This window comes from Cibotium barometz, chromosome 61 (assembly GCF_041138505.1).
Source record: "Cibotium barometz isolate CiBa-2024 chromosome 61, ASM4113850v1, whole genome shotgun sequence".
Classification (NCBI taxonomy): domain Eukaryota; kingdom Viridiplantae; phylum Streptophyta; class Polypodiopsida; order Cyatheales; family Cibotiaceae; genus Cibotium; species Cibotium barometz.
Genome location: NC_141106.1, coordinates 10,588,653 through 10,660,741, shown reverse-complemented (window position 1 = coordinate 10,660,741; position 72,089 = coordinate 10,588,653). Strand labels below are relative to the sequence as shown.

Sequence of the window (72,089 nt, the reverse complement as noted above, 5' to 3'; positions counted from 1 at the left end):
ATTGAGAACGGGTCATGAGTATGACCATTTCTTGAGTGAGGGAGAGAATTTACATAAAAATCATTAGAATTTAAACATAAATGAAAATTAACTTCAATAGCATTATGTAACTCTTCACTACTATTCAAACTTCAATAGCATTTAAAAAAAACCATACCAATTATAACTTCTCAAGCTTGAGAGGGGTTGAGAAGAGAGAAACATTGAGAAATTATAGAAAGATCAATATTCACTAATTACCTTACAACTTGCTTGATTCTTTGTTCACGGTAGAGGCCCCCAACCAATCAATTGGTTAAGTATGTTGATGGAGCCACTAATGGGGATTGAAGAAAGAGGGAAGCTCCAAAAACTAGTGAATTATTAAATGAATTCACAGTTCTTGGCTTGGGTGGAGTAGAGTAACGATGCATAAACACTAACTATTTTTCAACAAGGGGGAGGCTTCTATTTATAGGAAAAATTGAGCTCCTAACCAAACAAATTGATTCTAGAATTTTCTAAATCAGTTTGGTCAATATTTGACCATTTTTAGGTCAGTTAAGCTAACTTTTTGGAACTAGACTTGAATGAGGAGAGAGGAGAGATGAAATATCTCAATTTTTATGAGTTTAAAACTCATTCAAGCATGTGAAATATGCACCTCCTTTAAAGAACTCCCCTTCCTTACATATGTGTCATAATGGAATCATTTTAATATTGCTCATAGTTTTTTTTACTAATAAACCTTGTACATTTTCAACTCTTCATCTTATGTGAAATATGCACCTCCTTTAAAGAATTCCCCTTCCTTACATATGTCATATTTTTAATATTGCTCATAGTTTTTTACTAATAATCCTTGTACATTTTCAACTCTTCATCTTATGTGAAATATGCACCTCCTTTAAAGAATTCCCCTTCCTTACATTTGTCATATTTTTAATATTGTTCATAGTTTTTTACTAATAAACCTTGTACATTTTCAACTCTTCACCTCATGTGAGCATTTACTCATTTTTGGGTATTTTCTTTTTACAAGTTGGATTTATCTCCTCCCTACACATGGATTGATGCTATTGGTCCATAGGAACCTTAATTGGACCATAGTCTAAAGATTTCTGAAAATCTAGACCCTTAGGCTAAGGTTCTTTATAGCTATTTTCAATTAATTCCAATTGCACATTGGAAAATTCTTTTTGAATTTCTGTTTCAGGAGAACTCATCTGAATTAGAAGAGATATTTTTCTATCCAAAAATATTCAAAATCTGAATATTCTCTCTCTAGAATATTTTTCTCTCTCTAGGCTAAAACAGATAGAAACAAGGTCTTTATATTTCTGAAGAGGGATTGATTACAGGGAAAGATACTAGACATCAAAAAGGGGGGTGGGGGAGGAATCTTACATTCTACCCCACTTAAAAAATGCGAGATGTCCTCATCTCGCAAACTGGGATAATTTCACAAGATGCACGAATATGAGACTTAGAGAAAAATTTTAATCAAGATTAACCACCAAGATAAGTCTTAAAGAGAGCAAGATTCAAAATACGAACAAGATTTAAACTTTATTCATTCTCGGAACTTATACAGTAAAGATAAAGGAACTCTTTACACTTCCATAAGCCCGTCCATCATATGGTCACAAAAGCAGTCCTCACAAGCTGCACAAGTATAAGGTAACTCATCTATGGGAATGATTCTGTGGGTTATTGCTGCGCCTATCTCAGTGGTATGAGGTGTTCTAAGAAAAGGACCTCTGAGAGGCAAGCCAAAAACGGGGTAAAGGCATATCTTCTCATGAGGAAGAAAACACGCCAGTAAGAAGACCCGCTCAGAAAACCCAGGATGCCTTGATCTCATGACGCAGTAGTATCGGGGACCCAAACCCAAAGCTTCAATAACCATGGCCAAGCGGACATTGTTACGAAAGTGCTGCTGACCCCAGGGTGTTACCCTAGTTATGTCTTGATAGGTCCGCCATTTTGTCTGCGCTACAGAAGTTCCCAAGTGAGGGAAAAGTGAGCGCTCATACTGTTCTATAAAATCCTTCTTCACAGACTCACTTGCGTCTTGAAGGTGAGGAATCATTATGGATAAAACTAATTCCTGTTGCCAAGCCATGAAGGAAATTAAGAAAGAAGGAAGATCGATGGAAGTAAGATTACTGTGAGCGACAAGTAAAAGTTACGACTTATATAAAGGAAGGAGCTAGCGTAACTTAGAAGCCAACGGTAACTTGCCACTGAAGTTTTACCGTCTTTCCATGATTTGGGTTTGACACATTTTTCTATAGAAGGCATTAAGAATTTTGAGATGAAGAGATAAAAGAAGCTTGTAGGCTAAGTCACCTACTTTCATTGAATTCAGATATAAGGCTCACAATATCTGGGGGATAACTTCATATACTCCCCAAGAGATAAAGAACTTCTTTTGGGCCGTACTCGAATGAAGACCAAAACCTTGATATCCAAAACATCGATTCTCACTTCTGAACTCATTGTTCTGAATCCTTAAAACAGGTGGGACTCTTGAGAAGTATTCTAGGAAAAGGGTCTTCCTTTGTTAAACAGAACTTTCTTTTATTTTAGAGAGGGAATAATTATAAGATCAGAAAGGGAGATTCTTACTCCTGTATACCTCGAAGGCTGGGGAGGAATCTTACATTCTACCCCACTTAAAAAGTGCGAGATGTCCTCATCTCGCAAGGTAGAGGACAACTCTTTTTCTTAACATCCAATTTTATTTTGGGGTTCCTTATATTCTGGTCAACCCAGCAGAACACTGGGATAAATATCCCTTATATAGAACTCATCATTAATATTAAGATCATATCATTCATATCTTTAACATGATAATGGTCCATTAGACCGAAAAATTTCCTTCTGAACATTCCTCCACGGAAATTTCAGTCAAGCAAGTTCTCAATTTGTCATCCCTTAACTTGATCTACTGATCAAGTGTTAACAGTAACAATTTGACAGCACAACCCACTAATCTCATAGTGATTTGCTGAATTCATTATCATCATTCCAGTTATGAATATCATCACTGGGACTCGTCCCATTCATCCTCATTGTGGTTTTGTTCAGATTTTTATATTTCAACTAATTTCAGAAATCGTCATTTTTCAATCAGAATTTTCAATCAGAATCCAATTCAATTCATTAATTCTCAAACAGAATTAAAAATCATATCAACCACATTCGAATTCATCATCTGGATAGCATTAACGCTTATAATTTCAAGTCTTAGATTTACTCGTATATACTGTCAGTAAAGAGCTGCAGTATACTCTCGGTATATACGGGTAGTCGTGGCTCTTGGAATTATAAGGTAAATACCATCATGTCTAGGCCTCAAGTAAGTCAGGGATTCTATATAATTGCGGTACTTCCATCTGAAGACCCAATTACCAAATTACGAATTTCAGTTTGAATATCAAATTGTATGAATTATATCACACAATTACAACCTTTTTGTGCTTCTTGATAAATTTTTGACATATTTGTCTTCTCAGTTGATCTTTATTAACCAAATGCTCTGATACCAACTGTGAGATCCCTGTTCCCACCGTGCAACGGATTCGGGGTACTAGCAGCGGAAGTAGCACTTCTTGCGCGAGGCAGGGTCCCACACTCGGGGCCTCGTCCACGGATATCCGGACAAAAGACTAATCCGTCGGTTTTTCCAAAACCAGACCCGAAAAAACTTCCCTTATCCGGAAAGCACGGGCGATTCCACCAGGATAATTTTTACTCTAACGTAGTCAAAACTCTTACTGATCAAACAGAACCGACTGCATCTATAAAGATACTTGGTCAGATCAAGGAAGAAACTTGCACTTGGATCATTGGGATCAACGCTTTTTTCCCCACCAAGGAGGCACAGCCGTTGATTCCTATCCATAGAACAATTACTATCCGGATTTACTTTATCTATCGTAATAACAGAAATTGAGTCTCGATTTACGGATCCATCAGTCCAGCCTAACCCCATCCGATCCCATGGGTTAGCCAACCGCCCAACCACTGTAGTGATGGGATCCAATTTGGAATTTGGTTAGGTTTTGTCCCGGGTACCAAGGAAAAGAGTTCCAAGGCCCCCTAGCCGGAAGTTCATGCAAACATAAAACTAGCCACACCACTTACACACCCAATATGAAATTGCCTTTTTCTTAGCATCAGCTAACTTTAAAACAATCCTTTAATGAAACCATAGTACCACTGATCACAATCTTCCAATTTATCCGGCTGATTCATAATTTCCCATCATTCCTTCATCAGAGTATCTATGGCATCATTGGCAACTAGAACGCTCACCACCTGTCCACACAGGGGCCGTTTCAATAGTTCCTAGCCCATAATACTCAACAATATAATCACTTATCAAGATGGACTCTCGTTGAAGATCAGCAAGATCAACCAACAGATCCATATAAAAGAGCCATGGACTCATCCGTTGAGGACCAGCAAGGTCAGTCAACCAGATCCATGCCCGGTTCCAGAAAACAACTCTTACTCCTTGTTCCAATATCTTCCTCGACGCACGCGTGGGTATCCTGGGCGACCCAGAGCCCGAGCACCGTATGGTCAGCACCCTCTAGGATCCTTCGCAGGTGACCTAGCGCTTCACTCATAGGCCGCTTCCTTGGTCCCTCATCCATCGTACCGGAAGCTCACCATTTTAATCGAACCGAGGCTGGTCAAGACCTCGGCTGACCTTGCTACGCGAGACGTCCTCCATTGACTCTCCGTCAGCAGTTGCAACTTTATCAGTTAGGTCTCCACGACCTTAATCACAAGACGGTCAAAATGCTTTCCCAGCATTCTTGACATAAAGCAGCCATTTACAAACAGCATTTACAAACAGTTTACAAATACAATTTCTATATTAACTCTCATTTTTCCACATTATCCCTCATGCAATCCACATTACTTATTCCACATTTCATTTATATGTGTACTCATCCAATCATATCATTTTCCATCTCTTCACTTCAGATTCCTTCACATCACATATCATATATTCACATCCATATCCACATCCATACATCCACATCCACATCCACATTCACATCCATACATCCACATCTACATGCTTATCTCCATTTTCACATCCTCATTTATACATCCACATTCATACATACACATCCATATCCACATCCATATCCGCATTCATACATACACATCCATATCCACATCCACATGCATACATTCATTATCACGTCCTCATTCATACATCCACATCCACATACATACATACATACATCCACATCCACATCCACATTCTCATTCACATCTATACATCCATATCTACATGCACATTCACATCCATACATCCACATCTATATCCTCATTCACATCCATACATCCACATTCATGCATCCACATCTACATGCCTACATCCTTACATACAAATCCACATTTACATCCATGCATCCACATCCACATCCTCATTCACATCCATACATCCACATTCATACATCCACATCCACACCCACATTCACATCCATACATCCACATCTACATGCTTATCTCCATTTTCACATCCTCATTTATACATCCACATCCCATATCCACATTCATACATACACATCCATATCCACATCCACATGCATACATACATCCACATCCACATTCCCATTCACATATATACATCCATATCTACATGCACATTCACATCCATACATCCACATCTATATCCTCATTCACATCCATACATCCACATTCATGCATCCACATCTACATCCACATCCACATTCACATCCATACATCCACATTCATACATCCACATCCACATCCACATGCATCTTATCATATCTTATCACTTCCCATATCTTTTATGCATACCTCTATGCATGAAATTCAATTATGCTAAAAGTAACACTTTTATAATAAAATATTCAACTTTTATGCATACCTCTATGCATGAAATCCAATATGATAAAAGTAACACTTTTGATATAAAAAAATTATCCTTTATGCATACTTCTATGTATGAAAATTAAAAATGATAAAAGTAACACTTTTGATATAAAAAATTTTCCTTTATGCATCCTTCTATGCATGAAAATTAAAAATGATAAAAATAACACTTTTAATATAAAAAAATTATCCTTTATGCATACTTCTATGCATGAAAATTAAAAATGATAAAAGTATCACTTTTGATATAAAATTTTTTCTTTATGCATACTTCTATGCATGAAAAATTAAAAAAAATGATAAAAGTAACACTTTTGATATAAAATTTTTTCCTTTATGCATACTTCTATGCATGAAAATTAAAAATGATAAAAATAACACTTTTGATATAAAAATTTATCCATTATGCATACTTCTATGCATGAAATAAAAATGGTAAAAATAACACTTTTGATATAAAAACTTATCCTTTATGCATGATATTAAAATTCAATTTCTCCATGATTGTAATGAAATTCTTTCAATTAATCTAGGATGATAATTCCTAGAATATGGTAGGAAGTCCTCTTTTTATGCTTTGAATGAGATTATTTTATGCATAATTTTTATAAAAATTTTGCCATAGCTCCGCTGCTATGACTGATAAATCTCAATTTTTCTAAGGGATAATGCTTATCATTAAGGAAATAATTAAAATAATCTCTAATTGGATTATTAATCCATAATGGATTGAATCATTAATATACATAAACTAAAAGAATAGAAAAAAGCCATTAATTTGGCCTCAAGCATAGCTTAATCTTGGGTTAAGAAAAAGCTTTATGAAAAGCTTGATTTGGATTGAGAACGGGTCATGAGTATGACCATTTCTTGAGTGAGGGAGAGAATTTACATAAAAATCATTAGAATTTAAACATAAATGAAAATTAACTTCAATAGCATTATGTAACTCTTCACTACTATTCAAACTTCAATAGCATTTAAAAAAAACCATACCAATTATAACTTCTCAAGCTTGAGAGGGGTTGAGAAGAGAGAAACATTGAGAAATTATAGAAAGATCAATATTCACTAATTACCTTACAACTTGCTTGATTCTTTGTTCACGGTAGAGGCCCCCAACCAATCAATTGGTTAAGTATGTTGATGGAGCCACTAATGGGGATTGAAGAAAGAGGGAAGCTCCAAAAACTAGTGAATTATTAAATGAATTCACAGTTCTTGGCTTAGGTGGAGTAGAGTAACGATGCATAAACACTAACTATTTTTCAACAAGGGGGAGGCTTCTATTTATAGGAAAAATTGAGCTCCTAACCAAACAAATTGATTCTAGAATTTTCTAAATCAGTTTGGTCAATATTTGACCATTTTTAGGTCAGTTAAGCTAACTTTTTGGAACTAGACTTGAATGAGGAGAGAGGAGAGATGAAATATCTCAATTTTTATGAGTTTAAAACTCATTCAAGCATGTGAAATATGCACCTCCTTTAAAGAACTCCCCTTCCTTACATATGTGTCATAATGGAATCATTTTAATATTGCTCATAGTTTTTTTTACTAATAAACCTTGTACATTTTCAACTCTTCATCTTATGTGAAATATGCACCTCCTTTAAAGAATTCCCCTTCCTTACATATGTCATATTTTTAATATTGCTCATAGTTTTTTACTAATAATCCTTGTACATTTTCAACTCTTCATCTTATGTGAAATATGCACCTCCTTTAAAGAATTCCCCTTCCTTACATATGTCATATTTTTAATATTGTTCATAGTTTTTTACTAATAAATCTTGTACATTTTCAACTCTTCACCTTATGTGAGCATTTACTCATTTTTGGGTATTTTCTTTTTACAAGTTGGATTTATCTCCTCCCTACACATGGATTGATGCTATTGGTCCATAGGAACCTTAATTGGACCATAGTCTAAAGATTTCTGAAAATCTAGACCCTTAGGCTAAGGTTCTTTATAGCTATTTTCAATTAATTCCAATTGCACATTGGAAAATTCTTTTTGAATTTCTGTTTCAGGGGAACTCATCTGAATTAGAAGAGATATTTTTCTATCCAAAAATATTCAAAATCTGAATATTCTCTCTCTAGAATATTTTTCTCTCTCTAGGCTAAAATAGATAGAAACAAGGTCTTTATATTTCTGAAGAGGGATTGATTACAGGGAAAGATACTAGACATCAAAAAGGGGGGTGGGGGAGGAATCTTACAAAGTTGCATGAATATCTAGATTCTTGGGTAAGTTGGGTAACGGAGAAGGCAGTGTCTATGGTTTTGAACAGATCTATCAATCCAATTGATCCTGATTTCCCCTTTCCACCTAATAAAGGAGCCAAGGATACAACTTCAAAGAAAAGGAAAAGGGAGAAGAAGGAAAGCAATGTCAAGGATGGCTCATCCAAAAAGAAAAAGACCTCTGCCAAAGAGAAGAAGAAAAGAAAGAAGAGCCCTACTAAGAGCAGATCTTCCAAGGGGAAAAAGAGCCATTCTAAAGAGCAGACCCATTCTAAAGGAAAGATCCCTCAGGCTACAGAGAAGAGCCCTACCCCTCCTGCTAAAGAGAAGAGCCCTACCCCTCCTATAGAGAAGAGCCCTACCCCTCCTAAAGAGAAGAGCCCTACCCCTCCTACAGAGAAGAGCCCTATCCCTCCTGCTAAAGAGAAGAGCCCTAGCCCTCTTGCTAAAGAGAAGACCCCTAGCCCTCCTGCCAAAGAGATGAGCTCTTCACCAGCTCAAGAGAAGACTCCTATCAAAGAGAAGACCCCTAGCCCTCCTGCCAAAGAGAAGAGCTCTTCACCAGCTCAAGAGAAGACACCTATCAACGAGAAGACCCCTGTCAAAGAGAAGACCCCTGTCAAAGAGAAAACCCCAAGCAAAGAGAAGACCCCTGTCAAAGAGAAGAGTGCTACTAAAGATCTTCCGTTTCACTCACCAGTGAAATTTAAAATTCAGAAGCGTCGTTTATCCAACAAAGAAAGTAAGAGGGCAAATGTTGCCTCTCCATTCAATTTCTTTTTCTTGTTCCCCAAGAAGACTGCCAAGTCTCCAAGGCCAACCTCCAAAGAACCTTCTCCAAAACCAGACCCCATTGCCAAATCTCCCTCGCCAACACCTAAAGATCTCAGAGAAGAGCCCAACTTACCACCAGTTGAGGAATTCACTCTAAAGTCTTCCTCTCCAACACCTCAAGAGCTCAAAACTCCAGAACTTGAACCTCAATCAGCCAAATTTGATCGAAGCAAACAGAAGAGAGAAAGATTCTCTAAAGAAACAGGGTCATCTCATGCCAAAAGAAAAGTTGATTTTGTTGAGTGATTCCACAAATTGGCTTTTGTTTTGTTCATTTTGTCCATATGAACACACCCTTTTTGGGACAATATTCTGTACTTAAATTCAGTATCAATAATTTGATATTCAACTGTTAAACCTTGTTCTGTGTTGCGAACAATATGTTGACCATTTTTGTGAAGAAGTCAAGACGAAATTTAGCAGAATATATTGATTACATTATTGGAGAAATCCTTTTCAGCTTTACAAACTTGCCCTTGCAAGTGGCTCAAATACAACTTTTTTTGGGGGGAGACATGTGATGCATGAGGTTACACTCTCCATCCTTGTACTGACAACAATATCATCTACTTTGAATCTATATTCAGGTGATGTTTCGTCCAGAAACTCAAGCGACTCTCTTACATGTTGTAGTCTCCAGTTTGATGTTACTATGAGGTTCCTGGGATCTATGAATGGATGGACTATGATGTTAAATTCAAACTCTGGACAATTCTCTTCAGAATCCAAAGGGACCCAACTACCAAGCTTGCTTTTCCATCTCCTATAGTCATAGCCCAAAACTAGGGATTGGCGACATAGTTGGTATGAGATAGACATAGAATTTGGGCTTACTCTACAACTGATATTGTCCCCAATATGAAAAGTTTCCTTGGTACTCCATTCTTCTCCAAGTACAGTGTCGAGATCAGTCGTAGATAGTCTTCTATTAAGCCACATCGTTCTTGTCCTCTCCAATTCCATTGTATTGAAACATGCCACAAAGACATGTATAGGCAAGAACCATTGAATTTTTATCCTTCTTGAAATCCTTCCAGGAGACATAGCTTTAAGAATATCATCTTTGATTTTGGATTTGAAGCTTGTTATGGTATTTGGATCAGGAACTTCCCATTCCAGTGACATTAATGTGGGAATAGGTATGTCATATAATTCTCCATGAACACCTTCTCTTGATGGAACCCTGTATTTTGCAAAATACACAAATATATCCACTGATTTGTAAAATGAAGGTGGTTTGTCTGCATACATTACATCTGCAATCCCCTTGTGAATTGCTTTGAATGTGCCACTTAAGCTCTCAACAGGCTGCCACTCCACAGCTGTTGATGGAAAGATAACTGAAATTAAACAAACAACAAATATATCAGAAGGAGAAATATTGTGTTGTATCAAGATAAAGTTTTGTTGAATTACAGTAAGAATGGAGAATTGGATGTTCATCCAAGTTCAACACCATGTCTTTGGCCATGTAGACATGTTGAACTTTTGCAAGCCAGCCATTGTCGGTCACTTTGAAGGCAAGAACACAACCTTTCCAATGGGATTTCACTTCATTTCGCTTGGTTCTTTTCACCCTGTGGGCACCTTTGCAAGAGGGAAGCATTGTTACCCAATCATTCACACGAAAAGACATGGGTTTCCAAACACCATCCTCTCTGGTGTTATGAAAATCACAAGAAGTTATATTATGAGAAGGACGACGTGAGGACGCCATAGAAGCTCACAGATGAGAGAAAAATAGTGAGTCTTTTGAAAGTGCAAAGAAAGGAGAATAAACCATATGCCAAAATGGAGGGAAGGTGGAAAAGGGAATGAGCCATACCAAAATGGAGGGAAGGTGGAAAGTAGACGTTTGAAAAAATTTGGTGATTTGTCATTAATAGCGTTGTTTTCAGAGCCTGAAAAGAGAAGATTTCGTATCTTCCTGCTTGATTTTTTGAAATATAAAATGGAACAAGATGTCACTATTTTGGACCCAAACTTTAATGTTAGCCATTGTAAACGTCTAAATTAAGCCGTTTTAGCCATTCGCCACTAAAATAGAACCGTTAAGAAGACATTTAGAGGAGACAAGAATGCCATACTTTTGTATACGTGTCAATTCACAATTGGACAATTTCTTAATCCTTAGATTAACAAACAGCCCTTTTCTAGCCGTTTTTGGCCCTAATGAGATTCTTCTCACCTTTTCATAGGTTCTCTCACATTTACACATTCTCTTTTACAGCCTCTTACCAAGGGCTTGTTCTCGCACACACACACCCTATTCACTTGTATATTTCAACACCTCCCCTCAAGTGAATACTCCTAGCACACCTGGACCCTATACCAAGTTTCTCTCTTACTTGATAGTCCACGACCAGTGTCTAGCACACCTCCCCTCAAGTGAACTTAGCACACCTGGACCCTGTACCAAGTTTCTCTCTTACTTGATAGTCCGCGACCAGTGCCTCAAGTCCCGAAACTCATAGTCCTTGACACTCTCTCTCTATGTGTCCAAGGCTTACTATAAGAGCCCGCGACCTTGACTAAAGTGCTCACACATACATCTACCACGTGACCTACATCATCGGTGGCTCAGAGATGGTTTTACTTTGTTGGGGCAGGTTACATTGGGTTGTGGGGTCTCTCTCTCTCTCTCTCTCTCTCTCTCTCTCTCTCTCTCAGAGATTTTCACATGGCTCCTCACTCTTTGGAGCCTCACATCTTCTCTTGCCTTCAGTCTTCTTGTCGTGGGCAGCTTCTCTTCACGCATCCATGTCTTCCTCTTCTTTCTGTCTTCTTGTGAAAGCTTCTCTTCTTGTGTCCATGTCTTCCTTCAATGCTTCCTTTAGATCTTCTTGTGTCTATGTATTCCTTTAATGCTTCCTTTAGATCTTCTTCTCGGTGTGGATCTTCCTCTTGGAAAGAGATGTTCTTCTTCTTTCATGGCTGGGGCCATGAGCTTGTCCGTTAGTTCTTGCTCCATCTTGTCTGTCAGTTCTTGGTCCATCTGAGCAACATGTTTAAATGTTTTGTTCACAGTTCTTTTGGTCTTTTGATGTTTATCTTGTATCTTTATGCAATGCAAACCCAAATCTATGCGGGAGGTCTTACCTCTTGCCTTATTTTGGATAAGGGCAGTGTCTGTTCCCATTTTTACACTGATGTAATGTGCCCAATACATAATGCATATAGCATTCATTCTTATGCACATTCCCAAATGCAACTCTGGCTGTGAATAATCTTGAATTTGAGTGTGATTTGTAGGCATTAACCAAGGCATTAACCAAGGGTTACCACAAATTTATCAGCATAATTTTACCAGAAATTACATTAAATCAAGGGTAACCAATTTGTACGGAATGGTTGGAGTATCAAACCAACTCTGAATTGCAATATGAAGTTATAGGGATCTGTATCAGATGGTTAATTTGAACCCTCAATTGCACCAAAATATAGTGATTAGCATTGATTAATCACTGATTAGCAGATTAATCCTTTGTTTTGTGTGCAAAAAATAAAGTATGCCGGGAGCTCAGATCTGAGGCCTTAGAGTTCAAATGAGCTCAAATCCTTTCAAGGCCATCAATAGCAATTAGTCTAGAAGAGGATTAAGCCAAGAAACATAAGATTTGACCAAACATTAAATGCTTAATCTCTGTTTTACCAAAGTCACTTGGATCTCACTATAGACTTGATCAAATCAATTTCTGACGTGCTTGAAAACCCCCGAGGCTAAGAGGAATTAGACCCATTTGATCTGGAGTAGCAGTAATGTCAAATTCACCTCAAAAAAATGGCGCCTCTTCATTCGCGATTTTCTTCACCTTGCGTTGGCAGTTTGTGCTTCTGATTGGACTGGCTGGAGCACAAATGAGTTGGCTATGTTGGGCTAGACGGGTTTGGGCAATGGTTGAGTCTACAAGGAGAGGGAGCTCCTCCATTGGCTGGGGGTACAGAAAGCTTCTTGAAAAATAACTAAAAATTTGATTATTTCCTAATTATCTATTAATCTTAATTAACTAGATAATGGGCTCATAAACTTGATGGATTCTAGGCTAGGCTCTGATACCATGTTAAAATTACAGCAATGTGATGAGCTATGGTGGATCAAATGCTAGAATCAACATCATTAACAAAGTGATTTAGCAAATAATTAAGATGTGATTAGTGAGTAATTAACAAATAGCTTAATGTAGGCATGGATAATCAAAAACCAGCAAATTCTCATTAGGCCAATGCCTCAATTTATAGAGTTTACATCCAAGCATCTAATCCCACTGATTTCTCCTTGATTCACGGGCCACCTCTTTTGCTTGATTCTCTCCACCTCTCCCAGAATATCTCCACACTTCCTAAATCTTCTCATGCTACCCTTTATTCTCTCCCAGTAGATTCTTCTCACCTTTTCACAGGTTCTCTCACATTTACACATTCTCTTTTACAGCCTCTTGCCAAGGGCTTGTTCCCACACACACCCTATTCACTTGTATATTTCAACAATATGTTGCTCTATTAGCTTGTGAATCACTTCATTGAGGAAGTGACTCCGTTGGTCGTCGTTGATCTCTATTGGCTCCCTTCGTTGACTATCTCTATTGGGCACCTGAATCTTGTCATGATAGTTTTGTAAAGAAACTTTGCTATTGATGATGCCCTACAGTCTTTCAAAGTCCTGGCCTCTACCCATTTTGTGCAGTAATCTATAGCTACCAGAATGTATCTATTTCCTCTTCTCTAAGCTACTGGCTTGAATGGCCTGACAAAGTACAGACCCCATTTCTGGAATGGATCTATTGGTAATATTGGGGTGTGAGGCATTCTATCATCAGCATCATTAGGTTAGCCCAGACTCTGGCACATGTTGCACTCATTCGCAAACTTGTGTGCATCTTTTAATTCCCTCAGTCACCATAATACTACTTGGAACACTTTCTCCGCCCCGTGACTTCTCTAGAAAAGTGCTCTTCACTTATCCCTTGATGTGTTTTGGCCAGCACAGCCTGTTGTTCATGCTCGGGGGACATTCTCATTATTTGATCAATGCCCATCTTATAGAGCTGGCTTGCCACCACCATAAACGACTTGCTCAGGAGAGTCATCTTTTTCTCTAATCTTTGGACATATACTCGGAAAGGACACGTCCAAGAGGAACTACAACATCTAATCATACCAGTTCGGTTTTTCTCCTTCTATGAGATGAAGAGATGAGAATCCTAAAAGTCATCTTCCACCCCTTCTAGATCTTCTTCTGACTCCAATCTGGATAGGAAATCTACTCTACTGCATGCTTATTTCTTAGGGTGTGCTTGATAGTGAAATCAAACTCTTGTAACAGTAGCATCCATCTGGCTAATTTTCCTGCCAGGTCTGGTTTGTTCACCAGGTACAATAGTGCTTTGTGGTCCACATGAAATTCAAAGACATTTCCTAACAAATAGTGCTTAAATTTCTTGATCGAGTAGATCATTCCCAATCAATGACTCCTTTTCTGTGGCGGAGTAGTTCCTTTTTGGCTTGGACAACCTTCTGCTTGCATAGTAAGCTAGTCAGAACTAGCCCTTTTGGGATTCTTGCATCAAAGAACTACCAGTGAAATCAAAGAACTACCAGTGAAATCAAAAGCATCAATAGATACATGGAACACCATATCAAAGTTCGGTTGTTGACGAATGGGTGCCAATGACAGTATCCGCTTTAGATTCTGGAATGCCTCCTTAAAGGACTTGAAAAGAAATATTATGCATCTTTCATAGTCAGGATGTATAGGGGTATTTCCACATTTGCCAAGAACCTCATGAATTTGCTATGCCTCCTGAAAAGGACTTGAAAAGAAATATTATGCATCTTTCATAGTCAGGATGTATAGGGGTATTTCCACATTTGCCAAGAACCTCATGAATTTGCTATGCCATTTGATCAGTCCTAGGAATCTAGCAAGTTCTTTGGCATTCTTAGGAAGTTGCATCTTTACAGTGATCTCGACCTTGGCGGATCTACTGCAAGTTCTTCTGTAGATACTATGTGCCCTAACAGGAATCCACCCATGACAGTAAAGGTGCACTTGGATGGATTGAGGCTCAGTCTAGCTTTTCTACACTTCTCCAAGCACATCATGAGGTATGTTATGTGGTCTTCTTTCTTTCTGAACACACTGAAATCATCCATGAAGTCCCTCATGAAGGTGGTTAAATATTCGTAGAATATTTCTTGAACCATCCTTTGGAATGTGGCTGGAGCATTCTTCAACCCAAAGGTCATTACATTAGAGGCAAAAGCCCCCATTCTATCACGAAGGCTGTTTTTCCTTATCCTCCGGAGCCATCCGCACCTGGTTGTACCCACTGAACCCATCTAGGAAGGAGTATACCTCATGCCCAGCTACCACATCTAGTAGAGAATCTATGAATGGTAGCAGAAGTGGATCCGATATGGTGGAGGCATTCAATTTGCGGTAGTCTATACAAACTCTGAGTTTCCCATTATTCTTCACGACAATAACTATTAGTAAAAGCCATTCTGCTCTGTCTAATGGATAGATGAATCCTACTTAATCTCCTCCACTTGTTTGGCATAGTTGGGGTTCATTCTATACCTACTCTACTTGATAGGAATTGCATCCTCTTTTAGGTTGATCTTGTGTTGGTAGAAGCTAGGATCAATTCCCTTCATGTTGGAGTAGTTCCATGATGCAAACACGTCTTTGTAGGATTTTAACAGTTCCAGGAGTCTACCTGTGAATTATTGATTCAGTTTTGCACTGACTCTATTTGTTCTGGGCTCTTGCTCGTCTCCTAGGTTTACTTCTTCACATTAGGAATTTTTTGGACTCAAAAAGGGCCTCCTAAGGATTCCTAATTTTAAGGGATTAGAGCTTAAAAAGCTGAGCTTAAGGGAGACAAAGGCTATGATGACCCCTATTTTTTGCCTTGCCACATCAGCCATACTCCCCTAGTTTCACTTTTTAAAGGGAATATTCTCATACTCTCTCTCTTACTTTTTAACTTTTCTCATACTTTCTCTCTTACTTTTTGAATTTTTTTATCTTCACTCTCTACAAATTGAATCTTTCTTGTCAGTTTGAAATCTCCTCTCTCATTAACTCCCACCATATCTCCCTTCCACACACATCAGCAAAACATTCTCGTATTTAGGTGGGCCCCAAAAAGTGAAAAATTTTTATTTTTTATTTTTTTACATTTTGAGGTGGAAAAAACACCACCCAACCAATATGTATGAAGAAAATAAATTTTTCCCTCCAAAAAGCTTGTAATTCAAGGGTCACGTGAGAAGCCTATCAGGAGCCAGTACATCCATAACTAACTGTCAGGTCTCCACAACCCCATAAACATAACTAACTCTCAGGTCCCCACAACCCCATAAACATAACTAACTGTCAGGAACCACTACATCCATGAGATCCCGAAATTGTGGGGATCCCAAAAATTATTATTTTTTATTTTTTCTCATAAATGTAATTTATTGATGAAAAACTCCATGTTAGTATATTTGTATATCAAAAATATCATTTTCTACTTAGAAAAACGAATTTGTGTTAAACTTGCAACATCAAAGTTTTAACAGTCTCTCTCTCTCTCTCTCTCTCTCTCTCTCTCTCTCTCTCTCTCTCTCTCTCTCTCTCTCTCCTTATGAGAATCTCTCTACTTTAGCTTCTTCCTCTGCTTAGCTATGGAGCCTTTGCAAGCTGTGTGTGTAGCCCCTTGTGAAGCTAGAAAACGGAAGGTTGATTTACACATTCGTATTCCTGAAGAGTATGGCAGCTCTAAAAAAACCCATCCTACTGATGCACAATTTGTCCAAGATCATAGGATAGCTAAGGAGAAAAATGTAGATCTTTGGGTTGATGGGCATCTCTATCCAGTTGACCCTCCATTAAGAGCAAACCCTCCTTTTCGCAATTTATCATCTTTTATGCAAATTTTTTAGTGAAGGAGAGCTTGGCTTGTTAGGATACTGTAGAAGATTGACTACAAGTGGAGCTTGGCAAACCCATCTTCTCCAATCTCAATTGCAAGCATCACAATTCAGCCTTTTATAATGTCAAGAAGGACTTAAAACATCATCGGATAAAATGAAAGAGATCCTCACAGAGAATGTGGAGAAGGATGCAAAGATTCAAAGGCTAGAGGAACTTATCAAACGACTCAAAGCAATGCCAAATGGTGCTCGTGAACGCAAAAAGACATTGGCTGGTATAGAATCTCTTGCGTTTAAAGGTGGAGCACGGAAGAAAAGGATTCGTACAACAAAGTAAGTAACATAAACTTTCATTATGCACTCAGTGATTTAAAAAAAATAGTCATGATTTATGTTTTGCCAGGAATTTTCTACAAGAGGTGTGTGGTTCTAATGAAGAGGGATGGAAGGATTTGGTCAAAGCCATTCTGAATATACCAAGGATATTCTCTCAATTATTACTGACCCTCATCATCCTAAAATATGCCAAGCTGTTGGTCAGCAATGTAGTGAGCAAGATTACCACCTCCATCGATTCTTCATTAATTCAACATGCTTGTGATGCGGCTGGAATCAGCATGAAAGGGTACCAAGCAATCCGTCAGGTTGTAAAAGATGCATTTCTAAGACAAGCAATCACTGGCACTTTATTTTCCACACTCAAGGTGATTCACAATGTTAAGCGTATCAATAATGATGATGTGCGGCGCGCTATAGGACAGTTTTATCACGTTGAGGGGACACTAACATTAGACACAGGGTCGAGCAGAAAACAAATCAAGACAACAAGTACAGAATTTCACTATGATGTTTACAATAACATCTTTGTTCATATTGAGAGACTACAACAAGCTATGGTGAAGTTCTATAATCTTTCACTAGAAGGTGAGAACTTGCAATTACTACTTTTCATGTTTTTCACTAGAAAATGAAGACGATTATTTTATTTTGAATATTGTAAATTACCGTTTATTTGTAGTTTTGGGGTTTGTGCTCAAGCTAGATGAGTGCCAAATTGTGAAAGGTCAGAAGCTAGAATGTATGAGCATTACGCTCATGAATGAGGCCATGATATGTGCATGGGAAAAGACTACCAAACCAAGTTTTAGTGTGCAATCTGAGAAAGAGGTTTGGTTGCTTGGTGCATTCGAGGTACCGAAGGAGACACATGAGGTATTGACATGGATGTTTGAAAGGACTCCCTGGATAACAGATGTAATCAAAAAGCAAATTGATGGTCAACTTTTAGATGTAGAAAACATAAGAAAGCTCAAGGTGGATTAGCATCTTGAGGGAGATTTAAAGACAATTAAATGCATGATGGATTGTGCTTAAGGCGCGACATCAAGATGGCCTTGTCCATACTGCAATGCTCAGATTAATATTCCTAGGCAGAAAAAGACAAATGAAAAAGGTATACAGAAGAATGGTTCTATTGGGAAGGATGTCTCGAAAGGTCCCAAGAAAGGAAAGAAGCAAACAAGAAGATGCAGTAGATCCAACCGAGTCAACTGACGATGAAGATGAGGAACAACCAAATGCAAGATGGGTGGAAGGTGTCATGTCTTGTGATATGCTAGGAGAACCAAACAAGAATTCAAATTGGAGCCCCATCATTAATTTTCCACTAAAGAATATTCACTTTTGCACACTTCATGCATTCATGAGAATCTTTGATCGATTGCTTAAGTGCCATATCAATTATGCATTCACAATGCCTACACAAGAGAGGAAAGTTGCAGCCCTTGGTAAATTAGAGCATCTTTTGAATTCTCTGGGGCTGCCATGGCGGAAACGTGAAAATTGAAGTGAATAAGCAGGCCTCTGGTATGTCATACGAGGTTGCTCAAAAGGTCTCCACATGACTGGATCAAAGGCAAGGAGATTTTTGGAGAAGCCAGCAAACATAGAGAATTCAAAGAAGACTTGGGGACTCTGGAGAGACCTGTGTGTGCAATCACCACAAATGTAGATTATCCAATGTCCGCTCTTGTAAATATGCGCAAACATCTTTGGATAAATTTCAATAACATGGTTCGCATTATGAATCAAAGTAGCACAACTGCCCAAGAACGAGCATCATTCCAACAACATATCATAGAATTCACCAAAAGTGTGCTAGGTGCTTGGGGAGAGTAAAGTAACACACTATATGGTAAGTTGTACAGTAAAAAAAAAAACTGGTGTTTTAACCTTGACTTTTTCTAATTAAATTCTATTGTCATGTGTATAGCACATAGTTTATGCGCATGGTGCGTATTTCATGTGAACAAGTATGGATCGCTCGACACGTGGAGTACCCAAGGGATGGAGAAATCACATTATAAAGCAAGAGGGGTTTATTTCAAAAATACAAGACATGGAGGTGGAGCTTCTGCAGGAGGAACACATACAAACTATCTACAAGAAACTATCTACTACAAGAGATGTTCAATTGGTTTTATCGCATAACCTTTGGAAGGGTATTGGTTAGGGAGCGGGCTCAACAATCTAAGCTTGTGCAAGAGGCACGTAAGGCTGCAAAAAGTCATGCTCGACTTGAATGGTTGCAGACCAATGCTCCCCATAGGCATGGTGCTTGGCGTGCATGAATGAGGAGACAAGGGAGGCATTGGGTTGTGCATGCACCAGCATAAATCTAATGTAATAAGGCTAAGAAAATAAGTTTAGTTGGGAGGCATTGGGTTGTGCATGCACCAGCATAAATCTAATGTAATAAGGCTAAGAAAATAAGTTTAGTTAGGTTTTTTTTTCCCTTAAAAAAACTATTAATAGTTCCTTCTCTCACTTCATTTTCATTTCACTTTTTTAGAGAGCTTGAGCTCAAGATCTACGTAGAAACCCACGTAAGGAGACCAGCACATCACCACGTTAGCATAGTCGTACATGGATATGGCACGCACCCAAGAACACCACACGTGTTACCATGCCTTCACAAAACACAGTGCAAGACACCCAAACAACCATATACTGGCGACACCACGGAAGAGAGTGACCCCTTGGATTCTAGGACGACACGCCCAATGGGATCACCAGAGTCCAACCCTCCTCTCCCACAGCAACACCAACACACACACATGCAGGCCCTTCTAGTGGGAGCAAGCGTGTGAAGAAGACCCCACAATGCAGCCACCCCAGAGATCAAGACAGAGAGGCCGATGATGAGCAGTTCACTGGGTTGGTGAAAACATTCCTACATTGCGCAGCACCATAGATGGCAAGACCCCACTACCACGACAGGGTCCCCTACCGACCCGGGAGGAACTTGATACACAGGTACCACAACAACAGGAGGAGGAGGATTCAGACTATGAGAGAGACCAAGAGGAGGTTCCTGCAAGTGCGCGCAAGCGTAGAAAGGTCAAGCTCTTCAAGCCAAGGAAGTCCGAACCTTGCCAATGCACTAACACAACACAGAGAGCTCCAAGGAGAAGGATGCGCCAAGGGCATAGGGCTCTACAAGAAATCAAGTTTTATCAGAGGAATACTGAGTTGCTGAAAAGAAGAGCCCCTTTCCCTCGCATAGTGAAGGAGATTCTCCAACGATATAAAATAGAGTTCCGTGTGCAGGGGATTGCCCTTGAAGCATTGCAAGAAGCCTTCGAGACTTACCTTGTTGGTCTTTTTGAAGACACCAACCTCCTTGCAATACATGCGAAGAGGATTACCATATGTGCCAAGGACATGCAACTAGCTCGGCGCATTCAAGGCGAGCGAGACACGATCTAGATATCTTAGATGTTAACCTTTTTTTTGAAGCAACTCTTTTGTTTAAACCCCCCTTTGTAACAAGCCTATCTGGCTTTCATTTGTAACCTTTTGATAATTAAAATTTTAAGTTTCTTTTACAATGTCTCGGTGTCATCATGTTTGTTTAGCATGGAGTGTCTATCATGTGCGAGTTTGTCACCCAAGGCATCAGAAATGCTCCTAGAGGACTGAGGAAGCTGTGCACCAGAATAGTGCGAATTTGGCCTCTGCAAAACGGCGATATAGGCTCAAAATTTGCACTGTTCTAACACTTCTCCCCTAGCCACTCAGGATCATTTCTGATGCATTTATAATGAAGTTAAGCACACTAATTGTGAGAAACAATAGTTTATAAGATAAAAACACCTTTAATCATGTGTAAAAATATAGTGTTTATCATCCACTACATCAGAATTGCTCTTGGAGGACTGGGGAAGCTATGCCAGAACAGTGCGAATTTAGGCTCTACAACGGCGGTGCAGGCTCAAAATTCGCACTGTTCTGGCATTGCTCCCCCCAGCCACTCAAGATCATTTCTGATGCATTTATAATGAAGTTGAGTACTCTAATTGTGAGAAACAATAGTTTATAAGATAAAAATAGCTTTAATCATGTGTAAAATTAAATTGTTTGTCATCCAATGCATCAGAATTTCTCCTGGAGGACTGGGGAAGCTATGCCAGAACAGTGCGAATTTAGGCTCTACAGCGGCGGTGCAGGCTCAAAATTCACACTGTTCTGGCACTGCTCCCCCAGCCACTCAGGATCAACAATAGTTTATAAGATAAAAACAGCTTTAATCATGTGTATAATTACATTGTTTGTCATCCAATGCATCAGAATTGCTCCTGGAGGACTGGGAAAGCTATGCGAGAGCAGTGAGAATTTAGGCTCTGCAACGGCGGTGCAGGCTCAAAATTTGCACTGTTGTGGCACTTCTTCCCTAGCCACTCAGGATCATTTCTGATGCATTTATAATGAAGTTGAGTACACTAATTGTGAGAAACAGTAGTTTATAAGATAAAAACACCTTTAATCATGTGTAAAAATATAGTGTTTATCATCCAATGCATTAGAATTGCTTCTGGAGGACTGGGAAAGCTATGCCAGAAGAGTGCGAATTTAGGCTCTGCAGTGGCGGTGCAGGCTCAAAATATGCACAATTCTGGCACTGCTCCCCCTGCCGCTCACAATCATTTCTGATGCATTTATAATGAAGTTGAGTACACTAATTGTGAGAAACAATAGTTTATAAGATAAAAACAGCTTTAATCATGTGTAAAATTACATTGTTTATTATCCAATGCATCAGAATTGCTCCTAGAGGACTGGGGAAGCTATGCCAGAACAGTGCGAATTTAGGCTCTACAATGGCAGTGCAGGTTCAAAATTCGCACTGTTCTGGCACTGCTCCCCCAGCCACTCAGGATCATTTCTAATGCATTTATAATGAAGTTGAGTACACTAATTGTGAGAAACAATAGTTTATAAGATAAAAAGAGCTTTAATCATGTGTAAAATTACATTGTTTGTTATCCAATGCATCATAATTGCTCCTGGAGGACTGGGAAAGCTATGCCAGAACAGTGCGAATTTAGGCTCTACAGCTGTAGCCTCAAAATTCGCATTGTTCTGGCACTGCTCCCCCAGCCACTCAGGATCATTTCTGATGATGCATTTATAATGAAGTTGAGTACATTAATTATAAAAATAGTAATTTACAAAATAAAAATACCTTTAATCATGTATAAAATTACATTATTTGTCATCCAATGCATCAGAATTGCTCCTGGGAGGGTTGGGGAAGCTATGCCAAAACAGTGCAAATTTGGACTCTACAACAACGGTGCAGGCTTAAAATTCGCACTGTTCTGGCACTACTCCCCCAGCCACCACTGAGAATCATTTTTTATGCATTTATAATCAAGTTAAGTACATTGATTATGAGAAACAGTAATTTACAAGATAAAAATACCTTTAATCATGTGTAAAAATACATTATTTGTCATCCAATACATCAGAATTGCTCTTGAAGAGCTGGGGAAGCTGTGCCAAAACAGTGCGAATTTGGACTGTACAGCAGCGGTGCAGGCTTAAAATTTGCACTGTTCTGGCACTGCTCCCCCAGGCTCCCAGGGTCATTTCTGATGCATTCATAAAAACATTGATGGTACAAACTAGAAAAAACAATGATATACTTGATGAAAATAAGTTTGCAAAAATTGTATTGTATTCATAATAAGAAGTGATACATCATCTTTACAAAAGCTTTCTTACAATATTGAGCTTCCTTCTCTTGTTATTGGGTAGAGTGTGCTCAAGGAGTGATTGGGCTATTTCTTGAGGATCCTCTATGCCTATGCTTTTGGCTATACCTATACAAGCAAGAAGCTTACCCCTAAATCCAGAACCAAAAACATCGAAGGCAAGGGATTTTTTAATCAGAACTATACATTTGGTACTCTGTGCCATCATAGAGGCTACACAGAGCACCTTAGAGAGGGCTTTCAAAAAGAAGAGAGTGAAGGTAGATTGAGGGCTACACAGAGCACCTTAGAGAGGGCTTTCAAAAAGAAGAGAGTGAAGGTAGATTGAGGGGTATAGTCCCTGTGAATAATGGCGATGCCATCCATAGGAAGTCGACCAAGATAGTGCGCCAACGCAGCATCATGGTCCATGGACCTTGGCCTGGTCTCTGCTGCCACCGCCTCTCCCAGCAAATGCGTCAATTTCAACCAAACCCTCTGCAATCAAAGGAAAAATCAAAATATTTTCCGATACATAATTACAAATGTTTCTAGGTTGTAAAAGATTGATTATTACCACTTGCTCAATGTCTTCTTTTGCCAAAGTGCTGGTGGGGTTGGAGAGGTCAATCGAGGACTTAGCCTCATCCTTTTTTGGTGCTTTGGTCTCCTCCATCACTCCAGCATCAAGGGTATCCTTTTCAGCCTCTAGCTTGTCTTGTAAGGTTGTGAATTCCTCCTCTGGAACTAGGGCTTGCTCTGCGGTCTCAACCACAGTTTCCTTGACCAAAGCAACTGTCTCTGTGATAGATTCTCCAAGGGGTAATATAGCACGTATCAAGGTCCACCTCACATCGCGTGCATATAATGCCCAAGCATTCATCCATTCTCAAGCCAGCTGCCTTTTCAAGGTCATGAAGAAATAAGTATTCTTTACCTTCCACCACAATGGTGCTCAAGAGATTGATCTCAAGCTCTGGCAGCACCTTGCTCTCCTCGTGCACATGGGGAAGATGGCCTCGTATCTTCTACTAGAGTGGGCTATTCAGCTGCAGATTGTGCACCCTCTGGAAAGTGCTCTGATGTAAGCTGCTCTTCTACACCAGCACTCGTTTCCTACTGCCTTCACTTCCTTGTCATCCCTCAAATACCCTGCCAACTACAATGCTGGCATCTCTACCTCCTCATCCGAATCCTCATCGACTGATTTGAGGAACGCAAAAGTGGCACGCCATGAGAGGAACCTAGTTCCTAAATTGTCCTTCCCCAACCTCTTCACCTCTTGCTTATTGAAGGTACAGTAAGCTCCTGCGGGGATGTAGATGTCGATGAAGCGTTCAAGGTGCTGGATGTAGGGGCACGCATATTGTTGAATGTACTTAAGCAGCTCAACAGCCACCCATCGATCATTGGGGCAATGGGGAAAGGAGATGGAGTGGGGAGCCAAGTATTGCTCCATGCATGCAATCTGCGTCTCATAATGTTGGGACGCAAGGGCTAGCAACTTTTCAAAGTCGACTTCATGAGAGAACATGACAAAGAGATCGCTCTTGCCTGCCCACGGGGTGGTGGAGAGGAACTCACAGGGCTAGCAACTTTTCAAAGTCGACTTCATGAGAGAACATGACAAAGAGATCGCTCTTGCCTGCCCACGGGGTGGTGGAGAGGAACTCACAGAAGTTGTCAAAGTGGGTAGCCATGTGAATGCAAAGAGATAGTGTGAGCTCGTGCTTGGTTTCTATCGCGTGAAAATGAGAAAGAAGGCACCTTTGGCTATTTATAGTTAAAATTTAAAGTTTGGCCTTTTCACACTAGACCGCTAGACAAAAAAATTACAGTTTGTAAAAATATTAAGATTTCAATTAAATAAAGATTGGTTAAAAAAGAGCCTGCTACAAAATTACAAGCATGTCATCTAATCTAAAATTGTTATAATGTCTTCATTTTTTGCCCCTCTTGTGACATTTACTTCATGTTGATCTCCATCTCCTTGTTGACTTGAAAGCTTGTCATTGCCTTCACCTCGATCCTGAAACTCTTGCTCCTCATGTGCATCAAAACAGAGGCTATTTTCCCATATACTCAGTTCATCTTCAAGCTCTTCCACATGCCTACTATGTGTTGGTAGGACTATGCACCTTGCTGCCGAAAATTCAAGGTCCCCCGTTTGCCATGATTCTGAGACCATGGTTGTCCCCTCCTTACGCTTCCCAATCTGTAAAAATATAGAAAGTGGCACAATAACAGAAAGTGTAAGGGTTAATTCTAGACATGTAGTGGAATCAGATATACCTTTCCTTATGCTTCCCAATCTGTAAAAATATAGAAAGTGGCACAATAACCAAAAAGTGTAAGGGTTAATTCTAGACATGTAGTGGAATCAGATATACCTTTCTTCTCATTAACTTGAAACTTGACTCTTCCACATTGTCAAAGCCCATGATGCTAAAGTGTAAGGGTTAATTCTAGACATGTAGTGGAATCAGATATACCTTTCTTCTCATTAACTTGAAACTTGACTCTTCCACATTGTCAAAGCCCATGATGCGAAAGTGTTGACGCAGGTCTGCTAAGCTCCAATGCCTTGCTTGCAGCCACTCACTCAATCCATCCATTTTGCATCATCATAGCTACCTCAATAGGCATAATTTCTTCTTCTGAGGCTTAAAGCGGGATCCATGTCCCGTGCTTTTGCATCCATCTTTGGTAGTGCAGGTGCATGTACAAAATAGAGCGTGCCTTCAAGAACTTGAAAGACACTGTAGAATCTACTACATTGCACTTGTACACATCACCTTGATGTGACCCCTCATTAACCTCCCAGCCCTCTCCTAGTAATCCTTGAATGAGGTCAGACTGTACCTCTCCTAGTAATCCTTGAATAAGGTCAGACTGTACCTCCTTACAAATATACATTGTTTTTGGTGCATTGGCATGGAATTGAACATGTGCACAAAAACATGTAAAGGGCAAAACCAATTTAGCCCTACTGACCTAGATGCCTTTGAAAACTTGAGTGATGTCTTGATATCACTTACCATCTTAAACTTTAAGCATAAGATGGTCCAAGCATCAGGTTTGGGCCATTCGGGATTGGGGTTGGGGATCTCTTCTAGCTTGCCAAATAAACCTGGTTTTTTATCTACAAAATATGAGTGAGAAAAGAAAAAGATATTGTTCTGTACAAGATCACTTGGGCTTTGAGATACAAACATTGCCTCTCCAATGGATGTATGCATAGCATAGAAAACTCCAATGGATGTATGCATAGCATAGAAAACTCCAGTGAAGCTTTGGAGTGGTTGTTCCTCAACATAATTAGAGGAGAAAATATCTGCAGAGAGACATAAGAAAATGGAGAATCATAAGAAAATTTGAAACAAAAAATCCAATATTAGCATGTTGTTAAAGCTGTGTTTATGTTACACTGACAATTTGAAGGAAACCTTGGTCGTTGGCCTTGAATGTATAGGTCTCCAAGGGTATACACATGTTGCACTATGGCAACCAGTCCTTCCTTCTTAGTATGCTTGAAGCCTTGTAGCCGCCCCTTCCAATGATGTAGCATATTCCCCAGTTGACGCACTCGATGTGGTCCCTTAGAGCTTGGCTGCATGTAGACCCAAGCCCCAACCTTGAATCTTGTTGGAGCCCAAACTCCATTCTCATCTCTTGTGTTATGCAGCACAAGCTCTTCCACCTTCTCCCTAGGTCTTTTCACATTACTGGAAGAGGCCATGGTGGTAAGAAAAGAGAAGAAGGGAAAAGAAAAGCTTGTTTTACAACAAAGGAATGGAAAGGAGAGAAAGTTCAGGGTTTTCAGTGCAGCAATGGAAAGCTTAAAAGAGGGTTAGAGTTTGAGAATAGGCTTCCTGAACCTAGAGTAGACTAAAGAGGGATAGAGTTTCTATAGAGCAATGGAGAGGAAGGGAGTTTGAGAGAGAGAGAGGGAGAGAGGGAGATTGAGAGGGACAGAGCTTGAGAAGGAGGGAGAGCTTGAGAGGGATGGAGTTTCTGCAGCAATGGAGAGCTTAGAAAAGGAAGAAAGAGGGAGAGGGAGCTTGAGACTGAGGGAGCTTGACAAGGAGGGAGAGCTTGAGAGGTATGGAGTTTCTACAGCAATGGAGAGCTTAGAAGAGGAGGAAAGAGGCTCAAAATGAGCTTTCCAAACCTAGAGTATGTTGGGGGGAAGTTTGAGAGGGAAAACACACTTTTGGAAAAAAAATTAAAAAATTTTAATTTTTAGGGTTTTTAATCTGCGCGATTCTAGGTGGGGGACCTCTAAGTTTGGGCCTAAGAGATAGGGGGACAAGAGTAGTAATTAGGCCCCATTAACAAACCAAAGCCTAGGCCCCCTAGGGTCAAAGAAGTCAAAATGTGCACCCACCCCTCTTCCTATTGGTCCATTCCTAATCAAAAGTTAATCCAAGAGGAGGCCCTCTTTGGGTCCAAAAAATTCCTAATGAAGCTCATCTTTCTAGACTCTGATGTTCCACTTCCTCAGTTGGTCTTCCTCTTGCTTGAGAGTCATCATAACCTTCTCCTGCTCAGCCTGCAATTCTACCATACTAGCATGTTCTCAGCATAGTGAGTTTCCTAACAATCCTCTCAATATCCACCTCGAAGAGGAACAACAGATTGGATTTTCTTTTAGGATTTGCTCTTCCTCGTCGTCTTCTACCCCTTCCAGGTAATTAAGGCCTTCTGCATGAAGCAGTCAGTTGGCCAGATTCAGCTTGTCTTTTGCTACGAGACCGAGATACAGACCTTCTTTTTTCCACTCCAAATTGTGATCCTGTCTATATCCCAGTTGTTTTTTATCCTTCCACTTCTTAGCCACGGTCTTCCCACCAACAGCATGGGATATACACCCGCTATCTCAGTCATCTTCAGGACTATAAACATGGAAGTGAGCATGCATCCTGCCACTTCGATTTGTTCTCCACTGGTCAGACTCTTCTCCATGCAGATTTGGAATGGAGCTGATTGCATCTTTGCGATTCCTACATTTTTGGCTAGGCTGTCTGATATTATGTTCACTCTCCTAATCCTCCATCCAGGATGACCCTTGCCACTATCTCACCTTTGATCATTATGGTCACCTACGGAATGGATGTGTCACAATCCTAGACTGTTTCCACATTCCTACATTCTACTACCGGATTTTTCGTTTCCTGCACATGCATCTACACCAATCTTTCATTTGGCACTATGGCTTCGAGTAGCTTTTGCCTATAATTTGGAACCGGATTCAACATTTGGTCCAATGTGATGTTCAATTTCATCCTGCTGTGGTCCTCCCATAGGTCATATTCCCCAGCATGATTGCCAAAAGTGTCAGTGTCTAGTCAAGACTTGGCACTTACATGGTTCCGTACCACCTAGTCAGCTCCAGAAGAGCAGCGACTAACAGAGCTGTGCCTAATGCCATAAGCCAATGCTAGGATGTTGAGCTACCTGTCTGTCTAAGTTCAGGGAGTGATCACAATTGCAAGCAGGTTAGTTCCACATCCAAACAGGAATAGGAGTCCACATCCAAACAGGTATGGCATGTATCTGGGTAGGAGTCCACATCCAAACAGGAATACACTTAACACAAGGGTGAATGCAGAATAGACAAATCCATGCAGAGTGGAACAAAAATAAGACAAAAACCAACCCATGTATCATTCTTGAGTAATATCTTTAACAATACAGTACAATGCCTTAGTAAGAGCTCCACTCATGAACTGCTGACTCCACTCTCTCCTATCTTCCTTATCCTCTAATCCACACCTACAACTAATCCTCCTTTTCTCCTTACAACCACACGGGTACTACCCGTTCTTCAAGAAACTGTTACAAAATAAGAAGGCTCAATTTGTTGCACAACGGTCAATCCGGGCGGCAGCCAAACAGGTTGATTGGCCGCCAATAGTGTGCATTCCTGCAACCCTATTTCCAACAACTTCAAATAAATTAGATGTTGAATTAAGATATTAATACTTAAGTTATTAAGGAAAGCCACTTGCAAAGAGTATGCATACTAGTTAGGGGGATGGTATCTATTATTCCATAAGTATGCATACTAGTAGGGGGGATGGTATCTATTATTCCATAAGTATGCCACTTAGTAGGGGAATGGTATCTAATATTCCATAAGTATGCCATTTAGTAGGGACAATGTCAAAGACATCGTAGAAGGATAACCCTGAAGCCAACAAGCACAAATTCTTTTTCTCTTTCGTATATAACCCCTCAATAATGCATGGAGTGCCTCAATAAAGGTCCATGTCAAGAGTTCCAAAGGCTTTCACCACTTAATAAAGGTCCATGTCAAGAATTCCAAAGGCTTCCACTTAACATGGCCTCTGAAGGGAATTTGTCTCTAGAACAAAGAAAACAAGGCACACAAACCAACCAATCGTACAGGCAATGAAAATTGCTATAAATGGCTTTCATCATTCATGAAAAGAACAAGGAGAAGAAGGGTTGTTCAAGTCCTAAATAATAGGAAGAACCATTAACAAATGAAAACAAAGATTATATGTTGACAATTAGGTCGTGTTCTTAGACTTTTTTTTATGCTCCAACTCTAGCACAGATAAGATTATATTGACAATAATCCCCTACTCTTGAACTCCTTTTATAGGTCTAACTTTTGCAAGGATATTATGTATATGCATTAGTTGTTCTCTCTCCTTTGTTTTATTTGTTTTCATGTTATACAAGGATTCAACCTCTCCAATGATCGCTAGGATATGAGATATGTCTTCCAAGTATTGTATACTCGCCCTTTTTTTGAATGCCTAACAAAGCTAAAGAAAGAGTTGATAGAGAAGAGTGTGTACACTTAGCACTATAACCTAAGACATGTATTTTCAATCTCTCATTTTCAGCCGAGGTGATAATAGAAATTCTCTTTCCTCTCTCTCTCTCCCACTTTTCTAATATTTTCCTCGAGAAAAAGAAAGGATGACCACTCTGTTGCAATACACCTCCAATTGCGATGTTACTCGCATCAGTGATCACTTGAAATGGTTCGTCTGCTTTTGTCTTTCTTGATATTATAAAATTCGGAATACATCTTTTGTCAAAAGTTTAAAGACTTTATTTTTACAACTAAGGAGTTCTAAAAAGCATCCTGAAACCTTTCAAAACTATGAAACACACACACATAAAAGTGGCCATTGCCGACCCGCTAATATGCCATGCTAGTTTACAATAAAGCATATAAAAATGAGTATATTTGTAGGAAAAATGCTAAACATTTATCAATTTAGCACCAAAATTATGCCCAAAATAGGAGGTTATCATTCCTCCTTTTCTTAGTCTTTGAGCATCCTCATGAACACTTTGAAAAGAAAGCTTTGCATTGGAATCAGCACCTCAAACATGTTGACAAAGAAACCACAAAAACTCTATCACTTCTCTTTGCAATGCTTTATAGAGTGTTGATATAAATGCTAATATTAATCTAATATCAACCCTTACATCAACATTTACATTAGTATTTATTTCAACTACTAAAAAAGAGATCATTTGGCTATGTATGTTTCTTTCCTTACCCATTTCTCCTAGTTTTCTTATAAAGCAGAGGTCCATTGTATCGAGTTTGCAGGTTCCTTTCAACCCTGGCTATACAGGTTCAACTAACAATGAAATGACAAGATGGAGTACATTATCAACTGAAGCAATTAAAATATAAAAAGGATAAAGTTAGGTCATTCTTAAAGTCTAAATGCAATTTACAATGTTCTTCATAATTATAACTACTGCAATAAAGATATGCCAGTAGTATTGTTCAAATCCAAGTACATTTATTTCAAATGGAGAAAGCAATCTCCATTTCCATGAGAGGCACTCAACTGGGAAGCATTAAAAGAGGGCCCAAAATAATGGCCTCAAAGAAGCACTCTATTTTACCACTACAGGCTAAGAACTGCAGAAAGTATTAACCTCATCCCTTAAGATCAAGAGTCTTTCACCTTGGCAAGGACCTAGCTTTCTCCATTCAGTTTCTGTCCAATGTGTCTGACAGCGCCTTGGAGCTTCGCTGCGGCGACAAGGTACTGGGCCTTCTGATAGGTGTCCAGGACATCCAGAACCTTCTTGAGAGTGGTTAGCCTGAGAGAGTCTGCTTTTGTTAAGATCTCCTGCAGAGTAGTGAGCTTCTCTGTTATGGCATCATCCATATCATCATCATCATGGGGAGATGGTGGAGACCCATAACCCCCTTGCACCATACTATCAGCTTGGGCCAAGGTAAGCAGAGGCTGATCTGCAAAGCTCTGCTGCAACATTGCCATCTCATGGCCTAAACTCTCCTCCTGCTTATTTGTTGATGTCTGCAGCTCACTAATCTCAGACAATTGTATGGAAGAGAGAGAAGCAAAAGTTGGGGTGTCAACACCGTCGAGGAATTCAGCTAACTCAGCTTCAATCTGTTCTCCGGCAAGAGCATACACTAACTGAAAGGCCATGGAAGGGCGCCAGCCACCGAGCCACATGAAAGCTTTCTCCAATGGGGATCTCCAAGGGGGGGTGACAGTCTCGAGGATGTTGTGGTGGCAAGCGCGCTCTTTAGCTTTGTAGTAACAGTCATAGTGGTCGTCGACCTTCTGCACCACCTGCAGGAGCTCATGCTCTTTCATATCACTGTGCAGAGCTTGCTGGAGCTCCTGCATCAGATCCTCCTGGGTCTTGGTCCAGCTGCCGTAAAACTCTTCATGCTTGTCGTTGTGAGGGCCAACAAGGGGAGCCATTGATTAGTGCAGGCTATGGAAGCAGGCAGCAGCCCTGAGAGGAGGAGACGCAGAAACAGCGCTCTCGGTCGTCTTCTTGCAGAGCGACCAACGGCTTCTGGAAGCAACCGCGCATCTCGTTTCTATTTTTATTCTTTCATCCTCTCGTAGGATTTATTGTGTCATTAATTCAAAAAATTCGATAAACCCAGCCTCGAGTAACATAATATATATATATATATATTCATCATATATATAATATAGATTAAATTTATTCGAAATAAAAACACCCATAAATTGTATCATCTATTATATAATTAGATCCAGATAGAATTAATTCATATAATAGAAACCGCCCAGTTATCATATCCAAACAATTATATTGAAATTTGATCAACGGTTTCTATAACCCTATTTAGCATTTAATCATTTTTTGCATAAGTTGCTATGTAATGAATTACCGGCCTAGCCAGAGTAGATAATAAAAATATCCTGTAAATATAAATGTCTGACATGAACGTATTATAATATTGTATTTAATACATCCATCCTTTAAAAAAAAAGAAAGAGAGAGGATTTTACTGAAGGTTAGAAAAGGTTTATTTAATAAAAAATTTAAAGAAAAAATGGTGGGCTCCAGTTTAGGATCGTTGTGGGGGGCCACCGAATCTCCAAATCAGCGGTGATTCTTTGAAGCGCTGCTCTTTCTGGTTATTTTGGAGAGAATATTCACCAATCCAGTACCGCCACCTGCCCCTTCCAGATACTCAGAGATTCCCGCGTGTACATGTAGTTTCGTAGTTTCCAGAAGAAAAAGGTGTCCGGGCCCAGATAATTATCTCGGCAGTGGGAAAGCCCATTTTAATGACTAGATTTCTGTAATAAGCCCCCAAAATGTTTATATCCCTGCTCGATAAAAAATATTTTTTTTCCAGCCAATCAAAATAAGCATAGGTTTTGCACGAGGTGGGCAAATGCCATGTGGACTTGTGCCGCCGCAGTTATTGCTTGAAATTCGCCTCATCAACCAAGGTGACCACGGCGTTAAATCCTAATTACAGCGTGCAACCGGTTCATCGCTATACCGAGGAAGATTTCACTCCTTGGATTTCTTTTTTTTCGAAAAAACTGGCTGCTTATATTAAGAAGTTAGAAAGAGACAGGTTACAACATGTTCAGAACTCTAATGAGACCAGAGTCTATGCACATGACATACAATTCCGCAAGCCTTGACTTAATTGAGAAGTTTCTCTAGCTGTGAAACCAGCTTTTCCCTCTTTTCGTGAGTGTGACTTTCAAAAGGCATAGAGTGCTTTGATGAGCAACACATCCTTGGAGATGACGGCCTCTCTCATCTTCCACAATTCCTGAATTTGCTGTGTTATCTGATCCACTTGCTTTTCTTTAGCTTTTTCATGCAGCCGATGAAGCTTAGAGTCCATGTCTTTCAACCTTCTTTGTATGCATCTTTCACCTACATGAATCAAGTTCTCTTTCGGCCTGAAATTGTTAGTATGCATACTATTAAAAATGGAATCAAGTCTATTTAACCATAAGCACCATAACATTTCGGTTCTCAGGACAACCCATAGTTCCCGATGCCTTCTCCAAGTAACAAGTTTTTCCAGCCGAGGGTGTAGCCATTCCATAGCTGAATGCACTTGGCCAATGACTCAAAACATTTCTTTGCAATAGGGCAATGCATGAAAATGTGCAGGTCATCGTCCACCTCCTTGCATCTGTGGCACTTCCCATCCCCTATGTTAAGTCTGAAGGCTTTAAGCTGGGTCCAAATAGCTTTGAACATGACCAACCAAGCTAGGCACACTTTTTTTGGTTCCACATACTTATTCCATAGCTTGTCAAAGAGAAAATACCATTGCATTCTGTCCAGAAGGATTCCCCATCTCTTGTTTAGTGTGCAATGGATAGGATCCGTCCTCTGTTTGGGGGGAATAGGGAGAAGTCCTTTTTTATTCTTCCATTGGAAAGCTTTGTGCGTTGGCATATCTTTAATCGAAAGCAGCCAAGTGTCCGATTGGTGCCATAATCTGATTCTTATCCCAATAAGGTCTAATTCTGCATATGAGACATTATAATCTCTTATCAGATCAGCTCTGGACATCCAAGCATTGATGTCTCTGTCCCAAATATCCCACCAATAGCATATTCCTTTCCCGTGCATTCTCAAAGCCGCTTCAGCTTGGGCATTATCAATTGGGGGGAGGGGAATGCTTGGCCACCAGATAGAGTCTATCCCGTGTACCCCCCCCCCCATGTGTAGCTAGGCTTCTCAAACAGGATAAGGTCAGTCTTGATAGCATTCCAAGCAGACCAAAGCGAATGGACCAATTGGCTGCCAACCGGTTTCACCAAGTATTTGCTCGCCATAATTGTGAGTGGGGGAGCTTCTTCCACTTGGGGAATTATTTAAGCTGGAATTGTTCCAGCTTTCTAGTGATCAACCAGGCCCAGTCTTTAGAGGGGTAGAGAAAGCTTCTCAGCACCCACTTGGCACCCATTCTATTAGCCAGATTGGACACGTCTTTGATTCCAAGGCCGCCTTTACCTGTTTCCAGACAGCACCATTCCCACCTGACTTTAGGGATTTTCCTAATCCATGGGTCCCCTCCCCATAGATAGTTCCTCCATAGCCTTATGAATTGCTGTAGATCAGAGTCTCTGGCGGTCTCCACAGCAGCTAAGAAAGTAGATGATAGAAGGGATAATGAAGTGGTTAATTACCATCTTTCTACCCCCCAAGTTTAGATGCATTTTCTGCCATCTGTGCATTTTCTGGTAAGTTTCTCTTCCACCTTGTTTAGCACCCACATCCATCTTTGCTTCAGGGTGACCTTGAATCCCATGGGAATGCCCAATAATCTGAAAATTACTCCCTCTTCCAGGACTTTGCAGCCAGCTTAAATCAGCCAAGCAGGAGGCTTGTCATCAATAAGGGACCTGATACCTGTTTTTTTATGGTTACCATTGTCTTCGCATTAATTTTAGTAGTTCAGTTCTCGACGAATCTTGTAAGGTTCCCAAACCCTTACAGTTTTCAAACTGCAGGAGTATGAAAACTGCCCTAATGAGAACATGTAATGTACGGAAACCCGTCAGAACGTTCTCCTTCTAACTACACGTCTAATCTTGTCTGGTTACGATGCCCACAAGTGGGGGAGGCCCTTCCCTTGTCCCGATGGCCGCACGAAAACCGAGGACAGGGATGAAACCAACTCCTTTGAGAACTGCACCCACAAGAGTAAGCGCCAAAAACAAGGAGCAGCACATCAGTCCCATCAATACCATCCAATTCAATCCTCAGGAGCCAGATCTTCATCTTCAAGAGCCCCATGTGGAATATCCCATCCCACTCCTCACTCATCATGAGAGGAAGAGAGGGTGCAGCGCCAGGCGGCGAGATTCCTTTTCCCACATGCGAGTCACATGGTGGACATGCAAACTACCCCTCTTTCTGGAAACCCCTTGTTCCAACCGTCACACTTGTCGCCCGCTTCACTACATGACAATAGTCTCTTCTCTTCCTTGCCATACGCGATTTTAGGGCACAACCCGTCTATAGCACCCTTTGCGCCTTAACGAAGCCATAGGGAATCAAGATGGCCCAACCGAGAGCCCCAAAAGGAGGACTATGGAGGACGCCAAAGGAGGAGGACTATGGAGGATGCCAAATGCTGCTTCTTCTATCTGACAGAGAGAGAAATGATGCAGCTCAAGGGAGCCCTTTTGAAGAAGCCAAGCGGAGCCCAAATCAACCTATACCCCAACATCACCAGAACAGAGGCATTGGAAATGATAGAAGAGAAGATTCAGCACACATAAACGGTAAGCTCTCTATCACTCCCCCTACTAATCTGGTTCAGGAGTGGTAGAGAACTTACCAGACCAGAGCACTAATAGTTCTATGCTATGGTCCACGACCTCCAGCAGAGGTGTTGAAGACCTAGATAAGAAATAACTGGTCTGCTCAAGGCCTCATAGCAGACCATACTGAGCATTCGCCAAATAATTACTTCTGCTTCTTGTTTAGAGAGGAAGGGATGGCTCTCAACGCTCTAGGGGTTGGCCAATGGGTCCTTAGGAATTCTCCCCTTTTCCTTTTTTTGTGGTCTCCTGATTTTTCCCCTGTTGGTCCAAAACCAACCCTTTTGCCCTGTTTGGGTGAAGCTTCCTAACCTGTCGATGCATCTACATACCTTAATTAAACTTCTCCTTGAACCATCGTCGTCGGTAGGCTTTTGGAACAACCAAGAAGGAAGAAGTTCAACAGGTTCTCCCCTCTACTGGTAGATATTTCAGACCCCACACAGATTATCAAAAGATTCCTCAAGTGAGGAGGAGGATGAAGAAGTCCCTAACACTCAGATCCAGGATAGTGACCTGGAAAAAGAGGTTAAGGAAATGGACTTCCAAGATGCCTCCCAGATTAACCTTGACCCTTACCCCTCTCAAGGTAAAGAAGTATCTTTAACAGTTGGGGAAACAAAAAAATCGCCATCACTGGCTGTGGGTCAAGCGAAATATTAGAAATGCTGTCCAAAACAAAGTTGACTCGCTTTCCCTAAAGAGAAGACAATCTTAGGTTGGAGGGTTGGCTTCCCCGCTTCCCACATAAAAAAGAACACAAGAAGAGGCTAAGCCCCAAAATCAAAAGATATGATAGATTTCAATATCATCTTGGACAGCACTAAGGGTTTAATAGATGTGGGAATCGAGCCAGAATAATTAAAAATTGGATGTATCAAGCAAACATCCAAGCTTACATAATCTGTCTTCGAGAAGTAAAAGCTGTTAGATGACTCCTTAAGAAAAATTTGGAGCTGATTTCCAAACAACATGTGTGGTCTATCTCTAACCACAATCAGGGGAGGTGGAGGCACATCTCTAGGTATCCATAACTCATGCATAACTTTTTACAAACATCAAGAAATTGATCCTCAAAAACGATGGGTTGCAGTATATTTGGAATAGAATGATCTGAAGTTTATTCTTGTTTCTGCCTATGCAACGAGGCCGGCTATCTCCAAAGCAAAACTATGGAAATCTATGATGCACTTTGTGGAGCCTCTTATCCTCATAGGAGATTTCAACATGGTTGAATTCCCTCAAGATAGATTATTAAACTTGGGTCAAACTGTTCGAGGATCAGGACGGGCTAGATGGTTGGATTTGAAAGGAACCCATGCCGTGTTTGATATTGCATATGACCATGAATTCACATGAGGCAATAAAAGACAGGGTAGCTGTTGAGAAAAACAATTTATGAGGGTGTAACATGAATAGAGCAAGGGGAGGAGCATGCACATTAGAAAAGGATAGACTAAGGGTACATTGGCAAAGGTTTGATTTGTATGGTCATTTGTAAAAGGTGAAGTCAAAGGTCAAAAAGGTAGCACATAGAAAGTGCAAGGGAGAGCATGTAGTGTGAGCATTTATGGATAGATGGTTGGCACTAGGGTGCACATATCTTGTGAGTTGGGAGCTTCATGAGAGCTATAAAAGGATGTACTTGGATCAAGATAATGTGAAGAGATTATGGAGTTTATGAGTTTGTTTTGAGTCATGGTCCCAGTGGTCACAAATCAGCTCATACAAGGAATCAAGCATTTGACTTAGCATATGGAGAATCTGAATTTGAATCTCTTGAAAGGGGGCATAAATGCTCCTAGCATAGGAGATAGAGATGGTTTAAGAGGTAGGGGAAGAGGAGGACCCATCATGAATGTTCAGTGTTTGAACTATACGGAGAGGATTGTCTTGAGTATAATAGTCCTCAGTTAAGTATTAATTAATCTTCTTTCCCATCATGGATTTGTTATTGTACCTTCATCCACCATAGATTGGCACTTGATCCACATGTTTCAACATGGTATCATAGCCATGGTGGCCAAGTCTATGGTATCTAGAGTAAGGCATTAACAAATGTTTTAGGGCAAAGGATTTCTAGCATTGTTTGTTGTTTGATTTTTTTTAGGCCAAAAGATTTCTAGAATTGTTTGTTGTTTCTTTGGTGATAGATAGCATTTCTAGTGCTTCAACCGTAAGCAGCACTACAAGAGCAAAGGAAGGCGACGAACAAGAGCTCACACAATCCGTTAGCAGAGTAGAGGCACTATAGATCATAGCGCAGCAGGAACATTTTCATCTTAGTGGTCATGTGTAGTGGGCGCCTCTCATAGCAGGGTGCTATTGAGATCTCCAAATGAGATAGGCGAGATGGAGCATGCTACCTTTACAGCAGCCAGTTGAAGACTGGCAAGCAGAGCTAGAAGCTATGAAACATCAGTATGAGGCAGCTACGGTGAACTTGCAAAACAAGCAAGCGATGGCGAGGGTAGCAGAAAGAAGAGGAATGGCCACAACTAGCAGCCGATACGATCTAGGCGGCAGAGAAAATCTCTAAAGAAATTAATTAAAAAATTAAAGCTCCTAAGGTGTGGTGTAAACGAGCCATCTGCTGTAAGAGATGTTCACATGCATAAATTAAAATTCATGAAAATGGCCTTTTTAATTCGGGCATCGCATAGATCATCCTGGGCATTATTGAAATGCTTATCATTGAGTTGGAACATTGAGTTGGAATTTACAATATGTGCATTGTATGTGAGATCTTCATCAACAAAATGTTTTCAACAAAAATATGTAATTTTTGTAAATGCCGCTAATATGAGCAGGCAATTTCATGGTGGTGGCCAAGAGTTGAAAAATAATGTAACCTTTGGTGGTGGCCAAGATTTGAAAAATAATGTAACCTTTGAAAAGCTGCCAAATGAGCACGTGCGGAGTAAGTGTGTGAGAGCAAAGAAAGAGCTCTCGGGAAAGAAATGGGAAAGAGCCACTGATTCGTCCACAAGCAAAAGGAACAAGCTAAAAGCCTTTGAGTCAAAGGTGGAGAACAGGTCAAAGAGCCCAACAAATGAAGGGCACCAAGGGTGCTAGTAAAGAAATGGATGGCTCCTAACTGCTGGTTGTAACCCCACTCTCTGAGTGTGTAAAGTGTCAAGACAAAGCTAACATTGTAGCTCATAGAGCAACCTAGATGGACCACTCCACCCATATGAGTATGGAGTGTAGGTCAGGTGAGTACATGTTAGGTGTTAGACCCTCATCACATTGAGGGGAGGTGTTGAGAAAAACAATGTGTGAGTGTGCAACATGAATAGAGCAAGGGGAGGAGTACACACATTAGAAAAGGATAGACTAAGGATAAATTGGCAAAGGTTGATTTGTATGATCATTTGTAAAAGGTGAAGTCAAAGGTCAAAAAGGTAGCACATGGAAAGTGCAAGGGAGCACATGTAGTGTGAGCATTTATGGACACATGGTTGGCACTTAGGTGCACACATCTTGTGAGTTGGGAGCTCCGTGAGAGCTATAAAAGGATGTACTTGGATCAAGATAATGTTAAGAGATTATGGAGTTTATGAGTTTTTTTGAATCCATTGTCTTGATTATAGTAATCTTGAATTAAGTATTAATTAATCTTATTTTCGTAGATTTGTTATTGTACCTTGATCCACCATAGCTTAGCACTTGATCCACATATTTCAACAGTAGCCAGCTGAGAAAAGCCAAGTTGGATAGGTGTTACTCCTCATCAAACTATTAGTAATATGTACTTAAATACCAAAGTGAAAATCCAACTCAATATAAAACTATCATATCACTATCCAATTTGATTCTTATAGAAATTTTCCTGCACATGTCTAGGCTTACCACAGTAAAAACAGCCTTGTGTATCATTATGCTACCTTTGCCAATTACCATGACCTCTTTGACTCCCCTTGCCTCTAAACTAACCTCTTCCACCTGTGTGTTGTTGTTGTGAATCATAGGACTGTTACTGCTACTACTAACCATAATTCTAATTACCTGTTCGGCCACCACCTTGCCCACATCCATAACCTCTACCTTGTCCTCTACCTGAACTTGTGTAGAAGGCCTACTGTTCTGAACTGTTTTTGTTTTGTGAAGACTGGTCTTCACCCAAACTCTTTTCTTGAATGATCAGCATTGACACCAAATCTGTAAAGTTGGGAATGTTCTCCCGAGTCTAAATAGATGTCTTGAATACCTTGTATTGTGGCCCGAGACCACATAGACATACATCCACCTTATCATCATATCATCATAAAAAAACCAATAGATGCAAGGGATAATGCCCTTTATCTTCAAGGCATATTCATTTATGGACATGTTTTTCTTCTCCACGGTATGAAGCTCATTCTTCAACTTAATCTTTCGTGCCTTGGTGTGTTAGTTTCCTATAGCTTCACCAAGATGTCCCATGCCTCCTTAAGGTGACTTGGCATCCTGTATATATGGGCACCCAATCATGGTGTCTTGCATGCTAATAGAAAGCCAATACATGACTTTCCTTGCTCCTTGATTTCAATTCTTGTATTCTTTTAATCTCCGATATCTCTGGTGCCTCCTCATGTTCACCTTAAATGTAATCCTAATAGACTTTTCAATGTAATCCCAATAGACTTTTCACATCAAAACATTTATCAATCTAAACCTCCAAGAATGGAAGTTGTTCTTGTCAAGTTTCTCTGTAATAATCTGGTTAATTTCATCATTTGACATCTTGTCTACAACAAAAACTCACCAAAAATAGCACTCTTGTTTGACCGGCATAAGCTCTTGTATTCTTTTACAGTAGTGCTACTATGCTACACCCATACTGTCACAACTAGCGACCTCAACTTGAATACATACACCCACCAATAGCAGCTGTAAGACTCTTTGCAGTACACACAGTGTCTGCATAACCAATTGCCATTCTTGTAGTACCAAAAATAGAATTCTACAGAGAATCGAAACTTACTCGTGGTGCCTGTGAATGCCTGCAAACTAAAAAACGAAGGTCCAGACGCACCCGAAATGCATTTTCGACATGAATTTTTTTTTCTAAAGGACATTATAGTTTCCCTTAAGCTCCTCTCTTGTGAAGAAAGCTCCTCAATCGGAGTTCGTTTGCTGGTACCTCCTGAAGAGCTGCTGCGACAAGGGTCTAGTAGTAGCCAACACAAAGGGGGAAGAGTAGGTAATGAAGCTCTTTTCCTTGTACCGCTTCTTGTGCTTCTCTTACTTTCCTCTCAACTTCTTAGAATGAACCAAGCTCTGAAACCATGAAAAGATGAAGGGAGGAAGAGAGCTTGAGCTCTACACACACACAATCTCACAAACCCTAGAAGAGAACACACAAGATGAGAGGCTAAAAATTGTTGTTCTTCTTCTTCACAACAAAAATGGTCTAACATTAGGGAAAAATGAGACTCATTCTTGGGCCTTTTAGCGAAAAGAAAAATAGATGCCCAACCAATGAGCAACAAGTCTACGTAACGTAGAAATGTAACAAAAATGAGAAAAAAAAACGAAAATAGGCAGATTTCTTTGCTCTAAAAAAAGAACCAAAATGGACATTCTCTCTCTTTCTTTCCCTTTTCGTATGCCAGATGTTGTCAGCATTTAACATTTTTGTAAGGCTTAAATGTACATTTCCCGCCTATACTTTTCAACTCCACGTTTCCCACATTTAACAACACAGCGTAATTTTATCACTTTTTTGCACTCTCATCACTACCAAATGCCATTTCCTATTTGCGCTCTTGCATTCCCAAATATGGCAACATGATCTAGAAGACCATCTTCAAATGTCCAAATGATTACAATCTATAACATACTTGATGTAGAAAATGCATGGAATCCCTTGACAATGTCGAAGGGGTGGTTGATTTTTCTATAGCCATTATAGAAAAGAAAGCAAAGAGGATCAGCCACCACCAATGAATTTATATCACGTTGGAAAGAAAGAATCAAGGATTCAAACATGGCATTGAAACAAAACATGTATCAAAGAGATTCTTGTCCCCACAAGATCTTCCTCGACACAAACCAAATTGTAAGCTTATTTCATTTTTTTGCAAAGTCAATAATAAGAGTTATAAAGATAATGGTTGTATGTGAAAACATGCAAAAGAGATTGAAATCCTCAGTGAAGGATGGGATATAAAGGAAGAGAAAAATGTAATTTTCTCTTCTAGTTGGAATTGCAGTCAAATTCAATGATAGAGTAACTTCAACAATCACTATTGGGGCGAGAATGACATTCTTCAACATTTAAGAGAAGGTATCATTGAAGAGAAGGTATCATTGAAGAGAAGTTATCATTGAAGAGAGCTAATTAGATTTACCCTTTGAATTTTAATTCAGAGTACAAAACAAGGATGTAAATGAATGAGTCAACAATGAATCTCAAAATGCATAACATGCTAGTTTCTGACATGATTCTCTTTGTTGTATAGGTATCATCAGGGCGTGCAAAATGTATATTTCACAAAGAGCTACAAGAAAAAAAGTGACTTTAACATGTAAGTGGCTTCTATATCAAGTAAACCTTAAAAATTATAGTTAGTTATTAAAGTTTTCAAGATTTTATCATGTGAGAAACAATCACAACAACTCGATTTGGGACATTCTATGTTAGTTCATGTCTCATATCGCATTGCTGTGGTCTTTCCTTGATTGATTTGATTTTGTGATATTTTACAACATCAGTTCATTTTTCCACAATTCTAAGATTAATGCCAATTGAGCATTTAGTTTTGGGAGATCTAGTCTTAAAGGGAAAAAAATGACCACAACAATGTGATATGGGACATACTATGCTGGATTATGTCCCATTTTGTGTTGTTCTGGTCATTTTGGGCACCTAGTGTGCAAGATAGCATTAAAGTAAAAAATGACCACAACAATGCGATAAGGGACATCCTATGTTGGCATATGTCCCATATCGCATTGTTTTGATCATTCATTGAGTGCTTGGTGTAAGATACTCTTAAAGCAAAAAATGACCACAACACGATATGGGAAATTCTATGTTAGCTTATGCCCCATATCCCGTTCTTCTAGTCGTTTTGGGTGCCTGATGTAAAATACTCTCAATGCAAAAAACGACCACAACAACGTGATATGGGACATCTTATGCTGACTTTTATTCTAGATCACGTTGTTATGGTCCTTTTGGGTGGGTCATTTGTATCCATGTCTATTTTCACCATATTTCTTCTTTACTTGGTCATTAAAAGCATTATGATCCACTGCTCCTTCACTAAACATTATGAGATGGATTTGATTTAATAAAAAAATATTTAAAGAAAAATCCATCACATGTAGAGAGCATATGTGTTGAAGCATGAATTATAGTAATCCAAGAAGATTAGTATTATGAATCATGTTATTATGATTCAATTTTGATTTCTACTCATGGTCTCTCCTTAATGCAATATGATATGATTTCTAAGACTCTCAGATTGTATGATGTTGCTCCATTAGTTTTTGTGATGATTGAAATTTGGTGTTTTTGACATCACATACATGTCCGACACACCTCAAAACCCCAAGAACGACTCTTGCATTCTGATGCCGAAACGAGGAGATATGGCAGAAATAGACATGGAACAAGAATGACCACTACAACACTAAAATGACTAAAATGAGATTATTATAAATTGGTCATAATAACATGATATGAGATATTAGATCCTATGGATGTCCCATATCTCATTATTATGGTCTTTTTTATGCAATAATTATCATAAGATAAATGGTTAAAAGGTGGTTTCTTCAATGTAAATGGATTTTTTGAAGAGTGGTGTACATTCCTTTCAAATGATTGTACTCCAATTGTGCTACAAAATTTAAGTCTTTTACAACTCTGGTTGATTTGCTTAGTGCAATGTAATAGCCAAGAAATCCTTGGTGACCATCTCCAACATATCTCATTGATGAGGTTAGATAAGAGAATGGAGGTATGAAAGAGTCTAGAGAATTTATTAGATAAGAAATCCTTAGCATGACCATCTCCAATATATCCGATCAATGAGATCGGATTAGAGAATGGAGGAGTGAATGAGTCTAGACAATTTATTGGATACATAGATCCATCGCACCAAAGATCTATATGCTTTGAACCTAAAACTCTTATTTCATTCTTTTCACTTGAATTGATTGAAATGGGCTTATTTATTTTCTTCAAAAGGGAGAATAATCTTCTTAAAGATCAATATGTATATGATATGGATGCTTCAGTAGCCCAACCTACATCTATGCCCCATGAAGAACTACAAGGCGCCAAGTAGACACTTTAGCAACCCAACCTGCATCTACCCCCTCCCTCTGAGAGGAACCTACATCCCCAAAGTAGATGGTTTGGCAGCCATATAGCTTTCTCTTTCAATGTAAACCAATGTAAAGAATATTTTGAACCAATGTAAAAAGATAAAATTTTGAATAATGTATAAAATTTTGGATAAGCTTTTTATCGATGTCTTTAATATGGTTGATGCATTATGTTGCAATTCTTCCTATTAAATAGTCGGATACACTATTTTCCAATTCTTCCTATTACATATAGTCCGGCTACACCAAGAAAACTTGCTTGTTGATGTCTTTACGTGAAATGGTCCTTTCTTTTCTCCTTAGAACCTATCTACAAAAATCATAGTAATGCGTTAATAATAATGATTAAGGCATAGCGATGAAATACTTTTGAATTTATTAAATAATGTGTTAATACTTTTACATGGCTAGTGTGATTGACATACCTTACAGTTGTTGCACTTGAACACATAATTATCAGGCACTTGTAGTTTGTCCTCGTTTGCTAAGTCAGTTCTCACTTGACATAGGAAAAATTTTGACCTTATATTAATTACTGTCAAAAGCTTGTGCTCAAACAATACCTCTAATAGAATCAATGGATTTTCAATGTCATCCTCTACAATATTTCCATTCACATAATTCCATCTCATGTAATGAAAGGCTAAAATAAAATTCTAAGAGAAAATCATATATTTACAGATAATAGACTCCCGCTAGATTTTGCAAGTAACCCCATTTTATTCTTTCACATCCCATATTTAATCCAAGAAATCCAAACATTTCTCTAATTTGCAAAAGAACATTGACATTGTTTTTCTAACCTTCTTATCATAAAAGAAGTCAACGAACACATGCAATGGCATAAACATATTTATTTTACCTGGTGACTTGCCACAATTGGTCTCATACATCTTTACAGGTCTTGATATATCTTTAACCTATAGCACTCACTTGTTTCTGCGATTGGTATCGGCCATTCTGCATGTCTTGATATATCTTAAACCTATAGCACTCACTTGTTTCTGTAGTTGGTATCGGCCATTCTAGAATGTCGAATGAAGGAAAAGGTGATGCTTTTAGAGACCCATAATATATATCACTGTGAAGTGCCATATAAAACATGTCATAAAAGAAAACTCCTCTCTTTGCCAAACACCTACTTGATCTTCCTTTGTATTGCTTCACCAATAAAAGAAGCATGAAACACATCGACGATTCCCACTATACTATCTATTGGTTGCCAATCTACCAGGTTTGAAGGATATACATCTATATAAACAACTACAAGACAATTGATTGTACAAAAAAGAAACTCATTACATAGACACAATGTAAAATCATTTTAAAAAGCACCCACTTATAGTTTTGTCTATAGAGTGGGATGCTATTAGGTAAACATTGTAAACATACACAACTCTGAGTGCATGTATGCATGTTGTATAAGGACTTCTTTAATGCTTCTATCTATGTCAGAGAACTTGAAATCTTTAACTCTACCTTTATATGTACAGATAAACACATTTATTATCCTTTTTCTCTTCCTCGTTTACAACATAACCCAACTGCCAATAGAGATGATGGTAGGAATCCACCTTTGATTATCCACATCAAAGCTATTGTATATTGTAATAGCTCTAATAGAGGATCTCAGATGCTTAGGTCGTGTGGTTTCCATGGAAAAAGACAAGGTATAAGCAAATGCAAGAGAAGAGCTAATCTGATATGTAAAAAGGAGAGGGAAGAAGATAACCTCCAAAACGTGCGAAAGTAAATGAGCTGACAGTAACCATAGCTTTCATACGAATTAAGAAACAAACAATATACAGTTTGATCTAAGTATTTTATTAGGCAATTTGTATTTCTTTATTAATAATAAATTCTTACAAAGATTATATGAAATATATCTAAATAGTAAAATTCTCGTTATGGTGGCTTTCTTTCTATTGGTCTAAACCCTTTCTCTCTCTAGAGAAGAATGGCCCGAAATTGAGTCCAAAATAAGCCTAATCGATCTTCACCTATTTGCAACCTGCACACATCGCGTCCTCCGGCACCACACACACAAGGTAGGAGTCATGGCCCATATTTGTCTCTTTGTTGTGCTTGTATTGTATGTTCATTATTGGTAAGTACTCCACAATCATCTTCCTTACTATACGACATCCACAATCAAGACGGGTTGGTATTACTGCAGAAATGCACATATTCTTCTTCCTCTTCCACACTTTTTGATTCACAGGTCCTCACACACACAAATAAATGTCTAATCACTCTTTCCACTTCCAACCAACTCTTATTAAACATGTCCATTCCATCATGATTATGTAGTTTACACAATAATTGTCCCACACCCCATGAGATTGCATGATCATGCTAAATCATATCTTCCATAACTAACAATTAACCCCGGGGGGATTCACTCTTAGAAAACTTATGATATCATGATCATGCTAAATCATATCTTCCATAACTAACAATTAACCCCAGGGGATTGCATGATCATGCTAAATCATATCTTCCATAACTACTAACAATTAACCCCGGGGGGATTCACTCTTAGAAAACTTATGATATCATGATCATACTAAATCATATCTTCCATAACTAACAATTAACCCCGGGGGGATTCACTCTTAGAAAACTTATGATATCATCACGTAAGTGCACAATAGGGGGTGTTTTGAAATGAGGCATAAGCATATAAGGTAGGGAAACTAAGAATCCATGAGAGCTGGGAGTGAGAAGAGGGAGGGTGAATAAGAATCCAAGAGAGAGAATTGCTAAGATTGTGTAGAAACTATGTGGAAGCTTGTTGGATAGTTTTTTTGATGCTTTGTCTGTTTGGGTTGAAGGACGATTGTTTTGTGAAGAAGAGGTGGGAATTGTGTGAGGAAGCTTGGATTTTTTCAAAGAAGAGGGTGCAAGGGGAAGTAGAGGATCTTGTAGGAGGTTGATGCCCTAGGATCTCTGGGATGTAGCTCAACTTGGAGCACTCCATAGTTTTGCTCAATCATTCCCCTCTGTATTGAAGATTGAGACCTGCTGCCTGTAAGTGGCGGTTGTTTTTTGGTTTTGTGGTGCTAAACCATTATTGTTGGAATATATTTGTGGAGAATCCCTCTGGTTTCTGGTGCTTTCTCTCTTTGTTTTGGAACCCCACATCTCAGGGTTGTTGAGATTGGCTCAATTTTTTATATACAAAGACTTGACTATGTGCTAGATTGATGAATTTCTATGCTTTGGTGTTATATGTGTTGTTTTTTTATGGAACTTGTTGAACATTAGGACCTCAATGGAAGGCTTCTTGGGCCCTTTTATTTGGCAGTTTAAGGAGTCAAACCTTTTCTCTTAAGAAGAAACGTTTTCTAATTAGAAGCTTCAAAACGGCTACTTTATTCGAATTTGAATTTTGGAGGGAAAATGGAATTTAAAATCTAGCAGACAAAACCATATCATGTAACATATCTATGAAAAGCTCTTGATGCGTAGATCACGGATCTATAATCTCCGCTCAAATCGGAGCTTGTATGTAGAAGTTATGGAGGTCCGAAAATTGTAAAATTGCCTCCCCCCTTTTTGGGGGAAAAAGTGCACCCTTTGACCACTCTTACACCTCTCTTACAAACCCAACATTTCAGTCCACATGGCAACCCCCCATTTGGCTATTCCTTAATCACCTTGATTAGGCTTGGGCAAATTAAAGGGCCCAAGAAGACCCCATTCACTTCCTAATGAAGAGTCAATTGTGAGTGAAGAGCTAAAGTTTGTTCAATCAAAACTGTGTCACAGACAATTAAACTATGAGTCAATAGGGTCTGACAGTGTTAGATAGGGTCAGCTGAGCATCAAAAGTAGTCAACTAGGTGTATAGGAGTAGTGCTAGTTTCTTTGGATTGAAGGGAGGTGATTTTAAGTTTGGTCTAACTGTCAGAGACCAATCAAGCATAGAAAGCAATCAGTTGTTGTGAGTCTTGGGTTTGTTGTGCTAGATCTTGGTGTTTCTGAGGTTTTTGAGAGTGTAGTGGTGTAAGAGGGCACTAGGGTTGGAGAATTGTGAGTCAGATTTGAATCAGCTGGGTCAACTATTTCTGGTTGGTAGTCAGGAGGAAGACAAAAGGGGAGAGCTAATAGGATCAGTGAAGTTCTGAAGGAAATTATTTCAAGGTAGCTGATGCTGGAGGGAAGTTTAGGAGCTTGGTGGACATATATCTAACTGGAATCAAGAGCAATAGGCATCCGACTCAGATTTTCAGTTAGCAACTGTTATCTGAGGTCAGATGAGGGGTCAGGAGTGAATATCAGAGCTATTGGAGGTCAGATGAGGGGTCAGGAGTGAATATCAGAGCTATTGGAGGACATATCTGACATGGGAGGACATCTGAATCAATTTTAGGGGTTTTATGGTGTTTGACTATGTTGAAGGTTAGAGGATATTAGCTACGTAGATTAGTATTGTAGATTTGTGTAGTGTTCCCCCCACAGTGGTATGTTCACTCGAGCTATAAAGGCAGAATCCCCTGACGTATCATTGTTTTGGTGCCTCCTAAGAGGAGGGATTTGAAAGCACCCTTCAGATTACTTGCAAGCTTGGATAAATTCTCAACAGTTGAGATGGATGCTATGTTGACATATACAATGTTTCATGGTCATGCTGGTGAAGATCAAGAAGAATTCTTGGCAGGGATGGAACTTACAGCCTTCACCTTTGGAATGGAGAGGGATGATGATAAGCTGACTTTGCTGACTATGTTGCTTAAAGGTGATGCTAAAAGATGATTGCATACATGGAGAGCCCAACCAACCCAGGGGCAGACATATGAGGATATTAAGGAGGCTTTGGTGTAGCATTACAAGAAGAGTGAATCCCCAAATGCCTTATGGAACGAGATTCAAAATTTAAAGCATAACTTCTCTAATGTTTTTGACAGGTTTGTAGACCATTTTGAAGATTTGTGGGGAAGATGGGAAAATTATTTGGGAGCAGAGCACCCACTAGTTCTTCTAAAGAAGGACATGTTTATTCAGTCTCTCCATGTAGATCTAAGGGAGAAGGTAGAGCTAAAGAGGCTAGGGACTTTTGAAGAAGCTTGAGGATTGCCAAGGAGGAGAAAAAGTGGAAGTTGCAAAGGATGGCTCAAAAGCAAAGGGAGGTATAAGCCGAAGGAAGACGAACCATGCCGAGGGAGAGAAGAGCAGAAGAAGGGAGAATTTATCCAGCGGTTTTAGTGGTCACCGATCAGCTCATGCAAGGAATCACTCATCAGACTCAGCAAAATGGAGAACCATAATTTGAATCGTATATCCAATGGGGTAGGAATGATCCTAGGGTAGGAGACAGGGATGGTCCAAGAGGCAGCGGAAGAGGAGTACCTAATATGAATTTATAGTGCTTCAACTACATGGAGAGAGGTCATATTTCTCCTCATTGCCCTTATCCCATGAGGATGGGAGGTGACATTTACCCTTTGCCTTCCAAGAGAGAAGATAGACACATTATCAGGACAGGGGAGGAGATGAAAAATCAACGTGCCACACAGGCTCAACAGCAGCCAAGAAATGGTCATACTAAGGGAGAGGTGAAATTGATTGGAGTGGATGAAGAGGTGGATATCTTAGCCAATAAGAGGATTAGAGTGGCATAGGTTGAGGATGAGTCAAGACCTTTCTGAAGAAGGAAGAAAGGGAAATAGGTGGAAGATCATCCTAAGCAGATAAAGACAAAGACCAGATCCGAGACATATTGGCATGCAGGACTTCCCCTTAGGTGCTCATGATGATCTGATGAGAAATCTGCATCAGAAAGGACCTACTTTGATATGGCCCTAACTCTTACAATTATGCCCCAGACTTAGGAGAATGTGGAGTAAATTGGTCAACACACGAGAAGCTTCAGGAAAGAGAAGAAGTGAGGAAGTTAGATTAATGTGGTGAAAGAGAAACGAGATAAAGACTATCTGCCAATCATGGATGCTTGGGTGAATAACCACAGAGTCCCAAAAGTGTATATAGATGGTGGTGCACAAGTATGTGTGATGACACAGTAGACAATGGAAGCTTTGAGATTGAAGGTAGGTGAACCCTCTGAGTTCAGAGTGAGAATGGTTAACAATGTAAAGGTCAGATGTCTAGGGATTGTGAAAAAGCTACAGCTGAATGTGTCGGGACAAGCAGCTGAATCGGGGATGTACATGTGATGCTAGCCAAGTCAGAAGCTTACCCACTTATCGTTGGGAGGCCACGGCTGATTGTTATGAAGGTAGGACAAGACTGGTGGAGAGGCCATTTGAGTTTGGGGCTGGACCAGCCTATAAGGCCTACAAGGAGGTCGATGAGGTATGATATGGCCAAGGGAAGAGAGCTGATTCAGGATAGCAGTACATCAGAGGACAAGGATGAGGAAACAAGCTCTGTAGAAGATTTAGAAGCTGAGGAAATTAACTCAGAAGATGATGGGGAAGAGGTCCAATTACTAGAGCCAGATTCATAATTTTTTTGCATGAGGGTGGTTGCAAGATGAGGTTATCTAGTTTCATGGCGTGGGCGCCCTTGGCTTTAGCTGAAAAACAGGCATTTTTTCAAGAAGAATAGCCAATCTCTCATAGTTAGCCAAGGAGTTTCACTTCAAGGTCTTCTAATGAAACATCATATGCAAAGTTGGGCACCTAAAACTATAATCTGATCGAATATCCAATAATTGCAAATCCCCTTTTCTTTGGGAACCAAGTTTGTATACCCCCACACGCTTGCAAAGTTTGGTCCCCATCGGAGCATGTTTGGGTACGATGGTATGGGGAAGGCCCGGATTTTCCATGGCCTCTTAAGCACCAAGAGACTTGAAAAAACCGCACTGGGCGCCCATTGCCAACCCAAACATGCTCCGATGGGGACCAAACTTTGCAAGCATGTGGGGGGGGCCCACCCCCACACGCTTGCAAAGTTTGGTCCCCATCGGAGCATGTTTGGGTACGATGGTATGGGGAAGGCCCGGATTTTCCATGGCCTCTTAAGCACCAAGAGACTTGAAAAACCCGCACTGGGCGCCGATTGCCAACCCAAACATGCTCCGATGGGGACCAAACTTTGCAAGCGTGTGGGGGGGGCCCACCCCCACATGCTTGCAAAGTTTGGTCCCCATCGGAGCATGTTTGGGTACGATGGTATGGGGAAGGCCCGGATTTTCCATGGCCTCTTAAGCACCAAGAGACTTGAAAAAACCGCACTGGGCGCCGATTGCCAACCCAAACATGCTCCGATGGGGACCAAACTTTGCAAGCGTGTGGGGGGGGCCCACCCCCACACGCTTGCAAAGTTTGGTCCCCATCGGAGCATGTTTGGGTACGATGGTATGGGGAAGGCCCGGATTTTCCATGGCCTCTTAAGCACCAAGAGACTTGAAAAAACCGCACTGGGCGCCCATTGCCAACCCAAACATGCTCCGATGCGGACCAAACTTTGCAAGCATGTGGGGGGGGCCCACCCCCACACGCTTGCAAAGTTTGGTCCCCATCGGAGCATGTTTGGGTACGATGGTATGGGGAAGGCCCGGATTTTCCATGGCCTCTTAAGCACCAAGAGACTTGAAAAAACCGCACTGGGCGCCCATTGCCAACCCAAACATGCTCCGATGGGGACCAAACTTTGCAAGCATGTGGGGGGGGCCCACCCCCACACGCTTGCAAAGTTTGGTCCCCATCGGAGCATGTTTGGGTACGATGGTATGGGGAAGGCCCGGATTTTCCATGGCCTCTTAAGCACCAAGAGACTTGAAAAACCCGCACTGGGCGCCGATTGCCAACCCAAACATGCTCCGATGGGGACCAAACTTTGCAAGCGTGTGGGGGGGGCCCACCCCCACACGCTTGCAAAGTTTGGTCCCCATCGGAGCATGTTTGGGTACGATGGTATGGGGAAGGCCCGGATTTTCCATGGCCTCTTAAGCACCAAGAGACTTGAAAAAACCGCACTGGGCGCCGATTGCCAACCCAAACATGCTCCGATGGGGACCAAACTTTGCAAGCGTGTGGGGGGGGCCCACCCCCACACGCTTGCAAAGTTTGGTCCCCATCGGAGCATGTTTGGGTACGATGGTATGGGGAAGGCCCGGATTTTCCATGGCCTCTTAAGCACCAAGAGACTTGAAAAAACCGCACTGGGCGCCCATTGCCAACCCAAACATGCTCCGATGCGGACCAAACTTTGCAAGCATGTGGGGGGGGCCCACCCCCACACGCTTGCAAAGTTTGGTCCCCATCGGAGCATGTTTGGGTACGATGGTATGGGGAAGGCCCGGATTTTCCATGGCCTCTTAAGCACCAAGAGACTTGAAAAAACCGCACTGGGCGCCCTTTGCCAACCCAAACATGCTCCGATGCGGACCAAACTTTGCAAGCATGTGGGGGGGGCCCACCCCCACACGCTTGCAAAGTTTGGTCCCCATCGGAGCATGTTTGGGTACGATGGTATGGGGAAGGCCCGGATTTTCCATGGCCTCTTAAGCACCAAGAGACTTGAAAAACCCGCACTGGGCGCCCATTGCCAATCCAAACATGCTCCGATGGGGACCAAACTTTGCAAGCATGTGGGGGGGGCCCACCCCCACATGCTTGCAAAGTTTGGTCCCCATCGGAGCATGTTTGGGTACGATGGTATGGGGAAGGCCCGGATTTTCCATGGCCTCTTAAGCACCAAGAGACTTGAAAAACCCGCACTGGGCGCCCATTGCCAATCCAAACATGCTCCGATGGGGACCAAACTTTGCAAGCATGTGGGGGGGGCCCACCCCCACATGCTTGCAAAGTTTGGTCCCCATCGGAGCATGTTTGGGTACGACGGTATGGGGAAGGCCCAGATTTTCCATGGCCTCTTAAGCACCAAGATACTTGAAAAACCCGCACTGGGCGCCCATTGCCAATCCAAACATGCTCCGATGGGGACCAAACTTTGCAAGCATGTGGGGGGGGCCCACCCCCACACGCTTGCAAAGTTTGGTCCCCATCGGAGCATGTTTGGGTACGATGGTATGGGGAAGGCCCGGATTTTCCATGGCCTCTTAAGCACCAAGAGACTTGAAAAAACCACACTGGGCGCCCATTGCCAACCCAAACATGCTCCGATGGGGACCAAACTTTGCAAGCATGTGGGGGGGGCCCACCCCCACATGCTTGCAAAGTTTGGTCCCCATCGGAGCATGTTTGGGTACGATGGCATGGAGATTTTCAACAAACAATATGATAGCAAAAGTGTTAAGAAATATAATAAAATCAAGAACATCAACTAAAATGTAATGATACTCAATAATGAGAAAACTCATAATGATATAAACATCAAATAAGTACATCAGAATGAAAATGAGCTACCCCAGCTAGCCTGAGGTTAGTCACTGCCCAAAAATCTAAGTACAATGTAAGTGAGCTAACCCAGCTAGTCTGAGTTTAGTCACTATCAACAGCAACCCAATCAAAATCGTCATCTCTAACTGCCGGTCGACGTGCGCGTCGAGGCTGCTGTGCACGTCGAGGCGGCTGTGCCGGCTGCGGGGGTCGTCGAATGTCTGCGGGGAGGTCTGCCTCAAAGGAAGGATCGTGAGCTGGTGCCGGTATACTCGGGAGCTCACGAGTCCCAAAAGCTGCTATGGCCCTCTCTCTCTCTCTGCGTCGTGCTAATGCAAGACGCCTCTGTCTGTACACCCAAAATCTATAATCTGCAATGGTGCGTGTCTGCCACTCTGCTCGTGTAAGCTCCTCTGCTGTAAGGACACGCTGCTCATGAGAAGCAGCACTGCTGCTAGCACCATCACCCGCTGTGCCACTAGGGCCAGCACCACCCACGCGCTCAAATGCTGTCACCTGGCTCTCATGTAGCACTCTCTGGTAAGCGTCGAACTCATGTGAGCTCCACTCTATCTCAGGAGGCACCTCATGCTCCTGGGCTCTATCGTCGAAGGCGTCGAGTCCCAAGTCCATAGCTGATGTAAAGTCGACAGGCCTCCCAGTCCTGGCATCTACTCGTACAAGGCCTGGGTGAAGATCATCGATGCCCAATACCCTGTACGTCGCTAAGTCGACGCGTGCACGGCAGGATGGGCATGCTGAGAACCGGACGAGCTCCTGGGTGATGCAAGACAAGTGGAAAATATGTCCACATCCTAGGGCATATCCTCCTGTACTGTCAATGTCCTCGATGCATAAACAGCAGCACGCATCCCGTAGGAAGGGAGGTGCATCCTGAGGGAGAGGTCGTCGAAAAACCTCTGTGATAGGCCGTGGATATAACGGTAGGTAAGGCACTGTCACATCGGATGATCTACGATACTCTCGAACATGCAGCATCAGCTGCTCTGCCCTGTGCTGGGCAATCTGCTCCATGATCTGATGATGCTGTGCCTCAGCTCTGGAGCTCTCTACCTCGGTCCGAGCCTACGCAAAAAAGTAAAGCATTAAAATATTTGGTTAGTCTCTCATTAGGTATTACTTAAAGAAATTTGTAACTTAAACGTGCAAGAGAAACCTACCTACTGGATGTCGGACTCTCTCAGATGCTGTGCCTCTGCAGTAGCTGCCTCTGCCATCTGTAATGCAGCTCGGAGGCGGTCTATCTCCGCTCTCGCCTCTACCAACTCCTGAGTGAGCCTCTGAGTGGCAGGTGTGGGAACCTGCGTGACACAATCAACCATGCTGCTCATGTAAAAATATAGAAAAGTACATATAAACATGAAGATAAATGACCAAAAAAACTTAAGACGTAATCTATATGTAAATACCTCCACATCTGTCGTCGGTATAGCTCGTGAGAATAGGCGCACCACGTGCTGGATGCTCTCCGTGGTACTCCGTACGTCAATGCCGACCTGCGTGCCAAGAGCCTCTACTGTCGACAATGGCACAAAGGAAGGATCTGTGGCGGCAGGTGCTACACGAAGTGCTGGTGGAGGCCGCCTACCCTGGTCCTGGAGACGGCCTCGGCCAGCACCACCACCCGGACGATGGCTGGTGTAATCGACCTCCTCCCCTAAGACAAACTCCGCATATAACTGCTTTGCGAAGTATATGGGGATCTGGCGGTTGTTCGGCATCCTCCCATATGCGGCAACATATCGACTATAGATATGTGCCGCCATACGAGGATGCGAACACCGCGAAATAGTGAGGGGCTTCCCCGCCCCGGGCCTCATCCCACGACTATCGAGGAAAAGATCTAGGAAAGCCCCATCCCTAATAGGAGCAAGATCACAGACCTGACGATATGTCAGGCCATGTGACACCGGAGCAGCGCGATGGTGGGCTATCCACTCATCTACATAAACAATATCGTGAAGGCTACGAAGGGACGCAAGCATCGCCTCCAAGTCTGCCACGATATGTAATGTAGACGGAGTGTCTCTAGCACTCCTACGGATAGCCGCTAGCTCACGGTCTATCTCCGCGATGAGGTCCGCAATAGATGAGCGGCCCTCCTCGTGGCCCTCCTCGTGGCCCTCCATGCTAAAACCTAAGCCCAATGTGAAGGGTCCAATGTGAAGGGTCTAATGTGAAAGGTCTAATGTGAAAGGTCTAATGCTTAGTGCTAAGTAGCACTAATGAAGCTAAAAACAAAGCTAATGGGCTCACTAACACTAATCCAAATCAAGAGAGAGCAAGGGAGTGAAAACGACTTGTGAAAATGAGCCAAAAAAAAAAGTTTTCCGGTTTTATAACCTCGATCGAGGTTCGGTAACATCATGCAATTTAGGGTTTGCAAGATTAACGCTCTGGATATTAGGGTTAGTGCAACATACGGCCAAGATACACACCTAATTCTAGGGTTGGGGAAGGATCGACGGCTGAGATTTGATATTAATATCTCGATCGAGGTAATTGGACGGCCACGATTTAGAGGCATTACCACGAAAAGGTATCTCGACGGTCAAGATTCATTATATACCTCGATCGAGATATTTAAACGGCCGAGATCGCATCTTCCAGCGTACGTGAATGGACGGTATAGATTGCGTTTCCTTATCTCGATCGAGATAATTGGACGGTGGATATTGCATCTACGTATCTCGATCGAGATATTCGGACGGTGCAGATTGAATCTCTATATCACGATCGAGATATTTGGACGGCTGAGATTTGAACGCAGTATCTCGATCGAGATATGGGGACGGTGGAGATTGTATCCGATTACCTCGAACAATGAATGGTCGCGATTGGATGTATATTTCTCGTTCGAGATACGTGGACGATGGAGATGTGCTAGTCAAATATGCCTACGGGGATACAGCGTGGCCCTGATGTGGATCCGAGTGGCATAGATATCTCGATCGAGATATTGTGGTGGCGGTGACATGTATTGGTGACATGGATGACGCCTGGAAAGCCGGACCTGCTAGCGTGGCATTAGTTGGCATCTCGATCGAGATATGTCGATTTAGGCTCGGGAGCCACGTGTCGTCTTTTGATTGGCGGCACTATCACGATCGAGGTACTCCGCCCGAGATGGATGGATGTCCCAATTTTGGAGAGAGTGAACGAAAGTGAGTACCCTCATCTTGCAACCACCCATGACTGTGCAGTTGTGTGTAGAGGTAGGGCTAGAGGAGCCTTGTGTGCGCGTCTGCAGAAGCAGGAAGAGATGCCCATGGAGATGGAAAGCCAAGTGATGTGTTCATATTGTTTATCAGGGGGAGTGGTAACCATAAGATTAGTGAGAAAGATAGTGAGGAGATGCATCTTAAGGCTATGTACATGGATTCATACACATGTTATAAGGATGCTGATACAGGTGTCATGGGTGATCTTTGATCTCCTGAACCTAAATTGCTGACGCAGTTGAGGGGTCACTTTAGCCATATTTAGAGCCTGCAAGCTTTTTGCAGCACTAATGGAGTGTTGACCAGAGATAATCCAATATTCAACTTTATGAATATCTTCTTTTGCGAGTTTATCAAGGGGTTGTTTCGTAGCATGATTATAGGGCATCAAAATTGCAAGTATCTCCTCTTGCTTTGGGTCCTCAATAAAGTCTTGGGTCAAAATATGAACCCAATCCTTATTTAACCTTCTATACACATAGTTTGAAGGAGCAGGATAACATTTCATCACATCAATGCTGAAGACCTCATTTAGACCAAAGGGATAATATTCCTTCTTTATTTCTAATGAGATAATTGCTTTGCTGCCCTTGTTTAGAGTCTCAACCTCCATTAGCTCGTCTCATCGGACGCATCTATCTCCTTTGAACCACTTGTGCTGGTTTTGTCCTTTGCCTCTTTGAAGAGATTTCTTGAACCTTTGTAGAGTGCTTTGCCTTTCTCTTCTTTGCAAGTACTTGCTCCTCTTCTTGCACCTGAGAGCCTGCCATGTCTTCAGCTGCTATTATGATTACATCAAGGACTTTTATTTTGTCACCCTCCTTTTCATGTTTTGAAGAAGTTGCACCAGCATTTATAGATGCTTCAAGTGCACTCTTCACTATGGCCCTGCCCTTTTTCTCCACAATTTTCCTAACTTGAGTGGTTGTTGTCTCCTTTTCAGGTATGGACTTTTTTCGTGAATCCAAAGCCTTCTTTGCATGCCTCACCGCTTTCACCAGGTCCTCCACATTATCCACCCCTGAGTCTTCTTGATCGGAAAAGTCAATGATCTTCAATCCTAGCTTTACAATAGAATTGTCCTTTCCTAGTTTACTACTAGTCATGTCTGCTGGGTGAAAAGTGTCCAATGATAAGCAAAACTTATTTGCTTTTGTAGTTTCTCCTTCTGGCAATACAATGTATGTGAAGCATGGGTTTGCTCTTGCATCCACATCATCCTTAGTGCCTACCACAATCCCCATATCTCTATATGATGTATCACCTTGAGACAAAAACAAATGGAGGACTCCTTTGAAGTTTGCACTAGCATCGTAGCTATCCACAAACCATTTTACTTCTTCTTTGTTACTAAATTCGAAGGTTTTATCCACCTTAATTCTAGGAGTGACACTTTTAGCTTGAGTTGTTGTTTTGAGAGCATCCATAGTAAAGATTGGTGCACCATGTGGTTGCAAGGTAGCGGGCGCTCTGCTAGCTTCCATTCTTTGTGAAGCACAAAAAAAGTTTCAAAACCTTAGAAAAAAATGGATTTAAATGCTACATATCAAATCAAAACCTATCAAACTTAAGAAACTTAATGCATGCTACAATTATTGATGCTTCACTTACTTTTCTTGAATAGTGGGGGCCTCACTTGCATTTACTTAAGCCTAGATCCAAGTTGTGAACTCATATATGCTAGGGGTACGCTAGCATAGAGAGGCAAGGCTCAAACTCAAGTTTGAGCCTTAAGGCGAAGTTCCATGTATGGGAGGCTTGAACTTAAGTTGGAGTCTAGATCCAAGTTGTGCACTCATATGCTAGGGGTACACTAGTATATTGGAGTCTTAAGGCCAAGTTCCATATATAGGGGAAACCCAAACTTAAGCTAGAGCCTAGATCCAAGTTGTGCACTCATATGACAAGGGTACACCAGCATATAGAGATAAGGCTCAAGCTCAAGTTCGAGCCTTAAGGCCAAGTTTTATGTAGGAGAGGCTCGAACTTAAGCTGGAGCCTAGATCCAAGTTGTGCACTCATATGCTAGGGATACGCTAGCATAGATAGGCAAGGCTTGAACTCAAGTTGGAGCCTTAAGGCCAAGTTCCATGTCAAGTTAAGCATGGAGAATGAGCCTTAACACATAAGTTCCATGTAGGGGAGGTTCGATCTTAAGGTGGGGTCTATATCCAAGTTGTGCACTCAGATGCTAGGGGTGCACTAGCATGGAGAGCAAAGGCTCAAACTCAAGTTCAAGCCTTGAGGCCGAAGTACACTGGCATGGAGAACAAAGGCTCAATCTGAAGTTCGAGCCTTAAGGCTGGTGTACACTAGCATCGAGAGCCAAGGCTCCAACTCAAGTTCGAGCCTTAAGGCCGGTGTACACTAGCATGGAGAACAAAGGCTCCAACTCAAGTTCGAGCCTTAAGGCAGGTGTACACTAGCATGGAGAACAAAGGCTCAATTTGACGGTTGAGCCTTAACACCGGGGTGTACTAGCATGGAGAGCCAAGGCTCCAACTCAAGTTTGAGCCTTAAGGCCAGTGTACACTAGCATGGAGAACGAAGGCTCAATCTGAAGTTCGAGCCTTAAGGCCGAGGTGCACTAGCATGGAGAGCAAAGGCTCAAACTTAAGTTCGAGCCTTAAGGGGCCGGGGTGCACTAGCATGGAGAGCAAAGGCTCAATCTGAAGTTCGAAAGAAAGGATATTCAATGTAACTTTAAGTTGTAAGAAAGACTAGGTGATAGAATTAAAAAGATCACCATCTGTATTGAATCAAAATTCTTGAACAATGGGTGAACCATAAATCTAAAAGCTTAAGAAAGCCTTACAATCTGAATAATGATTGAACTATGAGTTTGGTAGCTTCATACAACATTGCTAAAAGATTACGAATCTAGTTGCCCATTTGCTAACAAATCATTCTTGCTCAACTGCACTCACATGTGATGGTGCCTCACTTTCATGTTGATTCAATTGATTCTGTTTGGCCTTGAGTATTATAGCCTTTGGAATCTTGATTTTCTCTGGAAGTCATCAACCCTTGGGCTTCCATGCCCAAATGATGCAGCTAGTGTCTTCCCAGCGCTAAGGATCATTTCTGTTCTCTCGCCAGCAATCCTTATAAACCTCCACATCACTTGCATTCTTCTTCTTTGAAATTGGTGCCCAATATTGTATCTGAACTTGTAGGTAGTTTATCGAGTTGTTGTTTTGATCAACATCACTTGTTGTCCCTCCCAACCATATTAGGTAATTTGCATCACAAGGTTGTACAAGCACAAAATCTCCTTTAGACACATCAAGAGTCGGGTTGAACTCTTCAGCAGGTCTGTTGCGCATTGGACCACAATAATAGTCCTCATTTACATCAAACCCTTCATCCTTTAGACACATCAAGAGTCGGGTTGAACTCTTCAGCAGGTCTGTTGCGCATTAGACCACAATAATAGTCCTCATTTACATCAAACCCTTCATCCTTTAGACACATCAAGAGTCGGGTTGAACTCTTCAGCAGGTCTATTGCGCATTGGACCACAATAATAGTCCTCATTTACATCAAACCCTTCATCTACATTATCCTCCACTTGAAGGTTAAGAGGCTCAGCTTTTTCGCATACACTCCTTGGCCAAAAGTCATGAAATCCAATGTCATCCCTTGCACTAGGGGTTTGCATGTTTAGCATAAGATTCTCCCAATAGGCAAGGACCGGATTGATCCACTTAGCATAATCACTTTGGTCTTCTTTCTCTTGCAAGTGCTCTTTCCACCAATCGACATGTTTTTTTAAGCCCTCCACAACCTTCTCATTTTCCTTAACATACTCAAAGGGTGGCAATACTTTTGGAAAACCTTCAGGAAGCTTGGGTCCTCCCTGGTCATTTCTCTTCCATAACTCTATACTGCTTTCTGGTAACCAATCAACATTTTTGGGGTGTACTTTATATTGCATCAAAGATATTCCATCACTCATATAAAACCTGAATTGCAATGGCTTTGAATGTCCAATCAAGCTATCGGCTCCATCATGTAAGCATCCCTTGACAAAGCCTTTGAAGTCTGCCACCTTTTGTAGGAGAAAGGGTGCAGGATGCATGCTAACACACTCATTAAAGATCTTCATCAAATGTGGAAATGTGAAAATGGTTTGTTTCCTCAACTTCTCAGAGAAGCAACTAAACAATGCATCAATATCTTCATGAGTATGACCAACCATAAGAAAACCAAGCTGCACCATGTCAAACACTCCTCATGCAACCAATAGGGATAGACAGGCAAATACATAACGGTTCTTATTTTCAGAACCACAATTGTCAAGTTGCAACAACAACGTCCTTGGCAATCTCTTAAAAAATGTCCTTGAATTTGATGGCATTAAACTTGAGGCATTTCCATTGCCCCTAAACTTGAGGCATTTCCATTGCCCCTATGTGTTAGTATGAAAGACTGACTGCATATGTGAAGAACAATTTCCCTCTGTATCCACATTTGTTTCTATCTCTGCATCTGCATCCTCAATGCTCTGCTTGCAATATGCGTTTCTCTCCTTCAGCACTTCCATATGCTGATACAGGGCCATAGTCGACAAAACACAATCAAAAAGATCTGTTCGTGGTTCAGCATCTGAGTTTTGTGAGCTTAAGTCACCATACATGTGTTGCTCTCCTCTTTCTAAGTTTCTTAAACATTTTGACAGAGATGAAATTGTGAAGTTGGGATCACTTGGCCATAACCCCAAGGCAAAGTGACCATAAGCTGTTTGTCCATGTCCATGAGTGAGCATTCCTGTTAAGGATACTGGAAGCCTCTCAACCCCATTGAGAGATTTAGGAACTGGTTTAATTTGTGGTATGGCAGTCTTCCATCTTATCATGTATAATACACAAATACCTGTTTGGGTTCATTTCGGAAGAGCTCCTCCAAGCATAGTATAGATTTCTACAACTCATTTGTTGCAACATGTGTGCCCTTCTTTGTGCCATGTATCTGGCACGCTCCTCTTGATGTTTTGTTGATTCCAACTTGACCTTGATTGCCGTACAAATGGTGATAAACTAACTTGAACTCTGTGTTCCACAATCTTGAGAATGATGGTTGTGACAGTGGCCGGTATTCGAATGAGACAAGTGTGTCATTCACTTCACGCAATATGTCCACCTGTTTGTACATTGCTCGTAGAACACGTTGGGTCTCGCAGGCTCCATGCATAGTTGTCCTTGACCTATGTGGCATTTGATCGGCATTATTATCTATGAAGCCCTGTATGATTGATTTTGCCATCTCAACATGTGTCATGCCCTTCCGTATTATCTCACTGTTGCCATGACTGACATTACATGCACCATTCAAGAACTTCTTTCTGAGCCTATAGAACGTTGACTTACCGATGCCATGCATTACATACCATGCTTTACTACAAACCTTCTTCCCATCAAATGTCAAAGCACTCGTCATCTTGACCTTGTCTATAGGCCATGCCCATGCAATCTAGTACAAATGTGTATCGTGTACTATAGCTCTGTCCCCAAAAGTGTACCCTAGCTTGCATGATTTTGGATCTATCTCCAAATTGACAACATCGATTCTCGCAACAATCAATGGTTGCGACGTTGTGAATGTTTGCAACATCACATTTTTTGCTAGCTCCATGGGTTTTATCGTAATTTTTCATTACCCTTACCCTATGGACATAGCTCCTTTTCTTATTTGTCCCTTCAATGATATCATAGTCAGTGATCATGGCATCATGGTGTCTGTCATCATCAGAACTATCGCCATCATTGCCCTCTACATCATCATCCTTTTTTTCATCACTTGAATTGTTTAGGCTGTCAATATTTTTTTGCATGAAGTGATCTTGAATACCCTCATCAATAGAAGAAGATTGTGTGTCCCTCACTAATGGTTCACCATTCTCAAATGTGAGTTGCCTGATCGGCCAACAACTAGCCAAATTCAAACCTGAAACACACGTTGGAACTTGGATGCAAAGATCCTTCTATAATGACACCCAAGCTACTCTCCCCTAGTTCTCTACAATTTATAGCCTCGTATGGGTGGACCAGCAATACTACTCCATTGCCAAGTTTTGTAGATATGTTGTCATCTCAGAGGATGACACTTTTCTCTTTCCAGCTCTCCCTATCTATAAAGTGATCTTCTTGATCAACAAGAAGTTCTGCAAAATTATCCTCTTTGGTATTAGTAATGTCTCTGTACATAACAAGGTTGACCAATGGCCATTTGATGATGCTTCCAACTGCTTGAGACATTGTTCTTGCATCCATTGTGGCAAATGGAATGAGAAATGTGTCATCAAAGCTTTGTTGAACATGTATTGCTGCACATGTCTCACCAATGAATTGAAAACCACATGTTTGAGATGCATCAATGGAATGAATAACCCCGCGTGCCTTCCTTGCAGAACCATCAATGAGAAACACTGACGCACCTTGTTTTAGACCCTACAATCCCTGAGAAAATCAAAATCTCAATAATAAAGATTGAAGCAATGTTTTTGCGGTAGTACACAAAACTATAAATGTAATTCAATCTCAACATGAGTTTAGGCTCCAACCAAAGTTTGAATCTCACCTATCAATGCTAGTTTGCTAGGAGGCTAGGCTCCATCTAAAGCTTGAGCCTTTGCCTGCATATGCTAGCTTGTTAGTAGGAGGCTCCATGAGCCTCACCATCATATGTTAGTTTGCTAGGAGGCTCCAGTTAAAGTTATCATTCTCACTTGCATCATATATTAGTTTGCATATGTTAGCTAGAAGGGTAGGCTCCTCCAACAAAAGTTTGAGCCTCACCCGCGGATGCTAGTTGGCTTCTAGGAAGCTGAAAGTAAAGTTTGAACCTCACCCCCCACCACAGATGCTAGTTTGCTTGGAGGCTCCAACAACCAAAGTTTGAGCCTCACCTTCATATGCTAGTTTGCTATTAAGAGGTCCCAATTGAAGTGATAATCCTCACCTCATGTATATGCTAGTTTCCCAAGAGGTAGGCTTCATCACCCTCTGCATCTAGCCACACCGTTTCATTGGGATATTGAGTCAAGGTATGGTGTCAATTAGCCATCAATGTTTCATAGCTACAAAAGGCAAAGGTGAGTGGTTACAACAGCAACAAAGGCAAAGAGAAAGCAATAGAGAGAAACAATATGCTAGTGAAGAGAATGTGACATGGAAATGAGCAAATGGACATTGGATTTGAGACTCTTCTCCTTCGTGAGACTCAAACTCAAGTTTGAGCCATTGTGCATTATATAGATTTTAGTTGAATTTTTAATCGCATAGTTTATAAGTATATTTGGGTGTATGGGGAAAGAGGGAAGAAAAGAAGAAATCTCAAGCTCAAGGCTCAAACTTGAGTTTGAGCCTTGTTTATTACACAAGTAAGTACACAAGTAAGTAGGAATAGAGAGGGAAGCTAGGATAATCCCATAGAACAAGTGGGGTGTGGGTGAAGATGGGTATATAACCAAAAGTGAAAGTAACTATGATCAAAAGACCTGGGACCTGGGCCTGGGTTTGGGTTTGGGTTTGGGTGGTTTGAGTTTGGGGAAGAAACCAAAACCCGACTTTCTGTCGCACTGGGATGGGACGATGCACTTTGACTTTCTGCCGCCGCACTCCTCGGGCAATGCTGCACGGCCCCCTCTCCTCTGCCCTGTGCAGCCACCGCCTCCTCCTCTCCCGTCCGGCGGGCCCCATGCCCCCGGCCCCCTCTCCTCCATCCGGCGCAGCCCCACGCCCCCGCCTGGCCCGGCCCCCTCTCCTCCGTCCGACGCAGCCTCGCGCCCCCTCCTCTCCCATCCGGCGTAGCCCCCCGGCCCCCTCTCCTCCGTCCGGCGGCCCACGCCCCCCCTCCGATGCAGCCCCCTCCTCTCCTGTCCGGCGCGCAGCCCCGTCCGTCCCACGCCCCCGTGGCCTTCTTCGGCGCAGCACACGCCCCTGCCCTCCCTCCCGAATTTGAAATTCAAACTCCCCCCCCCAAATTTGAAATTCAAAATTTCCCCCCTTCCCCCGAATTTGAATTTCAAAATTCAAAAATTTTCCCCAACCAAATCCAAAATTTCCGCCTTCCTCCCACCGACCTCACAAAATTTCCACCTTCCGCCTTCCCCCACTGACCTCACACGAAAAAACGGCCGACCTCGCGTTTGAACCAGACAAAAGGACCTGCGAACCCTGGAGCGATTCTGTGTGGTGCGAACAGTGCTCGTAATCGCCATCGTACACAATAATCATCTCTGTTTCTTGTCTCTGAAGTCCTCACTCAGCCCTGCGTTTCAAACAGTTTCTTTTCCTCCTGCAATTGACATGTCTGCATTGGTTCCGACCTCTGTTTCCTGCAGAGCCATCATGCTTCAAGCATCCGTCACGTCTGTGCGACATCGGAGACTTTTGTGCGCCCATCTACGTTTCGTGTGTTCCCTCATCTAATTGAATACTCAAGTAAGTCCTTCTTTAATTGATTGTCTATATCAATATAAACGCTTACTTGATTGCACGCTAAGTGTGCCATTTGTCAATTGTTGCTCGTCGTAGATTGTTTTTTACACTTCTTGCTGCTCTCTTTTGTATCTTCACATATGTCGAGAACCTGTAAAACTGATCTTTGTGCACATTATATAATCTAAATGACAAGGGTTCCCTATATAAACATGGTATATGTGTCACATATCTGAGTGCACAACTTGGATATAGACTCCACCTTAAGTTCGAGCCTCCCTTACATAGAACTTATGTGTTAATGCTCGACCTAGATTGAGTCTTTATTCTCCATGTTAGTGCACCGGCCTTAAGGCTCGAACTTGAGTTTGAGCCTTTGCTCTCCATGCTAGTGCACCCCGGGGCCTTAAGGCTCGAACTTGAGTTTGAGCCTTTGCTCTCCATGCTAGTGCACCCCGGGGCCTTAAGGCTCAAACTTGAGTTTGAGCCTTTGCTCTCCATGCTAGTGCATCCCGGCCCCTTAAGGCTCAAACTTCAGTTTGAGCCTTTGCTCTCCATGCTAGTGCACCCCGGCCCCTTTAAAGTTTCTGTGTTTGGTGGAGGCTATGTGATATAAACAAACTTAATTCTTGGCGTGCATGTGTGTGTGTGTGTACAGGCAAATTTACATCCCACCAACATCATATATACTTGTTACAAATGTACAATAGTATATAAATCATATCGCATTATTCAAATGCTTGTTGAGAACATCCAATAATAAATCTTGCATATCACACAGTAAACATTGTATTCGATCTAACAAAGAATTGTCCCAAAATTGTGATATTTTCCAAAATTCCTAAATTTGAGTTCATATTAATGTAGACATGGACATGCCATTTAATCCAAGAGGGGTGGATTATGTGGATGAGATGCATGGATTGCACCCTTGTTTTGTGTTTGATCCAGGTGGAGGGTCATACTAAAGCACATGATGGTACAATAAGCCAATAGGAGTTGAAGCTAGCTGAAGTGTTTGAATAAGTTTTTGCTAGATTGTGGTTGAGCATGAATGCTCTAACCAAGGGGGGTTGGGCAAATAATGATAGGTGTTTTGTGTCTAGACCCTAGTGCCCAAAACATGTGCCTGCCAAAAACCTAGAAAAGAGAATAAGCCCATTGGGTATGAGTAGAATCTTAGGAAATAAGTGGTTCTTGCATGGACATTGTCTATATAGAACTAGCTATTGTCAGTTCCAGTTAAGTGAAGAAGGAGCTCTTCCTCGCCCATCAAAGAATATGCAGATATATACATGGCATCTCCAAGGCATCTACGTGTGGACCCCCTGTACATGCCAATCAAACGAAGGTTCATGGTCAGGGAGTTCTACAAAAGGCATGCTTGAGACTCCCACTTCATTTACAAATTTCCTTACTTTGAGCACAACTCCTTTAATTCACTAAACCAACAATGACAGTTTATGCTTATACGACTATCCATGCATGGCAAAAAATTCCAGATCTTGCCATCGTAGCTACTACCAAGTTTTTCAAACTCATCATTCTTCTCATTGACATTCAAGATTATTATGTCCATTAATAGGTAAACCATGGGTTTGATCTCAATAACTCAAGTAGTGGTTTTATGTATTATTATCATCACCTCTGCTACCTTCCCTCTTACCTGCATGTAACCTTTGAGAACATGATCAACATGATTTTTTGAAGATCACTCTACTTCCTACACCGCACACTTTGTGTCCTCCAAACAAGAAAGAGTCGCTATAAAGACTATCTGGGGCAACAAGTTGTTAACCCATTCCTAGGGTTAACAAGGGCTACTATCATTATCATATTTAAAGGAGTCAAGGTAGATACACCAAAAGGTCATACATTCAAGATGTGAAGCAATGGTGTCCAAATCTACAACTTGGATGGGCGCCTGTAATGGTCCGTTGGAATACTTATGGTGATTCCCACTTCAAGAGCGTGTGGCAGTAAGTTAGGATGAAGTCCCAAGTGAGAGTAGTAATTGTAATAGCATTAGGCCTCTTACAAGCCTAAAGTTCCTGGTAGGCCACGGTTTACGTGAGTGTGAACACTTATGGCCATGTATATAAGTGAATATCTCTCATAATACAAAGAACTCTCTCATTGTGCAATAGACTCTTGCTCTTGCTAATCTTGTAATGACACAAAACCTTTAGTGTAGGTCTAGGACCTTGGTCATGGGCTCAAGTATAAAAGGGGGCTCAAGTATAAAAGGGGACTCATGGACTATCATTGTATCTTTTGGAATCTTTTGAAACCTTTTGACATCTTGGCTCCTTTCTTGGAGATGACCACTCATGGAAAGCTTGATAGCCATCCTCTTGGTGGGAGGTTAACTCACTTAGGCATCATGTCCATTGTATGAGGTTATCCTTAATCTTATATTAATCCATGATGATGTGTGCCTAATCTGAGCTTTATGATCTCTCCATTCCAATTGGTATCAGAGCATGTATGTGTTAGTGATAGTGAGAGTGATGTGTGTGACTCAGATCATGTGGGCATGATCGTGATGGGAGGGATGGCAGCAAGCATTCCAAGCATTGTGATTGTTGATACGCCTATGTCTACCTAATTTCCAATGGATCATAGTGATGCATTAGGAGATAGTGATGCATTGGCGCATCATAGTGATGCATTAGACTATCATGGGTATCAGTTCTTGACTAGTGATGCATTCATTGCACTATGTGAGATTCGGGATGATGATACTTCACATCTTGATGGGTATTTGGCTAGTCATGATCATTCGACTAGTCATACATTCCTAGTTACACATGGGGATGATAATTCACATGTTGATTAGCACATCATAGACCATGAGGAGCATAGACCCAAGGTTCTAGTATTAGATGTGTTGGTCTAGTCCTCTAGAGTTGTCACATGTGGAGAGATTTTGGATATGACTACTACTCCTAGTTTTCATAGCATTCCTTGCAGCATTCGTGTGGATCGAGTTGTTGTGATTGAGCAGTCAGGGATAGTACATGAGAGTAGTGATGCGTTTATCGAGGTGTTACATTGTAGGAGTATGCATATCGATTATATTCTTAGCATATCCTATGACATTGACCTCGAGATATTTACATTTGATCTAGGTATTTCCTTAGATCCAGTGTTATTGGAGATTGATTTATCATGGGATTTAGGTCATATAAGGACACTAGTGATAGAGTTTATCTATACCTTAGGGATGACCTTAGTGACCTTTGAGATTTCATAGATAGTGACGTGATTGATATCACTTATCTCTCTTGTGCAGACACTTTGTCAATGCTTAGTGATGGTGATCCAGCTTTTATTTTAGAGGGACACACACATATAGAGTGCCTTGCACATGGAGATATTGTGCATGGGTCGGATCATACTCATACATACATTGATATGGTGGATCATGCCTTCGACTTTTTCAGTGGTGCTACATGTGATGGTGGCATGAGTTCGCAGTTGACTCTACATGAGGCCAACCTTGACATATGTTATTTTGGCTCCTATGGATGTCGACACGAGCCTATGTTCTTTGCAGCCAAGACATTTTACTTTGGATGCATTCTTTGTCATTTGAGGAGAATAGTTTTTGGATATGTGGCTCAACATTCACATGCATCTATATGACATATTTCAATCTTGGCCTACACGATGATTCTTTTGTGCCAGGACCATTTGACATTCTGGCCAGGAGTTTTGAGCTTCTTCGGTGAATACCTTTCATGCCAGATTCACACTGTGGTCGTGAGGATGGGCTTACGAGTTTCCCTTTCGACCCTGGAGCTACTGTCTCTTCGGAGTTGATCTTTCCATTTGATCCAGGAGCTACCATTACTTCGGCATGTCGGAGTTAAGCTTTCCTTTTGACCCAGGAGATATTACCATTTCAGTTTCAATGGTTTGGGATATGTACCATACATTTCCCATTGATCTTGGAGGATACTCGCCTAGCTTCGTCATCGACAGTGGTTCCTTATCCTCTCCACTTGCACCAAATTATCGTGGGACCATTGCCTTGTATTTTTCATGCCTCGGATTTCCTTTCGATCTAGGCGATTGCAAGGAAGTTGTAGTTAAAGCAAGAGTTGCATACTGTGGAAAAGAAAATCATGTCCATTACTGAATATGTCTTAAAGATCAAGGGCATTGTTGAATCCCTTGGGTCTATCAATGTATCAGTGGTGGAGGATGATGATTTGGTGAGTGTCTGTGTCTAAATGGGCTTGGCAAAGAGTACAAAAGCCATTCAAGACCTCCATTGCAGTTAGGGAGAATATTCCCAACTTTCGGGACTTGATATCTATGATGATCATAGAAGAAAAGGCTTTAGGTGAGAATTCTTCTTCACAAAGTAAGAACACATCGGAACATGCCTTCTACTCTAATTCAGGTAGAGGCAAAGGTAGAGGCCATGGTCGAGACCAAGGTGGTGGCCGACAAGGAAATCAGAATTCCAGACAACAAGAACAGTCCAATGATTCACAACATCGATCATACACAGATGGAAGAGGTCAGTTTAGAGGCAGGGGAGCCAAAGAGGCCGAGGTGGTTGGCAAAGAAATCAAAATGCAAATAGCATAGAGTGTTATTACTATGGCAAACCAGGACACATGGCAAAGGACTATTACAAAAAGCAAAATGACATTAAAAGTGGGAAGTTGTAGTAGCAAGGTAACTTGCATCATTTAACAAACATGGAGGTGATAAAAGTGAGCAGCTGTTTGTGATGCAGCACGTACTTAGTTCCATATATGGTATGTGGATTCTAGCGCCTCTAACCACATGACCAGTCATGCTAAGTGATTTAGAGATATGCAAAAAATGGAAAAACCAAGTTATGTAGAAACAGGTGATGATACTGCGCATCCCATTGCGCATGTTGGTAAAGTGTCATTGTCTATGCAGGTTGGAAAAATGAAGTACTTGGCTGATGTACTTCATGTTTCAAATATTACAAAGAACCTAGTTTCTGTTGGACAAATGGTTGAGCAGGATCTGTAAGTGAGGTTTAATCCTCAAAGGACGTTTTGTGGAAGACTTCAAAAATAAGTGTCGCTTGGTTGCAAAGGGTAATAGAAATGGCAGGATGTTTACTTTGGATGTGAACATGCCGGAGATAAAGGTAGCCATGTTTGCGCATGGAACATGTGTCATGCTGATATTGACATATGGCACAAGCGCATTGGTCATGTGAATGTACAGCGACTAAAGTCTATGCAGGCCCAAATTATTATTGTAGGTTTGCCAAAGTTTAAGGTAGACGGTATACAGGTATATAAAGCATGCCAACTTGGTAAGCAGGCCAAACATGCTTTCCCACATGAAAAGCATGTTAGTGCAAGGCCATTAGATGTCATACATTCAGATGTATGGGGACCAACCAAGTCTGCAACAATTGCAGGTTGCAGGTACTATGTTAAATTCATTGATGACCACACTAGGAAAGTGTGGATTTATTTCATGAAGGAGAAAAGTGAGGTGTTTGCTCACTTTCAGAGATTTAAAGCCTTGGTTGAGAAGGAAAAAGGCATGCAAATAAAATACCTAGGATCAGAGGGTGGGGGAGAATATTTCTCCAATGAGTTCAACGATTTCTTGAGAAAGCAGGAAATCAAGAGGCAGTTTACCACTCCGCAACATAATGGTGTTGCAAAAAGGAAAAACGAGCACATTGTAGAAGTAGCACGTGCCTTGATGGTGTGGCTGAAAAGAATATGCCACATTACTTTTGGGTAGAAGCAGTAGCAAACTGCTGTGTACGTTATGAACAAGACATCCACTGCAGTTGTTCATGGTATGACTCCTGAACAGAAGTTTACAGGCATAAGACCAGATGTGTCTCACTTGAAAGTGTTTGGGTGTATTGCATATGTACACATTCCTGATTGATGAAGTGAGAACAAAGTTGGATCAAAAGGTAGAAAAATGCATCTTCATTGGTTATGCTATGGAGCAAAAAGGTTATAGATGCTATAACCATACCACTCGTGAGATGTGAGTAAGCAGAGATGTCTTCGATCAGATGTGTAGTTGGTATGCACCAGTAGTGAAGGCAACAGAAGATGCAGATGTAAGAAGTGCTGATGCTGCACCACATGTAGATCAGCAATCATCATAGGTGCTAAGGACCTGGGGAGTCCTCGAGCAGTGGATCCAATGTTAGCCCATGGTCAGCCCATGGTCAGGCATGTTGAGGAATGATGCAGGTATACATGTATCACGGAAAGTGAAGAAAAAGGTAGATCAACCTTTTGTGCCTGATCTATCAGCAAGTCACTCATATGTGGATGGTGACTCTATGTTAACCTATGATGGACATTGAGACGTACTATGTTTTACATCATGTAATTAATTTAAGTATTCTGAGTCATGGGCCGGGCTTGTCGGCACCATATGTAAAGGATAAAGGGATTGGGTGATCGCCGATGAGAGGCACACCTTGAATATCAGCAGGATAAGGGTTAGGATCGGCCGGCCATGTGTGGACACCCATGTGTGAACGGTTAGGTTCCATATAAGAGTCAAATGTAACCCTAAAACTCTCATTCTCAATGTGTTGAATACAAGTGTGCCCTTGCCTTATCTTCTCGGTCCCCTTCTCCTGCGTATGTGTGTGTGTGTGTGTGAGAGAGAGAGAGACAGAGAGAGAGAGAGCGATCGAGCACTGTGTGGCGGCACGGCGGCGGCAAGGCGGTAGAGCGGCGACGGCAGCTCCTTCTTCACTGCGACATGAGAATCCTTCACGACGACGGTTTGAGCGGTGAGTGACACACCTTTGCTTTCTGTTTGAGCTTGCTAGTTCGTGGTTGTATGCTTGCAGCCATTCGTGGCTCGCATACGGTGTTCGGTAAGTCCCCAGCTCCGACTCGTGCGGCAAAAGCGCACATTTTTGGTGCCGCTGTGCCGGGGAGGAAATGCCCTGCACCAAGCTCCAGTTTGGAGCTCGGGCTGCTGCATGAAGTGAAATTTACACTATAGGAAAGGCGATTGTGTGTATGGTGTTGACGTTTTTGTTTTCTGCAAGTTTGTTTATCCCGGATATTTCTCTGTTCTGCGCTGTTTCTGGTTTCTGCGCTGTGCGCGTGTGCGTGAACACAGACGAGGGGAATTCCGAATCCCCAGGCTTGCACGGCGCGGCCAAGACCAAACCCTAGAAAACAAACCCCATAAAACTTTTTCTTTTTTCAAAAAAAAA

General features: G+C 41.3%; 2 protein-coding genes across 2 annotated transcripts; both read right to left on the bottom strand.

Annotated features, from left to right (window-relative positions):
- Positions 1-30,697: 30,697 nt before the first annotated feature.
- Positions 30,698-31,710, bottom strand: LOC147604540 (protein DOG1-like 3). The gene has a single exon (XM_086794854.1). It carries the CDS (start codon positions 31,691-31,693, stop codon positions 30,929-30,931), a length of 765 nt encoding a protein of 254 aa, XP_086650980.1. The 5' UTR covers positions 31,694-31,710; the 3' UTR covers positions 30,698-30,928.
- A 22,661-nt stretch (positions 31,711-54,371) lies between these two features.
- On the bottom strand, positions 54,372-55,932 carry LOC147604539 (uncharacterized). Its single transcript, XM_086794984.1, has 2 exons — positions 54,621-55,932; positions 54,372-54,512 (listed from the first exon to the last, which is right to left on the bottom strand). Exons 1-2 carry the CDS (start codon positions 55,338-55,340, stop codon positions 54,372-54,374), a joined length of 861 nt encoding a protein of 286 aa, XP_086651110.1. The 5' UTR covers positions 55,341-55,932.
- Positions 55,933-72,089: the final 16,157 nt, after the last annotated feature.

What these genes read in the sequence shown, in the direction of transcription:
- LOC147604539 (XM_086794984.1), bottom strand. Translation starts at nt 55,340, where the DNA reads ATGGAGGGCCACGAGGAGGGCCACGAGGAGGGCCGCTCATCTATTGCG. An exon ending in TACCGACGACAGATGTGGAG is followed by an intron (nt 54,513 to 54,620) that starts GTATTTACATAT and finishes TGTGTCACGCAG; the next exon opens with GTTCCCACACCTGCCACTCA.
- LOC147604540 (XM_086794854.1), bottom strand. Translation starts at nt 31,693, where the DNA reads ATGGCTCCCCTTGTTGGCCCTCACAACGACAAGCATGAAGAGTTTTAC.